Source organism: Arctopsyche grandis, chromosome 3 (genome assembly GCF_051622035.1).
Source record: "Arctopsyche grandis isolate Sample6627 chromosome 3, ASM5162203v2, whole genome shotgun sequence".
Lineage (NCBI taxonomy): Eukaryota > Metazoa > Arthropoda > Insecta > Trichoptera > Hydropsychidae > Arctopsyche > Arctopsyche grandis.
Window position 1 is genome coordinate 16,218,743 of NC_135357.1, and position 71,683 is coordinate 16,290,425.

Genomic DNA, 71,683 nt, shown 5'->3' on the forward strand with positions numbered 1-71,683 from the left:
AACAAAACAAGGATACAACAACGCCAAAGACGACTTTTCGCAATAGTGTCGAATAGCCTTGTTCCACAGTCATTTTTCTCTATTTTTGCCATCAAACTGAAGACGAAACGTCAATACAATCGACTGGAAATCGTTTCACTTGCAAATTACCCGAGGAAATTTCACTACTATTCGCGCAAATTCAATTTCCTCTCGCCTTTGCTACACAATGAAAAATTGACTGAATAAAACGAGCGCTATATGTTTAAACGAGTACGCTTATGATTAATTTTCTCCATAAAAAAAAGTCAAAGAACTTGCTTTCATCAAAATTGATAGCCCGCTCGATAGCCAATATTTATTTCAAGGAGGTTTAAAATTAAATTGAACAGCTACTTAGGTATTTATCGGATTAACTTTGTAATCTTCTTAAAAGGGTTTTCTTCAAAGTGATTCGTCACAAGGCTAATTATTTTTCATATATTTTAATATTTTACAGAAAATACATTTTCAGATCTACATATGTACATACATATGTGTACGGCTGTATTGTATATTAAGTCATATTACACATATGAATTTCAAGCGTTTCTAAATTGAGATATAGGAATCTTTTGTGCTAAATTATAAAGCAGTAAATGTTGAATAATTTTTAATGGGACGCTTTAGCGCGAGACTGGTATTAATCCCGCGCGAACAAGACGCAACATTAAACCCGCTTTTCAGACCATAAAGTCAGCCCGTAACGGCTCATTTTAAAATATCTTTTTACCAGAGTAGTCATAATTTCGAAAAATTATGACGAAATAGTATTAGGCCACTTATTTTTAACTCCGGTGACCGTCGAAAGGTCGCGTTGAAAATCTTTACGATTCACAGTCATAATTACTTACATATACTTATATTCTTATACTTATATTCCAAACAGTAAGTTTTCATTACGAAATTTAATTTATACACATATAAGCTCGCATACCGCAAGGCTTGTTATAGTGGGTTGGTTTTGCCCGTATTACTTCGAACATATGTGTCGGCCGGAGGAGGACTTAGCTCGGGGGAGGATTTAAGCCCTGGACCCGGGATCGAGTGGGAGGTCCTAACACTAGTGCAGTTCGCAAGATGTCCCCGGGACAGACATAATGACATAACGACCCCATTAACGACATGATGGCTGTGGTCATGGGTCTCTCATACTCACTCCTCAAACACATGCATACAGAAGAGCAATTTCGCCAGAGATATTATCCCTCACAATAAAGTAAATACTTTTTTCTATATCGGTACATGCGAAGCCCAGCTGTCTGTTGAAACATATGTAGATACGCCTTATCTACGTTTTATCAAACTAAAATATCACCAAACAAAGAAATGTCTGGCCCATTGGCCGCTATCACCGATGGGTTGTCTTGTAAATGCGGCCGAATCGAGGGACTCTCTGTTGCCATGTGGAAACAATATCAAAAGTGTGCACCAAACGATACTGTATAGCAGCGATTCCCAACCTTTTTTAACTCATGTACCACTTGGTAGTACATAACGCTAAATTGTACCACCATATAAAAATGATTGTATTTCATGAAATTTGTTTTTGCAAGTGTATGTAATTAATATATATATATATATATATATATATATATATATATATATATATATATATATATATATATATATATATATATATATATATATATATATATATATATATATATATATATATATATATATATATATATATATATATATATATATATATATAATATTTGCATGGTAAGGAATGTGAAGACACGCAATGTGTAGATCTGTTTTGATAAGAAATTTTGTGGAAAAAAAGTTATTTACGGAATTACAATTATAATATGCTCAAAGTTTAATATATTTATCTACTATTTTGTCATCCTTCTATTATTGATAAATGCTTTTAATAAAAAACATTTATCGCTAATAAGCCGACAGAAAGATAATATGACAGAAAGCTGTTCATATTCTTCACTAAAACTTAAGCTAAAAATTAATAACCTTATTTATTTCGAATACAGTTTTTAAATGCTATAATTTGAAAGTTCAATCAAGTTCTCCTTTTCCTTGGTAGCTTTCCGAAAATGTCCATTATCAAAGGGGTTTGGAATCCAATTTTTTGCTTCTTAAGGTTTGGGGAAGCACTGCGTAAAAGACGATTTCATCCCTATTAAATGTTCAATTATTTTTTCACGTTTATACCGAGACATACTATTCTTGTTTTCAGATAAGAAATGATGTAAAGTTTCAAATACTTCAGTTTGATCATTTTAGATACATAGATTCCAAAATCTAATCTTCTAATCATACTTTCAATTTTATCTGCAACATTAAAGATCATTATTGAGTTGTTCTCAAGTGTCAAATTCAAGTTATTTATTTATAGGAGCGCTAACGCGGTTAATTTATAAATGCACCCCAAAATCCATGCCGGATCTCAGGAAAACCTATCGATTGCCAGATTTCCGACCATCAACTATGCATATTAACGTCGACGATGACTAATTAAGATAATGTTTATTAATTATATAAAAAATATTTCTATTTTTATGATTGTCAATCATTCATTCCTGCATGTCCTGATTACTGATTTTTTTTCGCGTATCAACCGCGTACAACCAAGTAGTACGCATTCCACAGGTTGGGAGCCGCTGCTGTATAGCATACATAAAGTACAGTTATTTTAATTATTCCGATTAAAAAATGCATGTGAATATATCTACATATAATAGCATTGTATATACGTATCGTCATCGGTATAGTGGCGTGACGATTTATTGAATGCCTTTTGTTTAATAATATATAGAGATTAATTGTATCGTGTCAACAATGACTTCATTATTCTTTGAAAACAAAAAGAAAATAATATGTTTTTCAATTGATTGAATGGGAGTTCAATGCGATCCGTTGATCCGCCGCCGAATCGAGTAAGGGTTATCTTTTTTCGGGTTGATAAAACGTCTGGAATTACGCGTTTAGTTTTGTATCTGCCACTCCGACAGATTGATACGGGGAATTTTGTACGACATTATGTATAATAATCTAATTCTAAATGTATTATATATGTATATATATATATATATATATATATATATATATATATATATATATATATATATATATATATATATGTATATATAAATTTATATATATACATATATAAATATATATGTAAATATAACGGCGTGTTTATACTTTCTTCGGTTAGGTGGTTGCTGTCGCAACAGAGTAGCAACATGTCGAGATAACGAGTCGAAGCTAAAAATATATTTATCGTTCGCGTATATGTATATTGGATCGTCAAAGAAGACAACTCGTTATCTGCGACAGGGTTGTCACACGATTCACATCAATCTGATGTCAATTCTTTACAACTGACACGAAGGACATATTTCTCATATTTAGTGAAATGCACAAATCCTCGCTATTCAGTATATTTTTCATTAAATTTGTGTAGTTGTAAAATTAAATATATGTGTAGTCAGTATGTTATATCATCCGTTGCCTGCCTCGACTGTATTATTATCACCTAATTATCAAAATAATACTAAAAACTAAAGCAGCCTATGTGCGTATTTACCTTTCACCATCAATTTTATGTACATATATGTACATACATATGTTACAGTCCAAGTGTTGACTCTGGTTCGTTTATGAACATACTAGTAGAACAAACTTTTAGCTGTCAAAACGCTATGTTCTATTAATTCTATGGAAGCCGCATTGAAACGTTACGATTGTTCCCGTTTCCTCTAATTTTAAATATATTGAAACCCAGGGTACTCATACTAAAATAAATAAAATGGAGGATGGGACAGGCGATTGAAAGTACTTAAACTTATACCTAATGGTTTGTGTATGAACAAACTAGTTCATTTGTCATTTTTTTTTCTTTTGCGTTTAGCATAACATGCTAGATTGGTTAGTGTATGGACAGAAAAATATATTTATGAATGAATCAAATATACAATTGGACTGTAACATATTCATAAAAGTGATTGAAATTACTAACCACTAAAAACTGATAATTTATTTAGTACTATTTATATAATTCAGAACGGGTTGTCGCTTCATAAATGTTTGCTCGTCGGAATGTATGTATGTATGTATGTTTACATATGTATATGTAATTACAGGCAGAACTCATTTCTGTGGCGAGCAAATAAAACCTTTAATCAATTATCGAGCGACCATAAACTTGATAGTTTTGATAATACGCATGAGCAAGCAAGGCAATAGTAAAAAAAAATTTGAATAATCTTACTAATTGTGAAATTAATTACTTACATTTAATAATTTATGTTCTCTGTTTTTCTTATGTTAATTTACAAATTTTCTGTGTGACTACGAGTATGTTTACCCTTCACTTTATTTCTACCAGCGGAAACCTATAATTGGTCTTTTGAAATGTAATATATTATTTGCCTGTTTTGATTTGAGACTGTTGGTTTTCCTTTTAAAATAAAATACAATTTCGCTCATTTTCTTTATTCAATGCTATTTTATATATCGTACATCCTTTTTCAAAACTAACAAACTAAAAAACTAACAAACGCATAATCATAAAACATCTTTTTATTCGAATTTTTACTAACCTCTTTTACGTTTCATTTATGTTCAAAGATGGAGAATAAAGAAATAAACTTTTTTGCTGTAAATTATAGTATGAGGTTACATGATATTTAATTAAAAGACAACAATGCAATAATGAAATTAACATTTTCCCACACCCCACTACGATCTAAGTCCAAAAATAAATATACTACCCCACCCTGCAATGTGAGACTCCATACAACGCCAAAACTAATATTAAATTAATTATAAAAATTTGGAGTTGTTTAAAAATATGTTGATAATTAGTTGCATTGTTTTGATACAAAGATGATTATTTCACCAAATCTACAAAATTATTCATGGCAGCGATTTAAATATTAAAATAAATCAGAGGGTCTAAATATAATAATAATTAATTTTTAAACGGATATAGGTATTTCAAATTTATTTTTAATAATGCACTAAATGATGTTTTCTATAAATATAAATATTACGTAACGATAATAAAATTGAACAATTTAGCGGGGACTCAAACCAATTACCTGATTTTTTTTTCGACAAATATCTATTTTATTCAAATTATTAAAGATTCTACATATTATTAACTATTATTATTAACATTAATATAAATTTTATTCTAATAATTCACCCGATAATATTTCAATTTGTATCGAAAATGCTTTCATAACCATGTTTAATTACGCTGAGCAACAATAAAATCACGTTTTTGAGTTAGACTAACCAATCTTTACTAAATATGACCCACTGAATTCGAATATTATAATGATTTTTGTTGGTTGGTGATCGCTTACGAGATATGAGCGTTTAAAAAAATGTGCTATTTTTACAGTTTTTTTGGTCTTTAACTCAAAATCTAGTATTGCTGTGCTCAACGTGTGTATTGGAATCAATAGTCAGATGTTTTTCCTATTGTTTGTGATATTTCATTGCTTTGAATGCTATCGAATTTTGTTGTGACCTATTTATATTCCTCAAATACATAGACAAAGTCATGGGTTGGTCACATCCGAAATTTTTTTTGTAGTAACACTATATATTATGTAGAAACAAAATATGACATACGATATAAAAAAAAACAGGGAAAAAATTTTCGCCCCTAGTGGGTCTCGAACCCGTGCGCCTCATACTGATCATACTCAAACGCATTAAGAGCTCAAACGCAAACGCTTTGTCCATACAAACGTATTACACTTCTCCCTTCCTGAATTATGGCACTAGAGAACTTATTTTTTAATATGCTATGGATATCCATCATAGGCATATTTCTGTGCTTTTATTTTTTTTATTAGTTATTTTATATTATCTATAAAATCGAGTGCTTATTTAACGGTTGATTTTTAAAAAAGTACGAGTACAAAAACATAGAAAATATCTTTTTCATACCGATGATGACATTTTTTTTTAATTGGTCCAGTTTTGGAGGAGAAAACTGGAGAATACGAAACCTCGATTTTGTCGATTTAAAATAGGTATTATTTGGTCGAAGCGCAACTGTCGCATTCACTCAATATATATGTATATCGAAGAAAGGAACGGCAACAAAAATTAAGGTTTCGGGTATAAAGCCCTCTTAAGGTGCAGACTCACAGAATCATATAGCACGGCAAGCTTAGGTAGACTCCAACTAAGAATGGAAGTGTCTTATGTCATTGTTAATTCGTGCGATATTAATATTTCGGCAAATTTCTCCTACGTTTCCTCAGAAATGGGAATCACCGCTATCTATCACTGTCAAACATATGTCAATACAAGGAAAATATATCACTAAAAACACTCCAGAGGGTGAGTTTTAGCCTGGAATAGATCAAGCGTACAATCGGTTTTTTTAACACGTGCTGGTACCACTCTTGTGTGCTTGCGCCCTTATTTTTGTATCAATAATATATGTTATTTTTGTATTTTTGTATAATTATTAGCAAAAAAAAGTTTTAAGAAGTTGTACATACATAAACATTTATTTACATACATAAACATTTAATACATTTAATACATAAACATTTATTCTAATAATTCACCCGACGATATTTCATCGAGTTTATCACTAGTGTACATACATACATACATGCATGCATTATGCAATTGTGTCAACCCTAATCTCGTGTGATTAAACAATGTGTGCTCGATGGTTCGTTGCGTGTACGGCAGTAGCGTTTTGTCCAGTCCAGCGACCGCACTGGCCCAATCCAAGTGGTTTCAATACTGGATCAGGCGAATTTCGTCCGACTTCGGACAGTCCAACATTGGACAGTTCATATCCGGACACGCCAAAGGGCGACAACGACAAGCAAATGTGAGTACAAATAAAAATATTACCTTTAAAGACTACCCCTAGTAAAGTCTCTCCAAAAGAACACTGAATATATGTATGCCGTACATACTTGCATGAATACTTGTACATATATATGTCATTTTCAAAATCCGTCTCACAAATTTTGCTATAACGAAAACCGAAATAAAAAAGTTTCAAATTTTCAGTATATTGAATTTTTTAAAAGAATATATTAAACATATTATACATTAGTGCGTCCATACACTAACTTCATATTTATTAATAGGGGAAAAATTGTACTTTGGATCTATTAAGCATTGACGTTTTCAGCAGTTACATATGTACATTGAAAATTATACTCCTACTAGCACTATTTTTTTGATTTTTAAATGCTTTTTATTATTACGAAATTATATTCACAATACATCTTATATATATTTTAATAGCTACTGATCTACTGATCATTTTCTATTTTACAATTTTAACTTAATTTTGTTAGTAATCATAGTATTATATTATTCTAATGTTAATGTACAGCATAATAGGAAAAAGAGCTCTAAAACCTATTTACAATTCTTATACATACTCATAATACATAATATTAATTAAAGACTCTAAAGTCGATGACCTAAAGCAGATTGTTGTTAGGCAATTTGTGTTTATACATACCTGAAAGATATAGACATTTTGTTATAATCACCGAGACTCTTCATAAGTGTGTTAATATGGTTATTAGTGATTCTGTCATAGAATCTACTGGTTAGTTTGTTAGTAATGTCTGTAACAAACGGAATATTATTTATGGCATGCAGTTTTTTCAAGTTAGTACATATATATGGGTGTATTATAAATTATTTTAGGGATTTATTTTGTATTACTTGAAGCTTGGAAAGGTTAGTATTCGAGGCGTTATTCCATACAGGTGAAACATAGGTTAATAATGGTAATATGAGCGCGCGATAAAGACTAACACTATAAATAGTATGGACCCATATAAAAATAGCATGATTTATTATTAAAAATATGCAGTTATATATTATGTATTTGAAACTAGTTAATAATACAATACAGTACGCGTGAACAAAAATGCATTTTTCAGTATAAGCGAACAACTTCATCGGTTCGTTATAAACGATTTTATATAAATATAATAATTACAAATTTACTAAAATATTTTTAATTATAATCTCAGTCTTTTTCATCGGTTTTTAACATCAACGTTCAAAGTTAATTGTTTTGGCTATCAAACACTGTGCTTAAAAAAATGTTCCATCAAAATTTTAATTTGAACTTTCAGCCTTTAACACAAATTATATATGTACATATAAATATACGTTCAATAAATATTGCGAATTTATATAAATATATTTGACATTGTAAACCAATTTTAAATTCTATCCATAAAATGATGAATTAACTCTCAGTCGTCAATAGTAGTAATTGAGAAAAACAATGATTAACCTTTCGATAAATATTCTCTCTTGAATACACTCCTTGAGTAACGAATCAACAGTTAAAATATTATAGTTGGGACATTTCTAGAAATACAAGTTAATAGAAATATCGTTTTACAGATCAATTTATTAAATTCAAAAGGTCAAACAAAAGCTTTCTATACATAATTACTATCCCAAACTCATGTAACTGCTTTTTTTTGTTCTTCATAAAAAATACCAATATTAAAATTAAATGCGGGCATAATTTAAAAATGTAGAATTATCGGATACATCCCCTGGTTATTATGATTAAAAGTTTGATATTTATTTTAAATACCTACATATATTAGCCAGCAGTATGGCTCGGTAGTTGCGTTTATGTTTAGCACAGAGAGGTTACCGGGTTCGATCCCGTGCTAATCTTTAATGCTGTTGGTCAGACTTGGATATTTGTGACACCAAGTCGATCGTTTCCTTTCAGAGTTTGCCAATTTATCTGACTTCATTGTTAAGACGGTTCCTCCATCAAATTGGCAAAAACCATCCTACACACTATGTACAAGTCTAAATCCATAGATGTCTCTATGAATTTATTCATTAATTAATTCATTATTATTAATTTTGTGTTCTTCAGCCTCTCTAAAAACAGCCATTTATGTAATAAAATGCTACAGATGTGTGTATATATATATATATATATATATATATATATATATATATATATATATATATATATATATATATATATATATATATATATATATATATATATATATATATATCCTATTGCAGATTTCTCGATTAATTTAATGCTGGTGACTTAATATTGACTGTAAATTAAATCTTTATTTATTATAATCAATTTGCAATTTCATTAGATACTAAGCTAAATTCGAAACACTTCGAGGGCCGACAACCGAAAAAAGTATTCCAATTTGACGTTCAGACCACGTTTAAGAGATTCGTATGCGAACGCCGTCAGCTCGTCGCCGAACAATTAGGGTTGCGTCAGTTTATTGCAACACCATCAGTTCAAATCTCGTTCAGAGCGTTTCAATATCGTCAGAATAAATTCAACGATTGGAATTTGCATTCAATTAACCCAAACATCATTTAAAATTTCACTCTCATCTCATATTCAATTTTGACTGAATCTACTCTACGTACATATGTATGTATATGTGATACAGTAGATATCGTCTTGTTTGTGTCTTTCTCTATTGATCGATAACATGTATATTTTTATTTTCACACACGAGAATCATCCGAGTTCAAATGCGTACATCCATCACTAGAAACGTCGGTTATGTGAAGTTTGTCGTGTTCCGGTTATCCGGCATTATAAATGCGAGACGGTTCGCGGATAAACTACAATACATTAACCCGCTAACTTAGACCATCTATCAAAAGTTAACCGACCGTTCAGAGCGGCAGTTAACTGTTAACCTATCGCTGAAAGCTATTTTGTGCAATAAATAATACATTACATTCAATATAAAAATAAAAATAATGAAATAAAAACAACATTTTCGTTATTGTGTATTCCATTGTACGAACAATTGCTTAAATTAAAAGATTAGATTCACTTTCATTCAAAACAAAGCACTCAACGTTTAACATTATTCACCATAAGTGCATACCATTTTTTAATACTAATAACTGCGATTATAATAAGCTTTGTGACAAATTTACTTATGCGCGCGTCTAATTTATGTACTACGTCGCTTTCGAATGTCAGTCACTTAATTTGACTTCCAAATAGGTACAATGAAAATATACGAAATCAGACAGGCATAAGACATGTGCGAGATGTTGTCAACTCGATCATTTTCGGTTTAAATCATAACACTTCGAATTATAATAATTATGCAAACAAAACACTGCATATATGTATTATATAATCTTAAATATGTATGTATGTTATTATATGAAATGAAAACACGTGAGATTTTTTAAGGCTAATTCAAAAGCAAAAGAGTGAAAACTACGTTTAATTAAAAGAAATATTTCAACAATCAAAAAAATTTTTTCATACAAACGTTGTACGATTTTTAGATAATTTTGCATATACAAAAAAACGTATGTAGGACACATCTGCACCGTGGCGTCTCTTCGCAAACCTTACTCTCTGGAGTGTTTTTCGGTGAAATTTTATTATTGTATTGACAGTGATCGATAATAGTGTCTCCCATATTTGAGGAAATGTAAAGAAGGTTGTTGAAATAACAAGATCGTACGAATTAATAATGATATGAGGATACGCCTTTCACAGCTGGAGTCCATCGACGCATCCCATGCCGCACTTTTAAGTTTGTTCTTACAAAAATATTAAAAGACGTAATATTGCATATAAAATTATTTCGATCATTTGAGTTTTTGAACCGCTGCGTTATTTGTATGCATTTACTAGCGTTGTACCCGATTAAGCATCATCGCATGGGTGTTGGCATATTAAGTTATTAAATAAAATAAATTAGAAGAAATGTAACATGTGTTTCAATCCCCAAGCGGTCGACTTTTTTTTAAATACCTTTTAAATATATTTGATTTAATACTTATATTTAATTGTTTAATATGAAAAAAAGTGGTAAAAACTACCTACGTATAAACAATATAAAACACCAATAGAAAAATTAATTAACTAAACAAATTTTCATTACCTGGGTCTAAATCCTTAGAGACTTGCCTAGAAGAAACATTGGTAGCAAACAGTATATATATAGAAGTTTTTTTCTTTATTATTATATTCGTTCTATATTCTTACATTTTGTTTGCAGTGTTTTAGCTGTGACGTACATACATACATACATATGTATGTCGAAATATCGAAATGTCGATAACGAGCGTTATCGCAAATAGACACACATATACACAGACAGATATATACGATGATATATGATCATTGTATTCGATTTTTCAAGGAAATTTTTCATTCTAAGGAAAGTTTGCATTATAGTCCTCATTACGGATTTAAACAGTGATTAATTACATTCATTCACGGATGAATGGACGGATATTTAGATAGTAAAACCACACGTCTTAGTAGGTACACACAAATGTCACGGAACAACCGGTTGTTGACTCGAAGTAATGACCGATATCGGTCAAGGCGACTAAACTTACATACACTCCAATCGACACTAGCAACCGTCAGTGTAGACGAATTGCGATTAGAATGCGACTTTTTGACATGAGGCAAAGGTCACCAATAATATTCACCATCCCACGACTATTGTAAACAACTCAATAAAATATTCCCTAACTTCTATCATATTTTGCAACCTTGAGTATCGTCGAAGAGATCGAATATGGAAGGTATAATTTAATTTAATTTGTCGGCAAGGTGAAGGAATTTCACCTGTCAAAACCAGAAAAACCTGTCGTGTGCTAATGAGGCCCATGTCGACGTCTGTGGAGTTTTTCATTAGACGATCCTCTGAGGCTTTGTCGTCGTCCCTCGGGGGAACCTAGTCGAAAACCCCGCCTTTTCCGGTCTAAACTTGAAAGAGTAAAGCGCCCCTTAGTTCTATCAAACGCTGTTTGATTAAATTTTTAATTAATCCGATACGACCTTATGTGAGCTCTCAAAAGCTTTTTAGTTTCTTATGCATGCAATTTATTACACCGGTACATACATACATACATTTTTCTAATTGGTAAAAATAACTACAAATTGAGTAAAATTTTATAAATTTAAAATATTAATAGTACCGTAAGTATCCACTGAGTTACGTTATCAAAATTTGAAGCATGTTTATTTCAATCCTTATCAACAAACACACACATTCATAATATGTGTATGTACTCAATAATATTTTTAATAAATCTTCAATTAATTCTCTACTTCCAATTTCAAATTCAACGTACGTATTCATAAAATTGATCTACCTATAATTTAAATTTCCAAGTTTACGTTACAATTGTAAATATCATTAATGAATGAGAAAGATTTCGTTTTGTTTATTTTAAAATGAGAAAAAAACATTTATTCTGATAGCTCTTTGCCACGCTTTTCTTCATGAAAAATATTGTTTTGGTTCAGTTTTTTGGATGTTGTTAGTAAAAAATAAATATCAACACATTAAAATGAAACATTTCTAAATGACTCCCAACACCCACGCAAAACAGAACGAACTATATAGAAAATCCCTAGTCGGTTCAGTTCAACGTGCAATAGCCCTAATATAAATTCGTCTATTTCGAACACGTTTTAGAACAGTGGTAAAATTGCGAAACACGGAGCTGAGATTCCAGAAATCGAAGAGTTATAACAGCTATGACAACAAAAATAAAAAAAAACAATGCGTTTTTTCACAAGAGAAAAACAATGAAGAGATAAAAAAATCGTTTAGACCAGTCCTATGTTTATTCAGTGTGAATTTCAACCATTTGTATTCTCGTGCAAGGGGTGTAAATGAAAATGAAATGAGAATGCAAATATTTCACAACACCGCCATTTTTGTAACGTTTTAAAAACTTTCTCAAAAGCACTAAATTGAATTGCTTCAATATATTTTGTACCTGTGAGAAATGTAAATACACATTCCTCTTTGTTGAAAGCTCCTATCCTAAAAAAATAATGAAGTGATGAAAAACTCAATCCTAAAAAAATAATTAAATTTAACTTTATATTTTCAATGTTTTAAAAAATACGTGATTAATAACAGCATACTCAATTAGCGTTTAAAAACTCTAAACCTTTTGCAAGTTGCATTGAAATTCCCTTTTCTTCACCTCCTTTTCAATTATTTTAAATCATAGATCGAAATTGTAGGCTGTTGATGATTTCCATTTGTTGATAAAACGTTACACATTTTTTTTATATTTTTCCTATAAGGCCATTATGCACTCCCCCTGAGCGAAACCTTTGGTATTAAACTTGTACATTTATAAATTTATTGATATTATATTTATAATTTTGGTAAACTCTGATAGGAAACAATCGACTTTGAGTTACAAATATCCAAATCTGACTACAAAAATACTTCCGAATAAATTCTTTTAATCGAGGTCAACCCAGGGTTTAAAACTATGAACCATTATGCGGTTAGCATTAACACAATATAATATGTATGTATGTGATGATTGTACATATTTCGATTACCTACTTACATATCGATATGAATTTTGCACGTATTTTAATTAATCTTTCTAACAAATTCATTTTGGAAAGCTGCATAGCACATACCTAGCATACAACCACAAACAATAATTATACTTTTTATTTCAATTTTTAGTCAAGTATGAAGCCTGAAGATGCTGTCGATCGCATCGTCGTATTGGACGGTGGATTTTCATCCCAACTCAGCTGCCACCTTGGCGAAGTCGTCGATGGAGATCCACTCTGGACTGCTCGATTCCTCGCCACAAATCCAGACGATGTAATCAACACCCACCTGGACTTCTTGAGAGGTAAGCTACATCCCTGAAAACATGACAACGAAGGGGGGGGGGGTGGAACACACTGGTGATTTCAATCGCGTGGAAAAAAGCGTAAGCAACACAGAAAGCACGTGTTAGACACGTGCTATCAGACTACAACGTTTCGTATACTCTCAGGGGTATTCTCGTAAACTTGGATTCGAGCCCAACTTGCGTGGAAATATGAATTTATACCGAACGTTTGTGTAGTCGCTCTCTCAGGCGTCGCCGCCGGTTATTGTAATCATATTTGGTTTTTGATACGTCATACATATTCTATTAAACGGAAATTCTATTTCGTGGAATTGGATTATATCCCACGCACATAAAGAGTTTCCGTGAGGGGTGGTAGTTTTTTCGAAAATTTTGCGAAAAAGTCGGCACCATTTTAACATCCGCTTTTCGTATCGGTACTTTATATATCATTTTTTTGAAATTGTTTATATAGGACTATTTACAGCTTGCAGTACCTATATATTTCAAAGGATACCACGGGATGTCACCTTGACAGAAAAAGATTGGCCATAAATAATAACAAACCTTTCCGTAGGGAATAGAGCATTAGATTGCATATTAAGATAGTAAATATGTAGATATGTATTTACGAATACATACATATGTACATATGAGCCGTTACATTTGACGGTAGTGGCGGAAGTCCAATTTCCAGTTCCAAAAACACTAATTCAGTTTGACTTAATTCACAAATTGTTATCACTACTTTTAATTCGATAAGTCCAGAATATCGGAAAGGCAGAATAAACTTATTACTGGCCACCAGTATTTTTAAATATTGTAAAACGCAAAACATTATATTATATTTAATATATAAAAACGCTATTCTGTGTGTGTGTGTGTGTGTGTGTGTTTGTGTGCGTGTGTGTGTGTGTGTGTGTCCTAACGCTAGCCGAACATAATGAATCGATAAAAAGCCTAAACTTTGTATATATTAATTTTGCCGAGACGCGTGTCGAACCAACCAAACCGTAAATATCCTCTTATAGGTATGTACATATGTATATCTGAGTTCAGAGAGTTAGCCACCAAGCCAACCTCCTTTTAGCTTCACTTATTAAAACATTAATTGAAATTGTTTCCTTCCCTTCATATAAAAATACGTAATAGTAATTTTATTTAACGAGGTTTTGTTTTCATGTTTAACAATTTGAAATTTCAATGCGCATAACACTAGTATTTAATGTTTTGCAAAATGTTTTTCAAAATGAAGAAAATTGGCCAATTTCAAATATAACAGCTCATATATGTATGTATATATCTATGTATATGTAGATGCTGTTAAGTTAATGAAGAAAAATATCGTTATATAATATATATGTATGTATCGCCAGAGTATGTAGACCTTTAAATGCCTAGACAATTGACACATAAATAGATCAGGGAAGCTATGCTGTAACTTTTCCTTTATAAGGAGGTATACATGGTAGATCAGATTTATTCTGGAGTGAGCGGTGGTTCCGTTTGGACCTCTGGGATCGTTGAATAAATGCTGTAAAGCCTTTCATTTGGATCCTGAACCCAACCCTACGTAACAGAACTTATATACAAAAATCTGATCCTACTTGTCACCTTGGGGCACCCTGTCATGGCACATATTGTAGAAATATGTGTATAAAATAAAATACGGCGTTGTTATTTCTACTTTCGATCGAACTAAAAAAAATTGAAGTACACGAAAGATACGTCAATATGATAAACGATAAAACCTTTATCAAATAGGTAGTTAGCTTTTTAAACAAAAATGTATTGAAGAAAGTTTGCAGTTGAGACATCAAATCCTTACTTCAGTTTTTGAAAGAATTCCCCCCCCCCCCCCTTCTTACATTAAATACATATGTATATATATAGCATTTCGTATCCAGACTTCGGTTGTGTTTTTACTACATATGTATGTGTATGTATCACGATACATTCTGTATATACATTAGGTGTTTTGAAAGAGAAATTGCGACTTGATTAAATCTTACGCATCTCAAGTATCCACGTACGGTCGATCTGCGCGCGTTTCAGCCCATCGCACAGTGTGGCCGTTTGCAGATCTGCCTAGACACGTGCTCGGTGTGTTTTAAAAACGCTTTATCTCAAAAACTTTAGCACATAATAAGCTCAAAATTTATTTACGATGCACTAATATAAGGTTTCAGATATTGTGAGATTTTAATACAAAGCCATGAACCGGATGTGGTAGTTAACTTCCACACATGATTGAGTTATATTTAATTACCATATTCGTATTCAGTGGGAAAAAATGTAGCAGAAAAGTTATATCTCAATGATGATACAAAAAAAGTCAAAATTTGTTTATCGGTGTAGCAATTGAAAAATTAAAGATTGAAGTTTAACGTTAAAATGAGAGTGAAAATGTACCTGATATAACTGTGAATTGTGATGGTGGTAGAAACACGCGTTTGGATAGCTAGCTTTCATCGCTTCAATCTGACACAAGTTTCTGCTGTAATTTTTAATGAGCCGGTTAGTGATTAAACTCTTCTAGCTTCATGTCGGAGACATTAACTTACTTCAATGTTAGCTAGACCCCGTATGTCAGTAAGATATCAAAGCGAAATGAAGAGTGGAAGTGGTTCAAAATTAGATCATAATTTTTTGACGGGCAGGAATGTCATTGTCACAGGAGTGAAGCTAGTAAAAAGCTTGTTAAACATTGATAACGTTTGTGGAATTTTTTCGCATTTAGTTATATAGTTCTACTTTAATAATTGATTAAAATGGGGGTGAAGTTTAGTGGAAGTCTACTTTAAAAACTATGTTGAAATTTTTAATTTTTACAAAAAATATCAAACTCAGGGGTGGATATTCTAAATCAAAATTTCTACAAAAGTGATTATATTTTTGGTAAAATTAAAACTAAATTTATTAGAGCATATCTTTTTGAGTAATATTCAATCGAAAATGTATCAATAAAGCTATTGACTAGACCACGATTGACCTCCATTCTGGGCGTCACAAACGCACCCAGTACAAATCTATTTCGTTGTATGTACATACATATATCACAATTTTTATCAAGTGTGACGGACTTTTGACACGACTAAATATTTTTGTACTAACAATACATCATTATAGATTTTCAACAATATACATAAAACGATAATATTTAAATATTTTTTCGAAAAATATTAAAATCGCGAATGTTTACGCAGATCTGCAAACGGCCACACTGTGCATCGCAACGCAACGTTTTAACCCTTTAAGTGACGCCGCTCCAAAAGCCGCAACATCGTCTCGGATAATCTGCCGATGTTTTTGCTCCTCGCGGTTAGCCACGAAGGAACGGCGCGAATATGCAAATCGTCATTATCAGCGAATGGCGACGATCAAATATTTCGTGGCTGTCGCGTCGTTTGCACGCCCTCACTAACGACCCCAAACACGATTATGTATATGAGTGCGTCGTCGGGGGTGTATGGGTGCTCGAGGTAAAGTGGTCTTTTATAAACTCAATAATATGTACGTAGATACCGAGTCTAAATTAAGCTAGGGGTATTTATAGGAACATATGTTTTGAGGCGAACTATACATTTACCTAGGAACATGTGTACATACGTGTGAAAGTTCATATCAAAGTTTGTAAATATGTACATATGTATGTATATAGCCGATCCAATTTGACCCAACTCAAAAGAGTAAATATATATTTAATTTTTAAGGTATGTTAATATTTGAATTCCAGTAAAAGTTGAGAATAAAATCAGTTAGTTTTGCTCCTACTTCGCGCATAACGTAAATATAATCATTTCAATGTCAGTTAAGGTTAATTTATACTAGCAAGGTACAGGCCGGCAACTGCAAGTAAACAACAGTACGAAAAATATTCTTTAGTACATTCTACATATATGGACGCATTCATATGTTCCGTAATATGTACGTGGCGTATCCGTAGCAGCAGTAACCGACATGATATATTCATGATGCGCATACGAATCCTTTTCGGCAACGTCATATTGTCACAATATTGACTCGACGATACGACGCAAGCAATATTGCGCCGTATCATCGCGCTCTGTATGTGTGTATTTTTAAGCTTATAATGTATGTACATATACATATGTAGGGAAAGAAATTCCAGAAAATTACAAAAAATTTGAAGTTCCGTGTCCCGGGAATCCCGGGAAAAATATTTCGCTGAAAACGTTCTATAATTGATTTAATAAAGGTGAATGTATGCATGTATGTACATACATATATCCTACGATCAAACTATTATGAAGCGAGTATATCTTTCTTGTACTGGCGATTCCACAATGGAAGAAATTCTTTTAGATTATGATTAAAATGAGACAATTTTGTGTTTGAAGATGAATGAAAAATTAAATAAGGAGATATCAAAGGCAAAACTACAAAATAATGCAAATAAAAATAAGTAAAAAATAGCCTCAACTTTGAAAAATAAATGAAAATATACATGATGACGGGAAAAAACAAAATTATAAAAAATCGTCCCTTTTAGCTATACAATTAGCTTCGACCAAAATTTAAAGGGTTTTTTTCATTGCTGGAAATGTTTGTGCCAAATCTATAGGTAGATATAGGCTTTCGGATTATAATATTATTATGAAGCTATTTTAAATATGTTTTTTTTTATAATTACATGTTTTGCATTTTATAGATACGTATATTGTTTATTGTTAAATAAATAAATTTTATATTAATAAAAAAATTTATTAAATTGAAAAAAAAAATCTTTATATGTAAATATATGCATGCTTTTAAATTTTTCTTCATCATATCTCCCGGAATACCGGGAATACCGGAAACGATGCTCCGAGCTACGTCCAGGAATTGAAAAAGTGCGGGAAATCATAAACCCTAGCATGTACATACCTATATGTATGTATGTATATATATATACATTTGTAGATATTTGCAAGACAGCATTTTAGCCTTTTTTATTAATTTAAGAATATACTTCGTTGAATATTAGATCGTTTTGGATCGGTTTGGATCGGCAATCGATCAGTTAAAACGACTGAAATGGATCAAAAATATTTTCACTTAGAACAAAGTGCATCGGTGCAACAAGTCGACCCATCCAAGCGCAACAAGTCCGTCACGACCGGATGCAGTTTGAAAATAAATGGAACATTTTGTAAATCGATATTTTCCTTTTCATTTTATTTTTATTTTTTATACAAGTATATCTACAATCTACATACATATACGTACATGTACGTTCGACGATTGAGTAACGTGTACGTGACAATACTATCATGACAAATAGGTTAATCATATACAACAGCATCACTCTTTTATTTTTAAATACACGATACAAATACATTTAAATCTTCCGCTGCCGTGATTTAAACTGAATAAATTCGCATTGTATTTATTCAGCAATTTGAATTTCGGAACAAAAGTTGCGATCGAGCGTTTTCTCAACGCAACCGGTACTAACCGGATTACAAACTGTTGACTATTGCACATGTAATAACTAATTTAAGCGAAGATAATGTATTGCATCATCTTTTTTACCTATCTGAAATTTCAGTCACATGCAATTAACGTTTTCTTAATTATGTATTTTCAGCCGGAGCCGATCTCATCATTACAAATACTTATCAAGCGTCCATTGAAGGATTCGTACGATACTTACAGGTGACACCAGAGGAGGGATTAGAACTGATGTACAAAGCTGTAGACTTGGCGAAACAAGCTAGGGATATATTCATGGAGGAGTATCAAGATGCAGGTATTTTCAGAGATGCATGTACTATGTATTAATTAAATTAATTGGCATTTGATGCATTGATTTTTTCTCAGAATTTCAGCCTTTGGTCGTTGGTTCTGTGGGTCCCTACGGAGCTCATCTGCACGATGGATCAGAATATAGTGGCAGCTATGCAGATAATACTACAGTCGAGGTGAGGTGAGTCAGGATCGCCTCAGATCTATGTATGTAGATCCTTTTTCAGCCACTGTTTACGATTGCTGTAAAAAAATATGAGAATATCCGACTTTTGATAGTGTTTCAAATATTTCAATATACGATCGTTCAGATTGAAATTTGTTTTTATTTAGATGAATCTGATTACAGATGATGAGGGATTGGCATAGACCTCGCATTGCAGCACTTGTGAATGCTGGGGTGGACCTGCTTGCTCTGGAGACAATACCGTGTCAAGAGGAGGCCGAAATGCTTGTTGAACTAATCAAAGAGTATCCGAATATCAAAGCTTGGCTCGCCTTCAGTTGTAAAGTAAGATTTAACTATGTACAATATCAATATGTATATACATATGTGGTTCAGAAATTAGATAGGTATCGTTATAAGGGAACGTGACTCGTTTGACAGACGCTCGAGGGACTATTTAGTCTGTTATTAAATTCGGTATGGATACTAATTAAACCCGAATCAAACCGTTGCCAGATGCGATGGTAATATTCATTTGACGTGTATTACTGAACTGCTTAGTTCACTCGGTTCAATATTATAACGAGCTGAAATAATTGCTATTAACCTAATTCCAATGAGTGAGTCTTGCTCCCAGATAGGAGGCAAATCAACTTATTAGTGTTATATGTATAGACAGATCAAATGCAACGATTCCCGAGCTTTGTTCTTCTAAACATGCATCTGACATCCATTCTTCATTTTTTTTAACATTTGAGTGGTCAGTATTTGGTAGTACCCGAGCATAATCAATCGGTTGAAGGAAACTACTGGCCTTTCTGTTGAATGTGCGAAAGCACATTGAAAGAGGTGATTTATTTTTCAAATCTCATTATCACTGCCTTCAATCATAAAAAAACTACCATTAAAATATATAAATCTTAATGCAATGCTTGATTGATGCATTCAAATGGTAGACTCAAATTTAAATTTCTAGATTCAAATTTTAAATTAAAGTATTTTTAAAGTATACATTGAAGACATTTTTTGTACATTTCTTAGACATTTTTATAATTATACATTGGAGACATCTTTTGATGTAATAATGTAATAATGACAGTTGTGTTAAGAAAATTTGCGCTGGGGGCAAAGGCGTCGGGGGGTCGGCGATGCACAAAACGTAATTCGTAATTCGTAATCACTTCGTAATTTGTCATTCGTGCATCAATTTCTTTCCGAAACCAGTCGATTCAATATCTTTAACTTTATTTTTATTCGAGTTTCAATTCCTTTTCGAAATCAACGGGTCCAACACTAGTGTATAATAATAATAACAAATAACAACAATTCTCGTCGTAATCGTAATCGGAACCAAATTCATCATCGGAATCGGAATCAATATAATAACGGATTGATCATTTTTAAATTCGTTTTTTAAAATGTCCATACTTGTCGATGCACTCACCACATAAACACATAGAAACTTCCCTTCCATTTTTATAGAACTAGTGGTTTTACCCGGCTTCGCTCGGTATTTGTAATATAAATCGCTTAAACATGGCTAATCTAATATTAAACATTTTATTAAATTTATTTGAATAGTTTTATTATATTTAAATTTATTTGAATATTCATTTGTTTTTTTATTAAATTTAACGTCACGGATTCTATCACCCAAACCTTACATACATAGAAAGTCTCTTTCGAAATTATATATTAGATATATTAGACTACAATTACAGCTTATTTTTAGACGGTCATATTGTTTTAGTTTGTGCAATATGTATGTGTTATGGTGCGTACGGACCAAACCAACGACGGCTTCTGGGCGAACTTTTTAAACCAGTAGGATACAAAACATCGATATAAAAATTAAATTAAAAAATTGAAATTAAAATATCAAAATTAAGCTAAAGAGTGAGATTGAGCTAAAATTAGATCATCGTTGATGTTTTGAATTACAACAATGTTTTGAATTACGACGAAACGCATTTACAACCAGAGAGATATTATAATTTCTCTGCTTACGAGCGAAAAATAATCTTGTTATTATTTCTTAAAAGTCATGCTATGTATTCTTCCGTCGATGATTAAAATCAATGCGACAAAAAAACCGACGTCGGTGATTTGTCAAAGGGTTTTTTATTTCTTTCGTCGAAATAAAATTAATAATCACACATTATCCGATAAATTTTACCTCTGGGCTGATTTATTTGTTTGATTTATTTCGACGAGAGAAACAATTGAAGAATAAAAAAATCCGTTTGATGTACCGACAACACACCGGGTTAGCGACGATCGTTGGATCACCCATACTAATACATGATATATTCTCAGTAACTGTGCTTTACGGGGAAGTAAAAATAATAATTCTTTGATTTTTTTTCGATCTTAGTGCGTATCTTCGTAAGTCAAAACATCTTAGGTCGAGGATTACCTGTATGTGATTGTTGATGATCTAATTTTAGGTCAATCTCGAAAATTTATTTAAATTGTGCATGTTCTGTTTTAACTTTCAATATTTTATTTTAATTTTAATATAATGATTTTTTTTTTTTTTTGATATTTGAATTTAATTTTAATATAATAATAATAGTTTTAATTTTGATATTTAATTTCAATTTTTAAATTTAATTTTTATTTCGATATTTTGTACGCTACTGGTTTAAAAAGTTGGCCCAGAGGCCGTTCGTTGGTTTGGTTCGTACGCACCATTAGGATATGAATGTATGTACATAAAAACATAAAATATTCTGAAATAACCAAAAAAAGGTCTACTAGTAAAATAAATATACATACATATATCCAATGATATTTTTATTAAATATAATAAACGTAAATGAAACTTCGTATACACAAAATAACGTTTACTTTGTGTTTTATTTTAAGGACGACCAGAGCATAGCGCACGGAGAAAGCTTTCAGAAAGTGGCCACTAAATGTTGGGACATTAATCCTGAACAACTGGTAGCCGTCGGCGTCAACTGCCTCAGTCCCAGCAACGTCAAAAACCTCATTACTGGGATCAATAGGGGTCGGGAAAACAATAAAATACCGCTCATAGTTTACCCGAACAGCGGCGAAAAGTACAATCCTAAATTGGGGTGGGTCTTTCATCTCCCTTTTGACGTATTGGTAAATTGCACGCATGTAAAAATTGACTCGACAGTTTAACAGCTATTTTTTGTGTGAATGTACATACATACATTGTTCATAAATTGAAGTCCATGAGGTTATTGACACTGGCGATAGTAATGTACAGTGTATATATGTATACGTATTGCAGTATATGTGCTGTTGATAAGACATATTATATTAACAAATTTCACTCGATAATGTGGCCCTTCCAAAACAACACATATGTACATTATTATCAAATGTATTAATAATATAATATCATATGTATATATTGAGTTCCAAAGTAAAGTTTTGTACACACAAAGGTAACATTATCAATGATACTATGTTCCAAGTTATTAAAACTTAATTGCGGGAGCTTAAAAATGAAACACTTGTTACCTCTGTATATAAAAGTTTGTGAAACTGTCAGCTCCGATTCAAATGCTTGTTGTGTTTGTTTCTACTGCATGTTTTCTGGATTGTTTTATATTCGTTTCTATTTTCAGATGGATTGATCGCGACAAGTGTGAATCAGTGGAAGAGTTTATAGGCGAATGGTTGGATCTCGGAGTAAAATACGTCGGTGGATGCTGTAGGACGTATGCAGCAGATGTGTCTCGCATAAGACATCAGGTTTTAAAATGGATGTCGAAAAATCAAGGCAATCCGACGAGCGACTGAATGACGATCTCAAAATAATCTTATGTTTTAACGCAGGGTAATCAAAGGTGCAGAGGGACGATTAGTTTTTGTTGAATTTGAATTTGTCTTAATTGCATCATTATCATCATTGACACCATTTTCTCTAGACACAAATCGTTCAATTTATAATGTTCATAAAAATGAATGCCATTTTAATATCTAGTCATAAAAAAATCATAATATTTTAATCTTCCTTGGACAGTGGTGACGTCAAAGTTTACAACGCCTAAGAATGAATGTAATACAACTCTAATTATTGTAATATGAATATTTTATTATATGGATTTATAATACAATAGATTTGTTTCCAAAAATCATTTTTAAAATATGTATTTTTTTATATTTGTATATAACCAATTTAAATAAATTTTTATACATATACCTCATATTTGTATGCATGTTAAAAATGCATTTTATTTTCTATTCTTAATACTAAGTAGTATAATATTCCTTTTACATATTCCGAAAGTTTTTAATATGCTGATAATATAATAAAGCCAGCTAAGCATAACAAACAAAACCTAGAAGACAAAAATGTTCTTATGAAATTTCAATCAATCCCATGATTGATTCAATCCCTTACTGTTTTTATCCAAAGTTAACTGAATGTTTAGTTTGACCATTAAATAATATACACATTTTTAATATAGATACACATGTTTGTAATTATTAAAAACTAACAGTAATAAAAATGACCACTGACACGAAAGCCATGTGAAACGTAAAGGAGGTATGTAAAAAATAACGTGATAACACTTCACATAATAAAAATTGACGAACCAAATTTTCTATATGGTATGGGGACACAGATCCCGGTCTCCGTGACGAGCTGGAATGTGAAATTACCGAAAACTCAAATATCGGAATGCAAAGATCGAAAATCGAAAGATCTTAAGTCGAAAGATCAAAAAAAGAGTGCATGGTAAACGGTACATGCTCACTTAATTTGCGAGAGCAGGATTCAACAGGAACAAGAGGAACAGGCTTTTCCTCCCGTATTAATGTGCGCGCGCAGAATACGGGAGGAAAAGCCTGTTCCTGTTGCATCCTGCTCGCGCAAATTAACTGAGTATGTACGTGAGTATGTACCGCTTACCATGCACCCTTTTTTTTTGATATTTCGACTTAAGATCTTTCGATTTTCAATCTTTGCCTTCCGATATTTGCGTTTTCGGTAATTTCACATTCCGGCCCGTGAGGTAGACCCCACAGATCCTTCGGTCAAGTGCGGTCTACGGTGACTGGCCCCAAATAATAAGATAAAAGGTAATACAAACAATGAAGATAAATATAAAATATATATGAATCCGAAGCTTCTTTAACTTTAATGGACTATTTAAATAAATAAAATTAATTCCTAAAAGCATGGTGGATTATAGTAGTTTTATGACTCCTACACGTCAAAATAATTTACATATAGGAAATAACCTCAAATAGCTACCAGGAGCTGTCATTCTTTTATGAGAAAAAATTGCTTATGAATATTATATTAGCTAAAAAATTACTTTCTGAAATAAAAATACATATATTGTAAGTATAGTATTAAAATACAACATAATTTTTTTTTCAATTTTTCAAATTTTTTTGTATGGTAAAAAGATTTTTCCACCCAAATATCTTAAAGAATAAATGTAATACAAAAAAATAACACAAAGTTTGATGTATCATTACTCCATAATTTTATATATTTCTAGTGTTATCAACAGTTGATTAACCCTGAACTCTATGTCCAATACCATAGATAACAATACTATTCAGAGTACATATATAATTTAATATTCTAATTACATATTGTCGGCCTATAAAAATACGCACTCGCGTATATTTTGGTCGTCATTCAACAAACCTTCCACGCTTAAGTCAGAGTTTAACTCTTATCGGAGTAAGGGTTAATGATGGCATGGGACATTAAAGTTTTGGACGGAGGATTTTCGACGCAATTATTTAGATACGTCGGAATAGTGGATGGTGATCCTTTATGGACATCTAGGTTTGTTTCCACACGGCCTAATGATGTCGTCAAAGCTCATGTAGACTTCTTACGAGGTATTTGGTATCATATTTTAATACATGGAAATCTATGGACATTTGTTTTGATCGTTGTTTTTTTTAGCTGGGGCAGATATAATCGAAACTTGTACATATCAATCATCAGTTGAAGGTTACATGCAGCACTTGAATTGTAGTCGTGAATTCGCCCTTGGACTAATCAGAAAAGCAGGGCAATTGGCATTGAAAGCAAAAGATATTTACATAAAAGAAAATCCAAGTTGGTGCTGATGTTCTCTGAGAACAATGCATTGTTTCAGATGGAATTATCATTTGTTTCTAATTTAAGGTGTCGATCCACAAGTCGTAGGATCTATTGGCCCGTACGGTGCTTTCCTTCATGATGGTTCAGAATATTCCGGGGATTACATCAACCGGGTAACTCCGGAGGTAACTTATTTGCAATTTTCTCTAATTTGATAATACATTTTTAAGGCCTGTATTTAATTGGTCAGATACTAATTCGCCTTTCTGGTCAGTAAATTTAATAAGTTGTCAGTTAGTATTATAAATGGTCGGTATCCATTAATCAGTATGTTAGTTTTATATAAATCATTCATTTATAGTATTTCAAGGTCAAGTATTTCAATTAAATAGTCAGTGATTCAAAATAAATACTCTCACATGAACAGCTCAATAATGTGTCTTTAATATAATCGAAAAAAATTGAAAACAGAAATCAAATCACTGAACAATTTACACATTCCTATAAAAAATGTATGAAATATGTTAGAAAAGAGTTTCAAGGTAAAAAATAATATGCAAATATCTAACTAGTTGACAGTATATGTATGTATTAAAAAAAACATGTATGGAAATATCAAAATTAGTCTTGGTCAAGTAGAAGTCATTTTTGAACCATCTCGATATATCAGAATCAGAGAATTCAATATGAATCACATATGTATATGGTGTCTTACAAAGTAAAATATTGTATTTTACTAAAAATGTATTGCTTTTTACTGACCTTTAATATTTACTGACCGTTTTTGTATTTAGTAACTGATCGAAAAATTTGCTACCAATTTTTAATACATATAAAAAATAATAAATGATTGTGCACAGATGATCAAAGAAAAGCATAGGGATCGTATAAATGAGTTGATGAAAGACGGTATAAATACATTCGCCTTCGAGACTATTCCGTCTAGAAAAGAAGCACTGATAGTTATAGAACTTTTGAAAGAGTATCCGGACATAAAATGCTGGATATCATTCTCGTGTTCTGTAAGTTAAATGTGTGGTAAAATGATTTGAAATTGACTTTGGTTAATAAGTGATATTTTAGGATGTCGCTCACATTGCCAGTGGAGATGATTTCAAGTCAACAGCTATAGAGTGCTACAAATTGAATCCCAAACAAATAGTTGCTGTGGGTGTAAATTGTGTGAATCCAACATATGTTAGTGAATTATTTAAAGACATTAACAAAGGACGAGAAGAAAATGATAAGATACCATTGGTAGTGTATCCGAACAGTGGTGAAAAATATGTCATCGAACTCGGGTATGTGTATAGTTTTTATTCAAAATGTTCTTAAAAATAATGAACTGAATTATGGTTTTTTTTGTAATTTTAACAGTTGGACCGATCCTCCAGGTTTTATTGAACCGTTACATAGATATGTCGATGAATGGGTTTCATTGGGTGCTCGATATATTGGAGGTTGTTGTCGAACACATCCCGATGATATAGCTTTCATCAAGCAAGAAGTAGCCAAATGGAGAGGTTTTACATAGATTTAATTGTTATATTTTCATGTTAATTATATGAAAAGAACGAAGATGTTTTTATTATCTATTATATTGGTTTTAATTCGAATATTTTTCTACAATATACATACATACATACATGTATTATAAAATTAAATTGTTAAAATAAAAAAAAAAACAATAAGTCATTCTTTGGATAGATTCCCATGATGTTTAATTTTATATAGACACTATTCAAAATTTTAAAACATTTATATACACTTTGAACGTATTGATACATAATTGAATTCTGGTCTAATCTATTGATATTTCAAAAATGAGTACCATATGGATAAAATGACACCTGTTCATACATATGTATGTACATACTAACCATAACAATTAATATAAGCGATTTCACTGAAATTAAAAATATATCTACAGCTAATACTATGTACATATACATATGGATCAATCCATTCTGAGCTCTGGTCGAGTTAGCGTCTGCTTTCTCATCTGATGTAAGACTCAAACCTGAGATAAACAGATACCGAAGCCATTTAAATAAAGGTTAGTTAATCATACAACGAAAGAGTTATATTTCTACATTATCATTTTTTTAGAAAAAATTTACGTTTATTCATTTTTTTAGAAAAAATTTAAATTTACATTTTTATTATACGCATAAACGTATAATAAAAATGTAGCAATACAAAATTCTTTTATCGTTAAATTGTCGTTTTATACATTTCTAATGATATCAATCGTTTGATAAGAGCCTCAAGTCATTTATAGAAAGAATTATTTTACTTAACATTACCAATATACAACAAATAGAAAAGCAGGAAATTCTAAATATTCATTTTAATTCTAGCCTACTATACTACATATATATGTAGATAACAACTAGTATTTTACTCATTCATTTTTCAATGGGTGGACTATAAAGAATATGCATGCTCAATTTTTGGCGCCTTTTCTAAATAAAAATTGTTTTTAACAAAAAATGATAATAATTAAAGAAGAAGAATTTGGAATGAGTTCTTCTAAGTTTTTGTTATATATCCACTTCAAAACCAACTGTGGTGTACCAATCTTCTTCAATTTTTCGAGACAACAATTGCAACCTCTTCTGCTTCTATTTCCTTCGTTAAAAATTCTCTGAGCATTTAGCAAATTTTTTGAGCTGGAGCCAAGCTCCGCTTACACAGGCCACGTACCTGATGCACTAGTGTTGTGCCCGATGAAATATCATCGCATGGGTTATAGCATATCAAGTTATTAAATAAAAGAAATGTGTCGGTACTGTGTTCGATCCGCACCAGAGAAATGTTATATGAATAGAAGTGGCTTTAGGCGTCATATTGTTGTCAATTGACGATTGTCCACAGACAATCCTAAATATTTTTAGCATCAGTCGTATTTGGTGCTTGGTGCTTGACGTATGTCCGATAAAAACTTCTCTGTTTGTTTATATTGATGGGCAAGCATCGGTAAAAATTGTACAATGCATTCAAAAACACACAATATACAACATGGGATACATTTTTATAAGTAAATTGATCCGATTGTATTCCGTGCGTTGTACCGTATTTATAGAGACGTGCCGCGTAATATTGATAAGAATTATTTATTCGTAAGGGCCATAGAAGTAGAATACATAGATTGTTCATTGTTAACAAAAGTATCGTCTAAAAGCGAGCCATCGAAGAGAGAGACGGAAAGTCAGAAGAGAGAAACGAAGTTTAGCAGACAATGAACAAACTCTGCCGCGCAGAGTTTTTGTAGCAACATTCTTGGAAGCTGAGAGCGATTCTATGCATTCTACTTCTATGGTAAGGGCCCTTCTATTATTATTACATTTCTCTGATCCGCACGCAGTCGTATTTTTTTCAAATACCTTTTAAATATTATGGAGGATGAACGAATGAGACGACTGGCATGTTAATGCACGTGTTTATTATATGACAGCTGAAGACAGAGTGAGTAGCGGCTCTCCGAACCCAGCCGGGTTGGTCCCCACTCGCAGGAAGGCAACCAAACTCGACCATGTCGTATAAGCGAGCCGCCACATCACTCCCCCCCCAGCATCAGCGATACCAAAATTACAAAGAAACAAATTTTACAAAAGAAAAAAATTATTGTTACACAAAGAGAAAAAATTATTACGTGGGGAGAAAAAAAATTGTTGACGTGGGTCATCCGCTGTGTACATAGGTGTACCGCCCTGAATGGTCGGTAGATTCGAGGGCGGTGACGTCGCGAGCAGGACGGTGGGTGGTCCGATGGTCGCGCCGATGCGATGCGATGCTGCGGCGGCGCCGCTCTTCCGAGGCTGATGTCGGTTGGTGGGGCGGCGGGGGCGGCAGGGGCATCGATGTGGTTGATGATACTCCGAGCTGGACTGTGAGTCGTTGTGGCTCGTGGAGGTGTTGTAGCGCTACCGCCCGTCTCGGCGTGACGACGCTCGTGGGGACGGACGGGGCCTTGATGATGGTGCTGAGGTGGTGTATGTCTTGTGGTGCTGGATGACCGTTCTATGTGTAGTGGATCGCGCATGACTCCACATCCAGCTGTCAAGATCGTCGTCTCATTCGCTCCCCCATTTTTTTAAGCACCTGTCATCGACGTTGTGGCTGGACGTCGGTAGGTAGGTAGGTAGGTAGATAGCCGTGTCTGCTCGTTTATTGTCACCCGCGGGCCGCGGCGTGCTGTGTTGATGGCGATGGGGGCGCGGCGAGGCAGGGATGAGCGGCATGTTGAAATTGATCGAGGCTGCGTGGCTCGATGTCGGGGGTCACCAGTATGGAGGATGAACGAATGAGACGACTGGCATGTTAATGCACGTGTTTATTATATGACAGCTGAAGACAGAGTGAGTAGCGGCTCCCCGAACCCAGCCGGGTTGGTCCCCACTCGCAGGAAGGCAACCAAACTCGACCATGTCGTATAAGCGAGCCGCCACAATATATTTAATTAGATATTTATATTTAACTAGTGTTGTGTGATTTCAACGGGTGGTTTCGAAAAGGAATTGAAACACGACTAAAAATAAAGTTATGTGTAGTATAATGTATAATGTAAGGTTATTTATAGGCGCACGCCCACTTAATATTAATCGTAATAAAAGTGGCACATTTTAAATTTATTTTTTCTTATTTTTAAAAGTGGCACATTTTTAACTTAGCAATCCAACCCGTTTGAAATGAATGAATGTGTATGTGTGTGTGTGCCCTAGCCGCTGGAAGACCGAGACGAGGACTTCTGATCAGGAACTTCACGACAAATACACGACATCACAGGTCAGTCAATCTGTTCCCTTTGACCCCCACCACGGAACGAACACACCTGGAAGAACGAGAAACGTATCCCTGTACGTCAGTAACTCTCCCAGCGAGAGAGTTGTATTCCCGCGTAAATACGTCTGTCACAAAACTTAATTCAAACTACAACCGTATTTCAACAATTAAACACAGACGAACCTGTCTATAAACACATGGTGACTAGGTGTGAAGAATACTTTCACGGCTAAACCAGTCCCCATAAAACAAACGGGTCTACCTTACGGAACCGAAAGTGAAACGCCCGAAAACGCAAAGATCGAAAATCGAAAGATCTTAAGTCGAGAGATAAAAAAGGGTCTATCCACCCCGTCGTACATACTCACTTAATTAGCGCGAGCAGGATACAACAGGAACAAGAGGAACAGGCTTTTCCTTCCGTATTCTGCGCGCGCACATTAAACAAGGCTGTATGACAAAAAAAGAGAGATAATTTCACCGCATACCACTCATATATATGTTTATTATCGGTCTCCGTCACGAGCCCGAATGTGAAACGCCCGAAAACGCAAATATCGGAAAGCAAAGATCGAAAATCGAAAGATCTTAAGTCGAAAGATAAAAAAAAGGGTGAATGGTAAACGGTACATACTCACTTAATTTGTGCGAGCAGGATACAACAGGAACAAGAGGAACAGGCTTTTCCTCCCGTATTAATGTGCGCGCGCAGAATCATCCTAAAAATTCTATTTATTTATTTATTTATTATCAAAGCCCAATTTAAATTATTTTACTAATATATTTAACTGAATAGTTCCCATATTGCAACCACAGGTTGCAATATGGGAACTGGATATGGAAAAATTCCTAAATATCGGGTGTAGATATCGGTAGTGTAAACGGTAAACGGACTACTAGTCCATTTATGTAAGTTTTAACCAGTTTTAGGGTGTGACCAGTTTTAATATGACGGGTGATCACGTGTGACCGATCTAGAGCGACCGGTTGTCCTGTGACCGGTTCACATTTGACTAGTAATCACCGAACCGTGTAAACGTAGACATTCGATGACCAATGTTCATTATTTTCACTTTTTTGTTGTCATTGTCTCCGGGTGAATAATATTGAAAGGTTGACAGCACTGCTACTACGTTGACAGTAGTCGACAGTAGCAAAACCGATAACGAATTCCAGTGAAATTGTATTTTCTTCTTTAATATAAGGTGACCATTCTTACTGGTCTTACCAGTATAATACTAGTTTATTAAGTATCTGCCTTGATACTGCCTTGATAGATAAAACTAGCACACTTATTTATATCTAATAGATGGATTGAAATATTCAAAGCTTTCAGCAAAAATTATGTCTCCCACAAAAATACTGCCAAATGAGTCGAGTATTGTCTGTGTTTACCAGAAAAAAATACACCTGCCGAACCATTTTTTACTTTTTTTTTGTGATGAACAATGTGTGGTCTAGTGATAAAACGCAATTGAATGTTAAAACTTTAAAATGTTTGCTTATCACTAAGTATGATTTTAATGAGTCTTTTATAGCATTTTATAAAAACGTTCAAGAAACTAGATTTATTATTTTTACTAATGAAGTGCATACATAAAAAATAGTTTTTGGAAAAAATGTCTTGGTTCTGTATTTGAAAAAATTGGTCACCTTACTATATAATTATATATCTACAAGTAAAATTCTATTCCAATATAAACTCACTGAAACGATAGTGAAAATATTTTTTCGCTAATAATACATATATGTACCTATATTCAGTCATCATTTCATAAACTTCCAATTTTTAAATCAAAATTTACTTCTACAGTTCAAAAATGCCCATGGATATTAAAGTGTTGGATGGAGGAATGTCGAGGCAACTATCAAAATACGTCGGAGAAGTGGATGGTGATCCATTATGGACATCTAGATTTGTTTGCACAAAGCCCGATGATGTTGTCAAAGCACATATAGACTTCTTTCGCGGTATTTCGTATTGTATTTTAACGCATAAAAATACGTAGATGGACATATTATTTATTGATTTTTTTAGCTGGAGCAGATGTAGTCGAAACATGTACATATCAAGCATCAGTTGAGGGGTATAGCAAGTACTTTAAATGTGATGATATACGTGCAGCTGAATTGATCAGAAAAGCAGGGCAATTAGCATTGCTTGCAAGAGATACTTACAAGCAAGAAAATCCAAGTTTGTGTGAATGTTCAGTAAGATTGGTGTATTTTTTTCCTGTTACTTTATTGTGTGTTTTTAAAAGCTTTTATTTATTCATATAAGAGGCAAATCCGGAAGTTATAGGATCTATCGGGCCATACGGTGCTTTTCTTCTCGATGGTTCAGAATATTCCGGCAATTATACAGACAGGTTGACTCCAGAGGTAATTCCTTTGCAATTTTCTTCCATTTTACACTATATTTATATATAAACCAAAAATAAATGATTATGCACAGATGATCAAAGAGAAGCATAAACCTCGTATAAATGAGTTGATGAAAGACGGTATAAAAACATTCGCCTTTGAGACAATACCGTCTAGAAAAGAAGCACTGATAGTTGTCGAACTGTTGAAAGAGTATCCGGACATAAAATGCTGGATATCATTCTCGTGTTCTGTGAGTTAAATGTGTTGGTAAAATAATTTAAATTGGGCTTTGATTAATAAATTGAATTTTTAGGATGATACTCACATTGCCAGCGGAGATGATTTCAAGTCTACAGCTATAGAATGTTACGAATTGAATCCTGAACAAATCCTTGCTGTGGGCGTTAACTGTGTGAATCCAACGTATGTTAGCAAATTGTGCAAAGGCATTAACGAAGGACGAAACGAGAAGAATCTGATCCCATTGGTTGTGTATCCAAACAGTGGTGAAAAATATGTCACAGAACTTGGGCAAGTATATAATATTTATGCAAAATATAATGAAAAATACCTTGTAAAAATTAACCACGCTATTGTTTTCTCATTTTATTCAACAGTTGGACCGATTCTCCGGATATTCTTAAGCCCCTGCATGCATATGTTGACGAATGGGTGGCATTGGGTGCTCGTTATATTGGAGGTTGTTGTCGAACACAACCTGAGGATATCATTTCTATCAAGCGAGAAGTAACCAAATGGAGAGAGTCTACATAGATGTGATTGTTATATTTTTATGCTAATTAATTATATGAAAAGCAAAAAATATGTTTTTATTATATATTATAATGGTTTTAATTGGAATATTTTTCTATAATACAATGTACAAGTGTACATACATACATACATATATTATTATATAAATTTTCTAAAATTATAAAATAAAAATAATAAGTCAATCTTTGAATGGATTCCTGCGATGTTTAATTTTAAATACATTCACACTATTCCAAAATTTAAAAACAAATATTTATATACATTTTTAATGTATAAATATACAATTGAATCCTGGTTGCTTCTCCGTTTAAAAATAATTACAAATACATATGTATATGCAGGGCTTTCTTGTCATGTAAGACGGTAAAATGGCATTCTGGCACCTTTTTTCACGGTATTTTTAATGTTTCTAAGGCAATTAGACGAAAAAATGTTCCCATGTACAAAATTTGGCATATACAAAACTGCTATAATTTTTATTTAAATAAAAAATTTGCTTTAGTAAAAAGTTTGATAAGAAGTGAGTTCCGGCACCTTTTTTTTAAAAAAAAAAAAGCCCTGTGTATATGTATAAATTTGAACAATGGCCCGCACATCCCAAGCCGGGCCCCTGGGCTAGCATGCTTGAGCCCCCCCCCCCAAAGTTTCAAAATTGAAATTAAAAATCATTTCATCATTATTTTTCACAAAACACATTAAGGAGTCAACACATTAGTGGACTCAATGGGCAGTTTGAATCATCTCCAAAATATGTACCTATACAAAGCCACATACATACTAACAAAGACACATTGTTTCTAAAGTGATCAGTGATTCAAGTTATTACGTTGTTATGAACTTCATACAAATTATTTAATTCTCACAGTAATATGACACTTGTATAAATGTAATTGGACAGACGTTATCTTTATTTAATTTCATACGACTTAAACGAATGTAAAACGAGACCTGAGACGTTCTAAATGGGGCATCGACAATCTATGACCGCGGGTCACCAAGTAATCTATGCATGTACATATGTATATGTCACAGTGAAATTATATTTCAAGTGAAAATATATTTTCACCGACGTTTCAGTGAAATCATAACCAGTTTTATTCATTTAAGATTAGATTGTTAGGGTTGGTACTATTTAAGGGTTAGGATAGGTTAGGTTAAATGAGGGTTGGCCCTATTCATTTAACCCGTTGGGTGCTAACGACTAGAGTTCGGAATCTGAAGGGGCCGGAAACGTGCCGCCTATTGTTCCATTGTTGTAAATCCTTTGTAAAAAAGGTTCGGCAAACCTTTAACAATGCATTTACAATCTTTGAACAATAAACAGCCCCTTCAGATTCCGGTCTCTACTAACGACACGCCTGTTGTGTCGTGTTCACAAAATTTTCGTAGCCACGCGCGACTCACCGAGCGCGCTTTGTCCCTTTCCAACAGAAAGGTTCAAAAAAAAAAAATACGCACTTGCTGTAGTAACGCGAGAAGCATTCAATTTTTTCGCCTAAAGGTCTCTATACACTCTCTATTTTAAATTTTATATAATTTTATTTACTGTTTATTTTTTAACTTATTCAAAAAATATAGACGTTTTGGTGATTATATTTTTATACAAAAAGCTTAGTAAATATTACTCTTAGTAAATGTAAGTGAATATACTAAAATGTCTAATTGGTGATCCAAATATGATGCTATCACTTTATATGTAAAAATGCCAATCTTTTTCGATTTACCTGCTTACACGATAATGGTGAGTCGATTCCTGGAAAACATCATGTAATACCTTTTAGCAATTGTGGACTTTTACGCTATCTTTTAAGGGAACTAAATAAGGGAAAAACCACAAGCTCCTTTTTTACGGGATATCATATGAAAAGTACATTCAGTCTTAGCTCAACTGTCGTTTGAGACTTCACGACTTGACTTACGTATCTACTTGATGTATTACGTATCTACTTGACATACATACATATACATATACAGCTATGCAGCGTCAGGAGATTCCTTTTACGGGGAGGCCAGGGATTAAATTGCTATTCAGGGAAACGAACCCATAGATTTTTTAAATTTATTATTAGATCAGTAATTTTATAATCTCGTGATTGAACAAAGCAATTTATATGCAGTAGAAATATTAACTAGATCGAATTGTGAGCATAGCCGTATAGCACGCTGGAAAGATATAACAGTCGACGAATTTAAAATTTGGCTAGGACTTTTGCTGCACATGGGGATCATACGATTGAATCGTCAAAGTGATTATTGGAAAAAACATTATTTATTCAATCTCACCACATTCTCCCAATTTATGTCTCGTGATAGATTTTTTTTGATTCAGATGGCTTTGCATTTTAATAATAATGAAGAAGATGATACTAGCGAAAATAATGAATAAATATAGGTACTGTATAGCGTGCTTTATGCAAGATTCAGGTAGACGCGCCTTCCAAGAAATGTCTAGACCTCCACACTGTCAAAACATTTGTGAGAAAGAGCTATTTTATAAAATACTAGCTGTATTACCCGGCTTCGCTCAGTATTTATAATATAAACCGCTTAAACATGACTAAGCTAATAGTAAACATTTAATTAAAAAAAAAAAAATTTAAAAATTTGAAAAAAAAATAATAAAATAAAAAAAATAAAAAAACAAAAAAAAAATCAAAAAAAAAATCAAAAAAAAAAATCAAAAAAATAAATAAAAAAAAATTCCAAATTTTTTTTTACCTTCTAGGGCTTCGCCCTCGGCGCCCCCCTGAGCCTTTGCCTTCTAGGGCTTCGCCCCTCCACGCCCCCATGATTAATTGCCGTCTAGGGCTTTGCCTCCCTTAGTTAATGCCTTTTAGGGCTTCGCCCATCCGCGCCCCCATGATTTAATGCCGTCTAAGGCTTCACCCCCCTTAGTTAATGCCTTTTAGGGCTTCGCCCCTCCGCGCCTCATGATTAAATGCCGTCTAAGGCTTCGCTCCCATGATCAGTTGCCTATTAGGGCTTCGCCCCTCCGCGCCCCCATGATTGAATGCCGTCTAGGGCTTCGCCCCCCTTAGTTTATGCCTTTTAGGGCTTCGCCCCTCCGCGCCCCCATGATTTAATGCCGTCTAGGGATTCGCCCCCATGATCAGTTGCCTTCTAGGGCTTCGCCCCCCTTAGCTGATGCCTTTTAGGGCTTCGCCCCTCCGCGCCCCCATGATTAAATGCCGTCTAGGGCTTCGCCCCACCGCGCCCCCAAGATTAATTGCCGTTTAGGGCTTCGCCCCCCTTAGTTAATGCCTTTTAGGGCTTCGCCCCTCCGCGCCCCATGATTAAATGCCGTCTAGGGCTTCGCCCCCATGATCAGTTGCCTTTTAGGGCTTCGCCCCTCCGCGTCCCCATGATAAATTGCCGTCTAGGGCTTCGCCCCCCTTAGATAATGCCTTTTAGGGCTTCGCCCCTCCGCGCTCCCATGATTAAATGCCATTTAGGGCTTCGCCCCCATGATCAGTTGCCGTTTAGGGCTTCGCCTCATAAGGCTGCGCCCCATGGGGCTTCGCCCCATGAGGCTGCGCCCCCCTGCGCCCCCTTCGGGGCCCCATGTGTCTGAGCTCCATAAGGCGGCGCCCCATAAGGTTGCGCCCATAAGACAGCGCCCCATAAGACAGCGCCCCATAAGACAGCGCCCCATAAGACAGCGCCCCATAAGGCCGCGCCCCATAAGACTGCGCCCCATAAGGCTGCGCCCGATAAGGCTGCGCCCCATAAAGCTGCGCCCCCTTTGGGGCCCCATGGGGCTGCGCCCCATAAGGCTGCGCCCCATAAGGCTGCGCTCGATAAGGCTGCGCCCCATAAAGCTGCGCCCCCTTCGGGGCCCCATAAGGTTCTTAATATTGGTTCATTTTGACCCGCAGCCAAAAAAGGTTCGCGATACCTAGTCCAAATTAAAATAATATGAGACTTGTACTAATGCAATAAACCAGAATGCCAAACATTGACATCATCGACGAATCCCACGCCACCTATTTGTTTCCAGACAGTATTTAATCGGTAATTGGACTATTGGTAACATTGGGGTGGTCACAAAGACAATTTTTGCCATGAAAATCGCGAATACACAATATTTGGCACTCAAGTTCTCGTTACTATGATAGTTCTCGTTACTATGATAGTTATCGTTAGTATGATGGACTTTTCGGCTGCCAGATGTTCCGCTATAGAGATTTTAGTGACTTTGTGACGAGTAATTTGTGACCAGTAATCACCGAACCATTTAATCTGCCTACTACGCGCGATATTGTCTCCAGTTCACCATTTCTAAGTTCTAACTAAGTAATTGCTAAAAAGTATTTTCTTGAAACTTATTCTTGAAAGTATTTTAGGCAGGGAGTGTGTTTGGAAGAAGTTTCTGTGTTTGTGTTTGGAAGAAGTTTCTTTATTATTCAGTATACAATATATTATTATATGTACGGCTATAGTTGCTCGACTTCGAAAGAGTGGGTTTGCTGAACTCCGGAGTCTCATTGGCGTCTGGGACTGGTGCGATAGTTTATACATATATTGGTTGAGTGATGTAACATACTTTCGGGAGTTCCTACGGGCTCGATGGTTATTCTTTGTGTAGTTGTGTCTCAAGGTTGCTTGGTGCGTAGCTGTACAATGAGATCCTGCTCACGGGGGTTCCTACATACACGAGGTCGTTTATCTGCAGCCAGTTGAATAATGTATTTACCTTAATGTGAATGGAAATATATCGGGCAAGGTTTAGCTCTGCATGCTCGTTCAGGAACGCGATGGTACAATCGTGCGACATATGTGCTATGGAGAAATACCACGGTCGATGAGATCATCATCCTCGATGCATTTGGGAAAATTGGCACATCTATACATTCGTACAAATTGTGCTATACTTTTAAAGTATAATCTAAAGATAAATTTTGCTATACTCTTAAAGTATAATCTAAAGATAAATTGTGCTATACTCTTGTAGGAATACAATACAGCTTGTACGAGCATTCAGCAAAGCTAAAGCAATCATCTATTCGCTCCAGATAAACAAACCCTGAGTTCAAGGGAACAACCGAAATAGCATAAATCCTATTACCCCATAAAACACAAGGCACGCGACCACACAAACGATACCCTTAAGCCTGGAAGAATCTTAGAGAACGAGATGACATCATCTCACCCATATCCAGACCACCGATAAAGGCGATTCGACTCGCTCCATATAAACAATCATCAATCAACCTTGTGGCACACCCACACAAAGGAAACCCTTGAACCCGGAGGAATCCCCGAGAACAAGATGACATCACCGTGCCCATATATAAACCAGTACAGCAGCCACAGATGGCAGTTCAGTCAGGCTTTCCCCTGAAGCAGGCAACTAGCCCACTTCCCCGTGAATTTTCTGTACTGACAATAAACTTGTATACTGAAGAAAATAAATTTCCTCTGTTATCTACAACGAATTTCCATAGGCCGGGTTACGGTCACAACATACCCTCCTGTCCTATACTCTTAAAGTATAATTTCTCTGAACTTGTGCGAAAACAAAGTAGAAATTAATACCAAAAATACACACAACCTCTGACATGCCATTAACATGGTTCGGTGATTATTGGTCACAAAGCGCTCGCCCAAAAGTCACTAAAATCTCTATAACGGAACATCTGGCAATCGAAAAGTCCATCATACTAACGAGAGCTCGAGTACCAAATATTCCGTATTCGTGATTCTCATGGCAAAAATTGTCTTTTGGGTGATCGCAATGTGACTAATAATCCAATTACCCATTAACATAATATTGGTGGTAGAACGCTGGACCATTAACATATAAAATATTTGATAACAGCGGTGGAACGTAACAATAGTATTCGGATAACGAGTAGTTAAAAATTGGACGAATAATTCGATAAATTTGAATATTCAAATAGGAGTCCTATATACACACAACCCAGTAATAAATGCATTTTCTTCTTAAAATTTTGCCAACCTGTAATCTACTATTTCATGTTTTTCTTATTTTTTTTCATATCTATGTCTACAAATGTACAAAAAACTGTTCAAAGATGATCAATGTTCATCATTTACATTTCAAGGACGTTATTTGGAGGGGTTCAAAGGGGGCATTTGCCCCCCCCCCCCCTAAGCTTAAATTTGCCAGGTCAGGAAAGTGCATGTCATTTGAAATACTATGAATCTTAATCAAATCTATTATTAAACATGTCGATCAAAAGCTTCTTCCAAAAAGTAAATTTTTCCCTCTCCCTGAAAAAGGTTGAAGTGACGTCGCAGTGACGTTTCTTCGTTGGAAAGGTGTTAGAACTGCCACCACTCAACTGTGCAGTAATAAAATCAATAATGTACGTTGGTGAATTTGCATTTTCGTCTATACACTAAGGTGACCATTCGTATTGATTTTACCGGCACATACAGTACTTCTTTTTTGGGTATCTACCCTGGTACGTCGTGAGATAAAACCATTACACTTATTTATATCTAATAGGTGGATTCAAATATTCAAACCTTCAGCGCAAATTATGTCTCCTATAAAAATACTGCCGAATTAGTCTAGAATTGTGTTTGTTTAACAGAAACAAATGCACCTGCCAAACCATTTTTTGTTCCGATGAACAATATGTGGTCTAGTGATAAACCGCAATTGAATGTTTGCCAATCACTAAGTATCATTTTAACGAGTCTTCTGTAGAGTTTTACAAGAGCATACATGAGAGTAGATTCATTTTTTCATAAATGTGCATCCATGATTCTTGTTTTGTAAATAAAGATGTCCTGGTTTTGTATTTGAAAAATACTAGTCACCTTACAATAGAATTATATATCCTCAAGTGAAATCGTATTTATTTTCACTATATATTCACAATATAATATAATATATATATATATATATATATATATATATATATATATATATATATATATATATATATATATATATTTATTTAATGCAAATATTATTTTTCAATGCACACATTCTTTATGTCCATGTGAAATCGTACCTAATATATCATACTTGTTCAATTTTATTCGCATATTAAAAATATGTCTATAAGATCTTTTCTTTGGGTAGGTCAAAGGGTCCGGAATTATTTTTCCCAGGGCCCAAGATCCTCTCGGCGGCCTTATATATTTTATATTCAGTCATCATTTAACAAACTTCCAATTTAGTTTTACAGTTTAAAAATGAGTCTGGATATTAAGCTTATGAATGGAGAAATGGGTAGGCAACTGGCAAGATATGTTGGAAAATTGGATATTGATCCAACATGGACATGTATATTTGTCCTCAAAAGACCCGAAGACGTCATCAGTGCATATGCTGATTTCTTTCGGGGTATTTAATATTCTATTTGAATATACAGAAACACGTATATGAGCATATTATTCATTGATTTTTTTTTTTTTAGCTGGAGCAAAAATAATCAGAACGTGTACATATCGAGCATCAATTGAAGGATATTGTAAGTTTTTTAAATGTGATGAAGAATATGCAAAGAAATTGATCAGAAAAGCAGGAAAATTAGCATTGATGGCGAAAGAAAATTACGAGCAAGAATATTCAAGTCTGTATGAATGTTCAGTGAGATCGATCTATTTTTTTTTTCAGGTTAAATAATTGTTGTTTTTTTTATAGTCTTGGGGGCTAATCTGGCAGTCGTAGGTTCTATCGGCCCATACGGTGATTTCGTTGGTTTTGAACATATCCCATTCAGTTCAAACCATGCGACTGCAGAAGTAATTTTCTTTAATTCGACAATAAATTTTAATATATACCCTGTAATTTTTTTTATTGAGCATATTTTTATTTAGTTTCTGACCGTTTTTGTATTTGGTAACTGACCAAAAATATTGTTATCAATTTTTAATATATATTTATACAATAATAAATGATTGTGCACAGATGATCAAAGAAAAGCACAGGGATCGCATAAATGAGTTGATGAAAGATGGCATAACAAAATTCGCCTTTGAGACTATACCATCTAGAAGGGAAGCACTGATAGTTGTAGATCTTTTGAGAGAGTATCCAGACATAACATGCTGGCTATCATTCGTGTGCTCTGTAAGTTAAATGTGTTAGTAAAACGATATACAATGGACTTTGATTAATAAGTTGTATTATTAGGATGAGACTCACCTTGTCAGCGGAGAAAACTTTGAGCAAACAGCTATAGAGTGCTATATAATGAATCCTGAGCAAATATTCGCCCTGGGCGTTGACTGTGTGAATCCAACATTTGTCAGCAATTTAATCAGAGGTATTAACCAAGGACGAACTGAGAACGATATGATCCCATTGGTCGTGTGTCCAAACAGTGGTGTAAGATATATCGCAGAACTTGGGCAAGTATATATTTATTCAAAATATGTATAGTGAAAAAATGAAGCACACTATTGTTTTCTCATATTATTTAACAGGGCTGACTATCCGAATCTTCTTAAGCCCCTGCATGAATATGTTGACGAATGGGTGACATTGGGTGCCCGTTATATTGGAGGTTGTTGTCAAACAGATATTGAGGACATGGCTCTAATCAGAAAACAACTGGAGGACTGCAGAGATCCTTAAATGTTTCCATTTAATCAATTTTATTAAAAGAAAAAAAATATGTGTAATAGTTTTAATCCAAATATTATTCTACGAATACATATATATATGTATGTACTCCTATATATAAACCTAAATTTATACCGATACACGTGTATGTGTAATTATACAATAAAAAAAAAAAAAATAATAAAGCAATCTTTGGAGTGATTCATGTTATGTTTAATTTTATGTAAACACTGTCCCAAAACTTTACAACAAATATTTATATATTCTATAGAAGTATACATACAACTGAATCAAAATTGTTTTACAATTTTCCAACAACAAAAAAAGACACGTCTATGAACATTGGTGTTGAATATTATTACAATAGTAAAATGACAATCAAATACTATTCTCTACAATATAAACGATAATACTATCAAATTTTATTGTTACATACATATTTACAGTTTAAACTTAACAATAAAGCAACTTCATTGAAAACACTGAACAAATTTCCACCTACTTAAGTTCATGAAGATCTTTATAAAAGCGAAACCCATGAACAGTGCAAATATATAATGAAATTTACAAACAAAAATACTCCACTGCGGAAACAATAAATGTGAACGCAGATACAAATAATTACTCAAACAAATAACAAACCTGAAATAAAAACAAAGACATACATAACATATACTGCTGATCTGAACTTAATGATTAATCTTTAAAAATGGGTAATGATTGGTTGAACTTTAATTTTGGTCATATTCACTTTCATAAAAATAATGTACACTCAAAATAAATATGTATGTATGTATATCGCACGAAAAACAAATTATTCAACTTGAGGTAAATGTATTCAACATTCCACAAATATATTGCACACGATAAAAAATTACTGGGGTGGAGACTAACCAATAGAAAAAACACCTGAATATTGATTCTAATACTTCCTTTGGCACAACAATACTAGATTTTGAGTTAAAGACTGCAAATGCCAAAAATCTCATTTTTTTAAACGCTCATATCTTACTAACACGAAGAAATCAACAAAAATCATTGTCATATTCGAATTTGGTGAGTCAAACTGAGTAAAGATTGTTTAGTCTCCGCTCCGGTAAGTAAAAAATGTGATTTTTTTGTTGTTCAGTGTTAATATCACTGGAATTTATTTATTTACGCTTTAAAATCACTAAATCACACAATGTTACCAGTAGTTTTTATACCATATTTGTATTTTATCTACTAAAATTCTTTTTCTGTGATATCTATGATACTTATATGTGCTTGTTTTTTTTTAATTGGCTATATTTTTTAATCTTTGTATTTAAATAAAATTAGTTTTTATAAGTTAAGGTTTACCAAGTGAATAGTATGTAATTTTAAGTGTAAAGTAGGCGAATTAAAGTTCAGTGTACTTATTACTATGTATCTAAAATAAAAATTATTTTTTCCCATTTAAAAATTATAATATTCAACAATTTAAAATATATAAAAACAGCCGACTATAAATTTTAATACTATGGGCTTAATACATGATGAAATTTTGAAGAGTACAAAAGACTACAAATTTAAATACACCAAAATTGACAACACAATTACATGACAAAATTTAATATATTACTTTTTAGTGGACATAAATTATTAGCAATTTATGGGGGAATTGTAATTTTTTTTTATTATTGTTTTCAAAAAACATTAATTTCACTCATTTATATACATAATTACTTTTGATAGATTACAGCTAGAGTATATGATATATAATAAATTTAATTCAATTCCAATCATATTTCATAAAATTTTTGTTCTGAACACTTCATAAATATATACAAAAATTAGTATGTACTGACAAATCTCAACACACACACATCACATACTGACCTAATATTATATAAACGGAATACTGGCAATACTCAAAAACAAAAATTTATTATAAAATTCCATCACAAAAAAATTATAAAATATTATCTCTTTCTTTATGGCAAGTGACAAAACGAATAAAAATAATTACATAATAAATCATAAGAATATATATTTACATATAATTCAGTCTTAATTGGATTTGTTCTAAAGTAAATTAATACATTAATAACGCTAGCAATTACTTTCTTTGGCATCACGTAAAATTGCACTATTTGGCTGCAGGGCTGGTATAGACAGCAACCTCTCCTGCCTTTCCTCATCAAATTCCAATCTCATTTGCTTTATTTCATTCTTCAAATGCTTGACTTCGGCCTGTAGATGAACCACCGACGCCCACAAACTCGAAGGACCTCTTGCTGCATTGTGAAGGGGCAACGAAGGCGACCGCACCAAAATATCACTTCCGCCGCTCAAAATGACATCATCTTCCCAGTCTAGCTCATATTAGTTCAACGGTTATTATAGAATTCATAAATACTACAGATATTTATAATAATAATAGAAGAGAGATAGTCGGAAGGAAAAATAATCAATACAGATCCATTTTCGAATGATTCGTTTGAGATATTTCATCATATTAGATCTTTAAAATGTGTAAAGATAAAATTTTTGAGTCTTTATGATGCACTGTTGGCTAATAGAATATATTGTGTAACTATGCAAAATAATTGTCATGTTATAACCTAAAGCTTTATCTCAACATTGATGCAATGAACTTTGGCTTTGATAGCCTTAAGTCGGTTACTATAAATAAAGAGAAAATACTTTTATTGTGTTTAAACATAACCATTACAAGGAAATTGAGGTCACAAACTATTCAATGAACCAATATTGACACGGCATACGAATCCCAAAAGCAGGACGGGAACACAACATGCATAAAAATGTAAAGACGACACATAGTGATAATAATACTTTATTTAATAATAATCAAATTTGCAAAAATGAATAACTATGAACTTGTAAAAATTAATAATCTGAAAATAAATCCAATATCAATGTAAAACTGTAACAATTTTTATATATGTATGTAAGTATGTATAAGAGTGATTACAAATACACAACATATGTATAAGAGAAACGAATTATATCATGACTACATATATAAACTGCTGAAGTTAGATTTGTGAGCAGATATTAATATATTTATATTTGAAGTAGCATATGGATAAATAATACGAAAGTAATACTTTAACTGTTAAATACTTTGAATACAATACTGTTACATATTTACTTCTTAAAAGCACATATATTTTAACAAACAAATTTATTATTTTATTATGAATAATAAATAACATTCAATAAAATGCTTATGCGAGCAATATATAACATTGAGATTACGATTAATACGAAATATACATATGTATATATATATCATGAGTGTATGACATGACGGTTACGAGCTCAGCCGCGTATTAAAAACTTCAACCAAACTGGTAAAGAACCATTTTGATAAACGTTGATAACATGCATGGCCGGCTCCTATTAATGGATAGTATATGTAGTTTAATAGAGCTGTAGGCTCACCAAAAAATGTGTATTTTAATCAAATATAGCAATCTACTACCAACATCATAAAGAATATATATATATATATATATATATAGATATATAAATATGTATAATCAATCACAGAAACATCATCTACCTCATCGAATAAGGCTTATTTTTGGCACTTTTTTTCACTAAGTCTTTACTTATCATTAGTACAATTTGGTTTTAGTAAAATCATTCGAAAAACAATTCTACTGCGGGTAAAAATTTCAACTCGACACAAAACACTATCGATTAGAGTAGGTTAGTGATAATAAATAGTATAGTATAAAACTTAAAGTATGAATTTTAACTATCAACTAAATAAGATCTGTCTGTTAGAGTATGTACATATAATCAGTCAAGAGTTTGTTGAAAGTAATAGAAATTAAAAAAAGTAGTACAGTTAACCACATGCGCCTCTTTTTTTTATATATGCATATAAAAAGAAAAATAGTTAGTATTTATCAAAAGCGAAAAAGTGTATATAGAAATACATACAATAACTACTATCAATAATACTGTCAGCATATATGTATTATATAAAATTTCAAAGGCAACACCACAGTTGAAAACATAAAAAGCAGTCGAAAACCAGCAACAAACACACACACACACACAAACATCAGTTAAAGTGACAATATTATCGAGTATAAACCATCCACCCTTAGTGCATTAATCAAAATGATGGGTCTTTCTCAATTGTTTGACGAAAGAGCCGCAGCACCAGGCGGATGCGAGCGGCAGAGACGGCGCACGGGCCGGGAGCAGGACAGCTCCTCGACCCACTCGTGGTCCACCCCCGCCCAGCAGAGGGCTGGAGGCGCATCTCGAGGGGTTTATGTCCAGGAGGGGCGCGGAACGCCTCATCGGACTGTTACTGTCGCAGCGGCCCAACTCTGCTATAGACGGGTTAGAACGGTTCAGTTTCAATTTACGTTCGGTTAATAGCTTTTTAGTCTCAGGCACTTTGCGCACACTCGCGTTGTTATAGTCGACAGGCATTACGGTGTTATTACGTTTGACCTTGTTGTTCTTTACGTTTAATGGTTTTAAATTGTAGCACACGTCGAACTCGGACATGTTACAGTTCGGGTGAGATTTATTAGTTATGTGTGCGTGTGTTTGTACGTTACCGCACGACAAACGGCCCAGGTCTACTGCAGAGGACATCGTATACGGCCGCATGGAACAAAACAACCTCAATTGAGAACACTTCACCTTAAACAATAGGCTGTACAACTCGAAAGGAAACATAGTTAAATCCAACCACAGCAGATTAATCAATTTTAACCGAGTAAAACCTCTTTCGATCCGGTCGGGATTGGGATATACATACGGTGTGACATGTTAGAGTGAAAAGGAAAAAGTCTACGGTTGAATGAGGTTTTACTGCATTACGCTAACTGTTTCTAGTTAAATATTTCATATTTTAAACTCATATATAGTATGTATGTATAATTAAGTAACAAACGCCAAAAAGGCAAAGCTATGGCACTAGCATCGGAGGCAACATGAACTTTTTTCATTATAAATATCTATATTTTATTGCTTCACAAATTCTGATGTTATGAATTTTGTACTTCTTTTATCAAATATATCACAGCTATAAACATATTTTGTGCAGAAATTCAAAACAAATCCATCATTCGCTGTGTATGTATATATGTATACGCATAATCCAATAAAGCATAACGTTACAATTACTCGTCTTAAAGCAAACATGATTTTTTTAAATATATATATATATCATTTATTAATGAATTAAAATTTGGTTTTTACTGAGATTATGCATACAACATATATACAATTTGTCTCCTAATTGACTAGTATGCTGTCAAATATCTTGTGAGTTGACTATTCGAGAAACCAACTAAAAATTCTGTGTCTTGATTTACTCTGGCGCCTTCTCGCTGACTCCATTATCTCCAGTGGTATATTTGGAACTAAGCCACGCAAGAAAATTTGGTTAGTATTCAATTCACTATTTCAACTATACAGGAATATTACAATTTAAATATAATTTTTTGCAACTTGTGAAATTAGTTCAAGCAATGTCTATCAAAACATGCAAAGTGGTTTTAAAATTATACTAAATATATATGTATGTATTAATATATGTTACAGTCAAAGCGTATTATTACCAGTTGTGATATATTTCGACTAGTTAAATTATGTTTCATCTATCCCACATACATATTTCTTATGACACAATTGATTTACAATAATAATGGTCAATATGTATTCAGTTCTTTGTTGTATTATGTTTCTTTCATCCACTATTTGAATACGATTCACAGAACATAGGCTTTCAATGCGACCTGATTTTGAAGTATTTTATTCACAGTACTATATTCATGATAACATCACTTGACTAGTAATTTGAATCGAAAAGTCATATTTTTGTTTTGAATACATTCTTGAGGTTATCGTAATATGAAACTCTTTTTCATAATTCATAATTGTAAGTAATATTTGACGCATTGTTGAAGCCTTATGTAAAAAAAAAAACTAAATGGTAATATATACAATATATAATATAATTACGTTGAACTGTATTTCTGCCTGAAGAAACATAAATATTTGTTAATTTGCATTCGAATATGAATTATCTAAGCTACTAGATAAAATAACTATATATAACACAACTGGTAATAATACACTTTGACAGGAACATGTATGACATTCAACCCTTCGCCAGCAAAGATTCATTTTATACAGAATAAACATATACATATAACATATTTAGACTTACTAGTATGATGGTAAAAAAAGTTAAACTGCTAGTTTATCTTTTAGATTAAAATTTTAATAAACATTTAAGTACATTGTTAAAAAAATCTTATATTGCTTCACTTTTATACAAAGAATAACCTTCACCACCACAAATCAAACAAGCAACGACCCAAGCCCCACATCGTACATCACCAATTATGCAATGAATATAAGAGTGAACCTTAATTTACTTGTTTTGTAAATGACTCATGCACATCAATCAAGTTACCCTCTAAAACATTAAACTATTCAAGTCAGTATATATTTTATTCATTTGTTAAATATATAAGAAATTATTGAAATGATTTTTTTGTATTATTGATAAATTTAGAATTAGTCATTCGCATGATTCATAAGATTCGATTTAAGTTTTCACTCACCAGAGTTAACGGTTTTTCGAGACCTGGCCGAAGTGCAGTACGCTTCTATCACACGTAAAATTAAGGCATCCTCTTCAAAGGTGTTCACTTTCCTTTGCACTGGAGCATATGGATGGACATTTCCACCGCTCTCTTCTCCAGAGTTGTTTGTGGCTAGAGGACGTAAAGGTGGTGCCGGACGTAAATTTCTTATACTCCACCCTGTTGAAATGGTGTTTTTTTTTTTAAATTGTTGAATTGAAACACAGAATCGAAGCTAAGACAGTATACCTTCAAAAGAATTGTTCGGTGCAAATTTTTGAGAAAAATCTGACATTTTTGGAGAAAAAGAAGACGCTGTCGTTCTCGACGAGTTAATCGGCGAACTGTTTTGAGCTAATAAAGTGTCGCAAGACGACTGGATCCAATTGTTTTTATCGCTTTGAAAACTCTTTTGCTTTTGTTGTTGATAAAGATACTGTGTATAACTGTGGTGATTGTTGAAAGAATGCGAACGCTTATGGTTAGTTCCTTGGTTTGTGGTCACGTTGTTTGTGGAGTTGTTCGTCGGGGACATCTGAAATTGAGCAAAATAAATATTTATAAATCAAATTAAATTCATTCAATGAAAAATTCAACAGTAACAGTATGTAAAAATACAAAAAAAAAATCTAATGACGACAACTTTTATTATAAGAAATACTTTTTTAATAAACAAATTTATCAACAGAAAGCCATTGCTCACCATCTGTCTCAATAATGTACATATAAAATAATGTAATACACAGTTTTTCATTTTTATTATTAAAAAAATATTAGTTATTATATATAAAAATCAACACTCTGTTAACATATTATGTATGTACAAATTTAGAATGATCCTGAAATTGAAAAGTAACTTACATACATACATACATGCATAAATGCATCAATAATGTATACTTATCGATTTTGTCAATATAATGAACGCTATATTTAATTAAAAAGTGACATGTTAATTCCTAAAAATAAACAATAAGAGAATGTTAAAATGGAGTGTCGCAGTTAAAGTCAGTTAGCGTGAGTAAAAATATCACAGGCAAGGATCAAACACTCAAAAGCACTGAGATGATGATTGAACTCTTGTCGTATTGCAAAAACATATACAAAAAGAAAGAAAAAACAAAAAAAAAAAGAAAACAATGGTACGTTTATATATATATATATATATATATATATATATATATTGTGCGTTCAAAATATTAAAAATATATATATATGTATTATGTATGAAAAAACAGTGCTCGTGCAGTTATCCTTGCCTGAGGTGATGACGGTGATGGGCAACTTGGCTTTCATCCACCAGTGCGCGTACAGGTCTGAACGGTACAGCACCCTTTCCGTCTGCGCGTTCACGACCGTCGTATACTTCTTCGCAAGATCTTCGCTTTTCGATCGAGTTCGGCGATCGTTAGTCGCTTCAGAATTATCCCTCGAAGTTGAAGCTTTGCCGCTCCTAGACTCGGTGCTCATTTTCCTGCTCGGCCTAACAGCCACCGTTTCAACTTGCTGAGGCGGCTCATCATCTCTTATCAACCGCAAATGAAAATGTTTGCTTTCTTGAATGCTTATATTCGGATTGCTCCATCCGTGATTCAATCCGACTTGTCGTACGTTTTTCGGAGCCAGACTTTGTCGACTTGGTTTCCTATACAGTTTCGGCTTCATCGGTGAACGGTGAGCGTTTTTATCGAGGTCTACGGCAGCCGTAGCCGACGATGACGGAATACTTTTTATGAAGGTGGTAGTCACCGACGTGTGCGCCGAATCTAAATTTCCCACCATCATATTTTCTGAAGTGATGCTCGGTTGACAAGACGTTCTCGGTGTGGAAAACGGCGAAGTACACGGGCATTGCTCTTCGAATTTAGCTGCCTCTAAATCCAACATTAACCTATTCTTCATGTAGTTTATTTTACTTATCTCACCTGTGGACATGCTATAGTCGTTGTATAAAATTTTGGTGGGACACGAAGTTTCATTCAGTGATCTTGTTTCACATCGAGAATACAAGGAGTCTCTACGGTGAAGGATTTCAGGTGAAGCTAAATTACAACTGCCAGCTACGCCAGAGTCGGAAGAGCGAGGACTATGACATTGTAATCTCTCACAGTAAGAACAATTTTTGTTGCCATATTCGTTAGACGAAACGTTGGTAAAATTACAGCTTACACATTTTCTAGAATCACTATCGGCATTTCTACTGCGTGAAACGTTCGGAGAATCTCCTTTGTGTAAAGTTTCTTTAGTAACGGATCTTCTTAGTTTCTTATCGGAATTTAACGAGTGCCTTTCAAAGTTCGACGTAGGACCTGGATCAATCAATTCATCATCGTTTCGGAACATTGGAGGGGGATCTAAAATCATTCTTATAACAGTATCTTGACTCATATCGCTCGAAGTCGATTCAGATGTAGACAAACAAGGCGGTTTGAGATTGAGAACAACTTCTGAAGAAATTGAATTTGCAATTGGTATATTTTGAATGCCATCATCCGTTGAATAGTTCGATGCAGCTCTAGACTGATCGTCAACTTGAGCAATATCCGAAATGGATGTTGTAACATCAGTTTTAACAATGTCTATGTTTGATGCTGGATTAGAATTCGCAAGTGTTGATTTATCATAAGGATACCAGCCGGGTGTACACACCGATGTCAAAGATGAGTCATTAAATTTGTTCGCTACGAATTTAGTAGGACAGCTGTGTCTCATTAAATTCATTCGACTAAATTTTTCATAACCCATAGTTTCGATAGCCAAATTCTGATCCATATTGACTAAATCTTCACAGGCCATATACGGCTTTGAATTTCGACAATCAAAGCTGGAATTATCAGAGCTTTCGGAATACTGATTTATAAAACATAATGGGGTCCTAGTAGGAGTTTCTTCATTACTATCTAAAGATAAATTGGGCATGATTCTTATTACAGGCGGCTCTTCACACTGGTGGTCGAATTGATTTTTAATTTCATCAATTCCTTCGAATATTTCATGAGTACAATCGACCACGTTAGCATCTACATTATTACTATTTTCATCTGTTTTACTTGTGTTATTGAAATATCTTATGTAGCCAAATGGATTGCTCGAAACATAACTACCTGCAGACGAAGCGCTTCCATGACTTCTTAAATCTAAAGCATCCTGTCTAGATATTTTACCATTAGCTACATCATATTCCGCTGACTGTTCGGGGCTACCAGACGAATCATCGGTTTCAGTTTCAGTATCGCTCTCTGACTCACTATCAACTAGCCCCTTATTATTTAAACGCAACGTCACTTGATTAGTATGACGACGTCTAAATTTCACTAAAGAGAAATTCTGAGGAGTTCTCGGCTCAATGTACAATAGTTGCTTTAATATATTTCGAGTGATTACTCTCAATCTAACTAATTTGGCGAAATATTTCGAAAGCGCAGCATACGGAGCAGCTGATGGATAAGTCGATGGCGGCAAAGTCACGTGATATAAGCTGTCACGAGGATTCCTCGGTTTATGAGTAGAATCTCTCGATGAAACACTTTGCTGTTCATAGAACCACAAGAACACATTGAATATTCATGACGTGTAAAATCATTCATGGCATATTCAATTAACATACAATTAAAATGGTATGAATACGAGTAATAACAATACCTGTGATAAAGAATGCGGCAAACTTCCTCCAATTAGTGTATTACGAACGCCAGAATTTGAATGTTGCGCTAGTAAACTGACCCATTTCTCAGCATCAGCATTACTCTGACAGACGGCTACAATACTATCAATTAAAGCACCCCTTATCTCGAAGGCATTTTTTCGTTTTTCAGTATCTTCTAATTTTGATACTGTAATACCAGTCAAAGGCAAACATCCCTGCAAAAAGAAACTATCATGTCCTTTTGTTTTTTCGAAATAATTTTTCTATCAAGTAAACAAAAGACAAATATAATATTACCTCGTATACAAACGCACTAACTCTCCGACTAACGGATAAGATCAGCAACGTAGATGGAAACAAGACAAAATATCTATCAGCATGAGTGTCTCCAAGTGCAACACCTCCCATATGTAATACTTCTCCTAGTGAAGCGAGATCTTTTGCTCCACCGACACCCTGCCACCCTCGCACTGCTCCAGTAACTACTTGCAGCTCCAACTCTTTCTGACTTCGAGTAGCCGCACACGTAGACTAAAAGAATGCCACAAATTAAAACAAATCTATTGGGCTGATTAAAATTTGAAACAAATGTCTCGCATGCTTACTGCGATTTCTTGATACACAGCGACAGCACGGTGTGTATCACCTCGATCGGGATGAGACTCCAACACATGTCGACCCAACTCCTGGAGCATGGCAGCGTATTTATGTAATCGACGGAAAGGTTTGCTTAAACCAGTAGTGAGAACAAGAATACCAGGACATACTGCTCCGCATCTTTCCATAAATGAATCCAACTCATCCCTTAAAAAATCACAAACTAAATACCGCATGCTATAAAATGATATACAGTTGTTTTAATTTGAGCTTACTTGTACTTGTCTAATATACAGACAGCACGAGGATGTGATGCACAATATATCTGATGGACGGACTTAATCTTGGGTGCCCATTGCAAAAACAAACCGCCAACTCTTTGATCTGTACCAGTTTTAGCACCGCATTCTTCGACTAAGGCGAGTAGTTCTTCATGTGTTTTCAAAACCTCTAATATATTGCCGGTTAGTTGTTTGTATTCGTCTTTAGTTAAGCTGGGAAATAAGATGGATTTCAATTAAATTACGACAGCAAATTGAAGATCAGATGCGTTAGATTGAAACTCACATATCACTTTTTTCTAATGGTTGCAAAAAATTAGCGATAAGACCCTGCAATTCGGCAACGTGTGCCTTTTCTGAATCTATTATATCCTTTAGCACTACATTTCTAAAAGCTTGTACTTCGGCTGGAGCTCGTACTGGCGATGTTGTTAATGAGCCGCCGGCGTCTGAAAACAGCTTAGTTAAATATCTGAATAATTGCTAAATCAAAAGCATATAATATGAAAAAATACCTTTATGCTCTTTGACATAATTACTAGGAAACCATCCCGTCGTTTCGCCCAAAGTTCCTTCCCACCAGCCACCCTCTTCCCGTTGCGTTACTGTGATAATATCACCCTTTTTAAAACAGAGCTCATCATTGTTCTTTCCTTTGAATGTGTAAATAGCTTGCACCAAATTGGCATCGGTCGACATTTTAGCATTTAAACGTAATAGTTATTTCATGTAGTTCATTGATCTGTAACAGCGCAAAAGGAGAGTTAATTGATAAGAGTGTAATGAATAAAATAATCACAGTGGAACATTTCGGATGAAATTATTAAAAATACCGAAATAATTATAAAATTGTCGGATTCAATTTTTGTGGAAATTGAGGTTGGATTGTCACCGATATGACTGAATGAATAGTACCGAAGTTGAGAACATTCTTGGCAAAGTGTGATCTACAATAATTGGCCTGTTGCCAGCGTGTCGCAGAAAAAGAATGTATGACCACATGTTCAAATGAGCAATAAAGAATTTAGCATTTTTTGCAGCTTTTATAACCCAAATTAAAAATGTATTTTTATTTGGATTTTTCACAAGGGATCACATAAAAAACATCCTATGAGTAAGATAGATAACAATTGTACTTGTATACACTTAAATAATTTAACTTTTTTTAAATAGTCAAACAAAATTAGTTTTATTTTTTCATTAAAATGAAGATTGTTGTGTACAACTATATAAAAATTTATCATAATGCAATAAAAAAAGCATTCATAAATTGAAAGCAGTTGGTGATAATGAAATCTACAATGACTATAATCAAAATAATTAAAATTTTTTTGACATATCAATAAAAAAACTGTCCATTTATAATAAATCATCAACATATGTATGTATATATTAAAAATAAGATTTATTTATTTTAATTCGTACATAGACATGGTCAATATTGATAAAATTTATGACTTATTGAGCTGTCATTATATCTGTCAATCTTAAACAAATGAACAAATTAATAATAAAAAAAAACAACTGAAAAATAAGACGAAATCTATTAATATTTGTTAAGCACACAGTACGCTTCCCATATAAGACATGACAATGAAATAGTAGAGAATATTCAATAGAAAAATTCAATTGACATATAGGCATTGTTATGGTCAGTGAATGATTTATTCAAGGCTTTTCGTATACAAATAACGAAAATAACCATTTTTGGACAGCTGAGGATAAACATTGTCACGTGCAAACGATGAATGTCGGTGAGAGGGGGCGTGGGGGGGACGGGGGGGCGAAGACTCACTTACGGGGTTGTGAGGAAGCGGGGGGCGGGGAGCGAGGGGAGGAGCGGCTAGAATGCAAATGTATGCGCCGCACCTCATCAGTTCGCCACTCGACACTCGCCAAACGCACGGCTGACAACTACTTTAAACTAACGACGGCGCCACCGCATAGCAACTCGTCCTTTTAATTCGAAATATTATTTCGTAGCTCTCTGCTCTACCTACCAATTGTGATACCTTGATCAGTGGCGTATTCTTCTTGGTGTGCAAGGTGGAGCGATCTCACCGGGGCCCAAAGCTTTAGGAGAATTTATAATTAATTTATTTTTTATATGGTTGTAATGGGTTCGGTGATTATTGCTCACAAAGCGCTCGCCCAAAAGTCACTAAAATCTCTATAACGGAACATCTGGCAGCCGAAAAGTCTATCATACTAATGAGAACTCGAATGCCAAAATATTTCGTATTTGTGATTTTCATGGCAAAAGTTTTCTTTTGGGCGATTGCAATGTGCGTAATAATCCAATTACCGGTTGTAATGAGTCGAAATGTTTTTTTATGATCAAATAGCGCAATTATGTATATATCCACAACATTTCATTGTTTCTCAATAGATAAAATTGTCTTTATGAAGTGAAAATGAATGCGCCAGCAAATAAGCGATGAAAATTTTAATGAATTAATGAGAATAATTCTCTAAACCATAAATTTTACTAATTAGAGTTTTTATTGAATTTAATTGGTACTTATTTTAAAACAATAATTTTCTTATTTTTTTTTAAATATTTTAAATTATTCAAAAATTGCAGCACCCCCACGATTTTATGTCACGAGCCGCTAATGATTTTTAAACAAATATAAATAATTCATAAAAACTACATTCAAAAGTTTTTACATTTGCTAAATTTATAAAAATAAATTAAGAGGGGCCCAATTATCAAGCTTTGTACCAGATCCAAAGCTGTTTGAAGACACGCCATTGACTTTGACTGATTCGTATAGCTGTATTCCTTACAAATATCTGTTATATTAAGACTTTATTTTTCTAATTGACAATTAAAGATTAAAACACTCGCGGTTGACAACCAGTTGATATGCTTAACTGATATTCTTTATTTACGCTATGATTTGATGTATAAGGGTTATTCCAATCGATGGACTATCAAAATATCGAATAGGTTTCTTATTGAATAGACTCTATTCAATTAGTAACCTTTATTTTTCGGGACCGTGGAAAATTTCTGACAAAATTTTTACTATGAAATTATTCCAGATTACTTTTGTTTTACCTACCTTACTTATAAATTTAATATGCTAAAAACGAATCTGGCCATTTGAAAAACTGATATTTGAGAGATTAAAATTAAAATAAATTTCTATCGTTTATGTAAGCATGAAATTTTTTTTTAGGACGCCACTGGCCACATGTATTCCATTAGAATTATTGAAAAAATAAAATAGTTTGTCATGATTATGTATTATATTTTATTAATCCAGTTTATACATTTTAACACATCTTATTGAATTCACACACAAGTGGAAAAAAGAGCACGCTAATTGTTCTGGTAAAATTATAATTAAAAAATTAGCCTGGCTAATAATTGACCACTCGGATCTTAAAATTAAAAGTAGTTATATTTATGTATATTTATTATTAGCAGTGAACAACTTACATTACACTGAAAAGCAAATCAATTACTTTGACCTCCCTTACATATATTAGGTAAAATATGTATGAACATATGTACATATATTAGGTAAAAATAATAAAAATTCAACATTTCATATTCATGATTAATTATTTTAAAAAATCAGATTGATTTACATCTCAATTTTTCTGATAACCCACTGAAAAAATCCCAGAATGGAAAACGACATTGTGAGTGGGACTGCTGATGCCCGCAACCAGGCCCAAATGCTGTAAATTTAAACAGATTTATTAATAATCAATAATTTTGGAATCGATAATTTAGAATTATTTAAGTGTTCCGTGTTTACTCGTATGGTTGATCTGAAACGAAAAATGGTTTAGGAGTATCGATTTCACCGCATGCATCAATAATTACTTCGTATGTAGGTCGGTCATCCACATCAGTGGAAATATGTTCTATGATATGAACAATATTTTGACCTTCCACTACCTAAAATTAGTGAAATAAAAATTGTATATACATTTGTAGTCATTTGGCTTTAAGTTGTATTATATTTCCATACCTTTCCAAATATTGTGTGTTGACCATTCAGCCAAGGTGTTGGTATAGTATTAATAAAAAATTGACATCCGTTTGAGTCTTTACCTAAATCAATATCGTCATATTTAGTAATTAGCTAAAAAATATGGTTCGGTGATTATTCCACACGACACTAAAATTTCGATCACGGAACATTTGGCATCCGAAAATGTCATCCGTTGAGAGTTCAATTTCATCCAACTATCATACTAATGAGTATGATATTCGAGTGTCAAATATTCGTTATTCGCGATTTTCGTGGCAACGATTGTCGTGTGCGCGATGTGCGAAATAGTCCGTTTACCATAAAATATATTGAAATATGAAATAAACTTACCTCGATTTGCCATCGAAATTAATCCTGATATTTCGTAAGTCATTTCAAGATTTTCGTCTTCAAATTCGGGACCGAAAATACTTATGGAACCTGATCCATTGTTATGTACAATGTCGCCACCTAAAATATATAGATTCATATTTATTTTTGGTCTGGATGTTATAATATATGTATGGTGTGTATGTACATATTATTGTAATATTTCCGCATGTAAAACAAACATACCCTGTATCATGAATCTTTTTATAATTCGATGTATTTTGGTTCCAGCGTAAGTTTTTCCATTGATTCCAATTGTGGCTATTTCCTTAAAATTTTCCACAGTTTTCGGAGCAACTTCTCCAAAAAGACCAATCACAACTCTCCCTAGTGGTTCACCTTCTTTCGATATATCGAAATACACTTGCTCTGTTACTTTGAAATGTGCAGCCTAATGGATATTAATATTAAAGTAAGTATATTTTAAAGAAAATCGATTACGTATTTTCATAAACTCACTCGACTATACTGAATTAAAAATAATAATAAAAATATTGTCAGTTTCGCCATCATTTTGCGTGATGTTTAATGCAATAAAACACAATACAGACTAATTGTAGAAACGTACGAAATGTCTATCGATTGCTGAAACCTTAGAATTCTCGGATTACAAAGTATTAGTGATTAGGTACCCACGGAAGGAATTCATACCATAAATATTGAAAAATTATTATATTTAGTGTGTAGGTACGTAGGTACCAAATATGTAGATGTGTTAAATGGGTATATTAAATTATCTGATTGAATTTAAATTACACTGGGCAACAAAAAATCATGTTTTTTACTTACCGGAGCGGAGACTAATCAATTGTACAATATGCACATATGTATGTATATACATACATACATACTTTGAAATTTCCAAAAAAAAATGGATTTCCTTTTCTACCAATTAAAATTTAGAATTGTAATATTTTTCTATATTTTAATTGAATAGCATAGATAAACAAAAGCTATATTTTTAATTTAAAATAAATTTATCAAAAACTTCATAATCGGGTATGAATTACACTGAATAAAAAAAAAAATTCGGAGCAGACACTAATCAATTTTTACGAAATTTGTCTCACTGAATTTCAATATGACAATATTTTTTGTTGGCTTATTCTCGTTTAAGGGATATGAGTGTTTAAAAATATGTGCAATTTTTACAGATTTTTGACTTTTGCCGTCTTTAATTTAAAATATAGTATTGCTGTGTCGAAAGAAATATTAGATTTTTCTATTGATTGTAATTATTTCTTTAAATATGTGTAATTAATTATCTAGTGAATTTTAAAAGTCAAAAATATTTTTTTCCGCAAGTTTGCTAATTTTGGACTTTACCGCGTTTATATAAGGGTTGGTTATCAATCCTTATATTTTTATTTTACCTGAACGTACTAATTCGAGTGGTAAATGATTTTGAATTACATACAATATGAAATGTTTTAGGCTCATCGCTCATCCTTCGTAAGTGAGATTGAGCGAGTGAAATGGAGTGATGCGCTCTCCATTCTTCATCTCGCTTCTGCATCATCCATTTGTGTACATTTTTAATCCCAATTGAAAATCATTTACCACTCGAATTAGTAAGTTTCGATAAAACAAAATAAATATATGGACATAAAAAACCAATCATTATAAACATGATAAAGTGAAAAATTTGTGGAATTAGCTCACAATATTACCGAAAAAAGCATATTTTTGAATTTTAGAATTCGCTAGATAATTAATTATAAGTATTTCAAAGCAATAAAAATCACAATCAATAGAATAAATATCTGACCATTGTTTCTATTACTCATTTTTGGCACAGCAATACTAAATTTTGAATTAAAGACTGCAAAAGCCTAAAATCTTTAAAAATTGCTCATTTCTTTAAACACTCATATCTCTTAAACGAGAGATAGCCAACAAAAATTATTGCCATATTCGAATTTAGTGCATCAAACTTAGTAAAGATTGATGTTTCCGCTTCGGTCATTTTTTTGTTGTTGCTCAGTGTTATCAATGTAAAAATGGAGAAATTTTTATTCGTGTACTTATTTGATCATAAATAAACAATGTGTAAATTACCTATTCTTATCCATCATAAGCAATTTATAATATACTAATATACTATTTTCATAATGAATCCTTTGAACGGTTTTTTGAATAGAATAGAATTTGAATAGAATTTCATGAATAAAATTTGTCATCCATTAGTGTATGCGATTTAAATATATTTTGTTCCGTTATATAACGTTACAATGTTTTAATTAATTGAAAAGTAGTGTGTAAATTATGGGGTAATTGGACTATTCTTCACATTGGGGTGGTCACAAAGACAATTTTTGCCATGAAAATCGCGAATACACAATATTTGGCACTCAAGTTCTCGTTACTATGATAGTTATCGTTAGTATGATGGACTTTTCGGCTGCCAGATGTTCCGTTATAGAGATTTTAGTGACTTTGTGACGAGTAATTTGTGACCAGTAATCACCGAACCAAATTATGGTGACATATGGTATCTCTAATCTATAAGTTTTTTTACTGTGGCAGCACCGCTTCTAACTGTCAGATTGGCGTGGCCTCTGCATCATCATGAACAATTCTGCTGCTAAGGTTACTTCCAAGGCTTATGCTATTATCGTTTTGATTACTTTTTTTATACATCTTTGACATTATCAGTAATTTTCCATCATTAGATTTGACATTTGACAAATAAAACGCCCAGAAACTTTCTTACGCATTTACGTTCGTTTGTACGCATAAAAATACCGCGAAAACTGGCGTTACTTTTTTAGGTTATGGATAAAACTGTCAAAGTGCCGGTAAACTTCATTGTTATTCTCTTTTGAATATTTACTTGAAATATTTTAAAGATAAGCTTTATTCATTCGTCAAAATATTGCATGAAATTATGCATTTTCAGGTTGGCGAAATATTCACAGAGGCAGGTGCAGCCTTTAACAGATTGGCTGAGATGACAATGCAATTACATCCGATGGTTGATTCACCCACTGGGTATGTTTATTATTATATAAATAAAAGAAAAACACTTCGAACAATGTAGTTCAATATAAATAATAACGCCAGCTTCTTACATTAAATTGTACGTATGTATGTTCATATCGTTGATTAAATAATTATTTGGAACTTCGATTTATAGGAGTAAATGGACGGATGAAGAAATTGAGATGCTACGTAACTGCGTTCATCAATTCGCCAGCGATTTGAATAAATTAAGTCAACATATCAAAAATAGAACGGTGTAAGTGAAAACGGTTATATCTAATCTCAATTTCTTCATTGTCATTTTTGTACCTTGTACCTTGGTGTAATTGTTTGAATGTATTACCCACAGATCTCAGATCAGAGCGACGTTAAAGAAGAAAGCTTTTGAAGACGCCGGCATCCCGGTGAGACAGATCTCGTCGAGTGGTCAATCTCAGGGTGCTCAGCAACAGTCGGTTTCGCAGAATCAACAACAATCCCTTATGGGAAAAAGTGCTGAGGTATACATGAGGTAGATAGTAATCAGATGCCACGAGACGTCAATTATATGGACTGTTCATTAAATTAGCTGAAGGTTTGGACACTAGACCATCGTTTTGCTGCATTGTCCATACATGTCAACTAATATGATCTAATTTAAACTAACATCAGGCTATATCTCGCTTTGACAAGCTTTTCTTATTTTAATGGAATGTTTGATTTGCTATGTGTAGATTAATTTTTTTTAATATTCGGTGGCTAGTTTTATTGCATGATTGTCGAAATAACCAGTTGTATTGATTGTAATGTTCCATTCTATCACGCTTTTTTGGTGTCCAACATTTCTAACTTATTTTGAATATCCAGTCTGACAATCAGGGAAACTATAATAGATGTTTAATGTTATAGTCTCTTCACTGTAGGGATATGTATAGTAAAAAGGACATGCTGTCCCTTTTGTGTAATGTGATATACCATTGTAAGAACGTAAAACAGTTTGTTTTTATTTATTTATTTCTTACTAATTATACAATTAAGTTTTAAAAAATATCACCAAGTTTTGCTGTCCATAATATGACGTTGACAATAATTTCTCGTTTGAAAATATAAGATTCCATTATCAATAAAACTTGGGTATTTTTTCTTTTAAAATTTTGTATGAGAATAGTCTGGTAATAAATGGATACCCAAATCTACATTATTGTTGTCACAATATTTATCTGAGATTTCATCGGCTGAGTTGTCATCTTGCAAATTTTTAATTAGTGGCTCAGTGGTGATTTAAATGTACCCATCTGTGTTCCGATGATCCAGTTTGATTGTTTTTCGTGTAATCTATTAATGCCTTCCACTTGTCCTCAGTCGAATACATAATTAACACTGCTCTCTAATAATTTGAGCATTTTATTTCCACTAAACGGTGGTTCTGTGTTATTACTTATTACCTTTCATCTGTGCCTTTATAATTTCAATGAGATTATATTGGCAATGATAAGGTGGCAATCTGATCTCCTCGTGGCCAGTGATTTGCACCACCTTTTATGTTTGTTTATCAAACTAAATAATTCGTTTTTTCTTAATGATTTGTCAACGTTTTCTTCATGTTCATTAAGCCATATAACCATGTCATATTTTTTCGTTTGTATAGTTGGGGGTTTATCAATCTTCACTGAATAATGTGAGGCATTGTCCATTATTATTGTGCTCTCTAGTTTAGCTCTCTCATTTTTGAAATATTTACGCATTTTAATTATAAAATCATGGCAGTGCTCATAAATAACTTTTTTTAATTAAGACATTAGGAAATATGCAAGTATTTATATTAAACACCAGTAACTAATAAAATAGTATATAGGATAATATAATAGCGGTATAGCTCGGTGGTTGCGCTAATGCTAACCACTGAAAGGTTCCCAGGTTGACTTCGATTGAAGAGAATTTATTCAGAATATTTCTGCAGTGCTGCTGGTCAGACTTGGATATTTGTGACTTCTAGTCGATTGTTTCCTACCAGAGTTTGCCAATTTATCTGATTTCATTGTTGAAAAGGTTTCTTATATATATATATATATATATATATATATATATATATATATATATATATATATATATATATATATATATATATATATATATATATATATATATATATATATATATATATATATATATATATATATATATATATATATATATATATATATATATATATATATATATATATATATATATATATATATATATATATATATATATATATATATATATATATATATATATATATATATATATATATATATATATATATATATATATATATATATATATATATATATATATATATATATATATATATATATATATATATATATATATATATATATATATATATATATATATATATATATATATATATATATATATATATATATATATATATATATATATATATATATATATATATATATATATATATATATATATATATATATATATATATATATATATATATATATATATATATATATATATATATATATATATATATATATATATATATATATATATATATATATATATATATATATATATATATATATATATATATATATATATATATATATATATATATATATATATATATATATATATATATATATATATATATATATATATATATATATATATATATATATATATATATATATATATATATATATATATATATATATATATATATATATATATATATATATATATATATATATATATATATATATATATATATATATATATATATATATATATATATATATATATATATATATATATATATATATATATATATATATATATATATATATATATATATATATATATATATATATATATATATATATATATATATATATATATATATATATATATATATATATATATATATATATATATATATATATATATATATATATATATATATATATATATATATATATATATATATATATATATATATATATATATATATATATATATATATATATATATATATATATATATATATATATATATATATATATGTATATATATGTATATATATGTATATATATGTATATATATGTATATATATGTATATATATGTATATATATGTATATATATGTATATATATGTATATATATGTATATATATGTATATATATGTATATATATGTATATATATGTATATATATGTATATATATGTATATATATGTATATATATGTATATATATGTATTTATATGTATATATATGTATATATATGTATATATATGTATATATATGTATATATATGTATATATATGTATATATATGTATATATATGTATATATATGTATATATATATATATATATATATGATGATGATGATTTTAAATTTATATATGCTCGGGGGTAAAAATAGGTTATTAATTAAGTAAATTTGTCTTTGATTGCAGGTAACTCTTAATATGTTAAACGCACATGACCCCGAAGTAGACGTGGAAGGCCTTTCTGGCGACGTTAAATTGGAATTTGAAACCAGTCCTGATGGTAAATTGGAATTCGAAACTGGAACTGAAGAAGTGACCGGCTGACATTACGAAATGATTTAAATTTATTTTTACCCACCACATCCGAGTTCTATTAAAGTAAAGATTCTCAATGTACATATAAATAATTTATTGTTGTAAGTAAATATATTGTAAATTAAAATATTAAAAGCTGTTTTATTTTTCATTAGCGGTTGGTTAGGTTTTAACCGTATAAATACATATCGCATTTTGGCATGTAAAATAATTTATCTCAATCTTTATTTATTTCAAGTTTGGACCATTGTGGCATTACAGAAATTCTTAATACACCACAATGGTCGAAAATATAACAAAGAAGAAACAAAAAACACATTAATTATGCAGAAATAAAATACATATTTATACATACAATCATCCTCGTCCACCCCCAGAAAAACTACGAAAAGATTGTATTTGACATACTAATTAATAATGAGTATGTTAAATATCTAATAATTTTTATCTTAATTATATTCACAAGTTGTAAATGTATACAAATGCGATTTTTTCGTAATTTTTCTGAAGGTGCTGCAGAGTCGTTACTGTATACAAAACATAATAAAAAAATAGCAGCAAAAGTTCAAATAATAATAGTAGTCACAAAATACGTATATAATAATAGTTAAATACAAGGAGAAAAATTGGGAATGTCTTGGATCAAAAGTCAGCACCAATATAATAAGTACACGTGTACAAGAACCATCCGTGAATAAAAAACATACCCGTTAGGCCCAAATAAAAGAGAGATCTTTCGACTTAAGATCTTTCGATTTTCGATCTTTGCCTTCCGATATTTGTGGATACAACAGGAACAAGAGGAACAGGCTATTCTGCGCGCGCACATTAATACGGGAGGAAAAGCCTGTTCCTCTTGTTCCTGTTGTATCCTGCTCGCGCAAATTAAGTGAGTATGTACCGTTTACCATGCACCATTTTTTTTTTGATTTTTCGACTTAGGATCTTTCGATTTTCGATCTTTGCCTTCCGATATTTGCGTTTTCTGTCATTTAACATTCTGTCTCGTCACGGAGACCGGGGTAAAACCCATACTCTGCTATACAGAAAAATAAAAAAAATGCTTTTTGAACTTTTTCAATCAGAGAGTAATTTGCTTCATGCGGATTCTATACAATTAGCATTATACTCTAGCCAATAAAGGGTTGGAGAATAACCTCGCATATCTCAAGACAAATCCAAGTCGACGAAAGGAAACGTCACCAACTATCTGGATGTGGTTGTGAAAGGAGGATCAAGTGATACCCAAATCGACCATAGATTCCACACGCTTCAATAAGATGGGTCTAAAGGCATATCGATGATAATGGAGCGAATGTGCACGACCATAACTCATAATTGCACATTTATTAATATTAAGTTCAAGACCTAAAATAGAACTGAAATCGGAGGACAGCGTCAGTATCTTAAAGAAGAGTGGCTTGCTTTTCATCCTTGACCAAAAATAATAGATAGGCTTCTGGGGAGGATATTTATCAGAATGGTAAATGGTAAGGGGTCTATAGTGGATTCCTGAGTTGCACCCGATCTTGTAAAATATGGAGGAGATTCAAAATGTCCATATCTAACAAACTGCTTCCTATAATTAAGATAAGAAGCAGAGTTTAAGAAGACGTGGAGAAAATTTCACTTTGGCTAACCTGATCAGAAGAGCGTCTCACCGACAGAATCAAAGGTATTTATTTTTATTTCATTTTTAAAAAAAAATTTGCCAGTGTCTCTACAGTTGCCCAAAACAACATTGTGGCCAAACATTTAAATAGCAAAAAAATTACACAAATAAGAAAAAAAACATGACAAAAAAAGAATGAACATGATAAATATTTTGAAATTGTAACGTAAAAACAAATAAACAAATTAAAAAAATAAAATAAAATTGTAAATGATTCGGAATTTACAACCCAAATGAAAAATTGGAAACGAATTGGGATTCATAACCCACAGCTCCCTGAACAAATGCACTTGGGAATATTAAGGGATGGTAGCCAAATTCTCATGTACAGATAACGAAGAAACTTTCTTTGTATCCGTTCGATCTGTACAGAGTATGTTACCTCCCTAGGATTTCAAATTAAGGATCCAGACTCTAATATACTGCTAACTAACGCGTTACTATTAACACGAACTATTCTCATATTGTTAAAATTGTGAGCGTTACGGACAACCAATCCCAACATCTTTGAGGCCTTATTGCAAACATTAGAAATATGAATGTATGTATGTATGTATATCCTCCTTTAGTCATCCACCATTAAGGTAATCAAATTTAAATGCAGTTGAACTTGTTGAATGCAAACATGGTTGTAGCAAGATTTTGGGCGTTATAAAGAAATAGCCACAGTCAACTTAGTTACCTGATTGTACAAGGAATTCTAATTCCAATGTCCAATTTAGAAATAATAGAAATATTGTGGCATTGGTAAGAGTTTATGAATGGTATTTCAGACATATTGAGTCATGAAAGGAAATTTTGATTCCCCGATCTTGAAATAACTAGAGGTAGGATAGCCAGGGGGCCGCTCATTGTTCCATTGTTGTAAATCCTTTGTAAAAAAGGTTCGGCAAACATTTAACAATGCATTTACAACATTTGAACAATACGCGGCACGCTCTGGGTCCGGGCTTTGGTAATAACCAAGTTCAACTCTCCTTATCTGATGGTATATGTTGATTACCGATTCTTGGTGTGTAAATATTTGAAGAAGTTTCCCCATATAAGACGGCTGGGGGTGTTTTTCACAGGGGTGTGCTCATGTATAATGCCCTCCCTGAGTGCGTCAGGTCTGCTAAAAACATGGATGCATTCCTGCGAGGTGCGAAGAGACACCTCTGTGAGGGACAGTACATATAAGTTAATTATAAATTTTAGAGTTAAGTATAATAATTAAGATGTATTTTTAAATTAGCTTGATAGCTAAAATATATATAAATAAATAAAAATAAATAAATATAATATTAAATTCATTTCATTTGTTGTCATCCTTTTTCATATTCTGGAAAAATAAAATTTTTCTATCCCAGTTTGCAGATACACTTTCAAACAATTTTTGAAATCGTCCATCTTCTATAATAATATTCTCTATGTCTGTTTCAACATTACTTCTAATTTTTAATAAAGAATACAGCGGAAAAGATTCGGACGATTTTTTCATTCTTCTTACAGCAGTTCGGTAGCATTTCCAGGGTTGAGGTTCAATGACAATCATTTCGCAAATATCACAAAGCGATTTTAGGAATCGTTTAAGACCATCATCACCGTGGTTTAGATGAATCCACATTGTGATCGAAAAACAAAAAACAATATCAAATCTTTTCTTCCCAATCCCATCGAGGTGCATTAGGATTTTTTCATACGCACTATTTGACATAATATCTATGCATTGAAACGATATACTTTCATTTGAGAGTTCCTTGGCACGGGTGATCAGAAGGTCATCGATGTCGATACCTAACGTAGAGACTTGTTTCCATTGTGATTTTTTCTGTAGAAAATTGTGAAGTTCTATGGTAAGATCACCACTATTGCATCCAATGTCTAAAACGGCACAGTGTTCACCAGATTGAGTCCACAGATGATCCGGTAAATTGTCGATCCTTGTCGCCGGTGGATGAAATTGATAGTAATTTATAAAGTTTCCGTATCGCACTGCTCCGGGATCATTACCTTTAAAAGAGAGGTTATCTTCGTTCATGTTGCTTTTATACTCTGCAAATTGAATAGGGGATCTTATTGAATGATTTCAATTATAAATAAAAAAAATAATAGATTCGGGATTATATGAGTTATAAATAATTAAGAATGTAAATCACTTTACGTATCAGTACAGCATTGACGCAAACTGTCAAACGCGTCGGTAAGTGAGGTATCCGCTTTACCGACCAGATACTGTTATTACCGCGAATATATTAAATTTCAAACATTTTAATAATCTTTTTCATAGTAAAAAATGCATATTAAAAAATTCATAGTAAAAAATCCATATTTTATAGATATAACTAGCTGGATTACCCGGCTTCGCTCAGTGTTTATAATATAAACCGCTTAAACATGACTAAGCTAATTTAATTAAAAAAAAAAAAAATTAAAAAAAAATTTAAAAATTAAAAAAAAAAATAAAAAAAAAATAAAAAAAAAATCAAAAAAAAAATTAAAAAATATATAAAAAAAAAATAAAAAAAAAAATAAAAAAAATTTTTTTAAAAAATCAAAAAAAAAAATCAAAATTTTTTTTTGCCTTCTAGGGCTTCGCCCTCGGCGCCCCCCTGAGCCTTTGCCTTCTAGGGCTTCGCCCCTCCACGCCCCATGAGCAATTGCCGTTTAGGGCTTCGCCCCCCTTAGTTAATGCCTTTTAGGGCTTCGCCCCTCCGCACCCCCATGATTAAATGCCGTCTAGGGCTTCGCCCCCCTTAGTTAATGCCTTTTAGGGCTTCGCCCCCCGCGCCCCCAAGATTAATTGCCGTTTAGGGCTTCGCCCCCCTTAGTTAATGCCTTTTAGGGCTTCGCCCCTCCGCGCCCCCATGATTAAATGCCGTCTAAGGCTTCGCTCCCATGATCAGTTGCCTTTTAGGGCTTCGCCCCCCACGCCCCCAAGATTAATTGCCGTTTAGGGCTTCGCCCCCCTTAGTTAATGCCTTTTAGGGCTTCGCCCCTCCGCGCCCCCATGATTAAATGCCGTCTAAGGCTTCGCCCCCATGATCAGTTGCCTTTTAGGGCTTCGCCCCCCGCGCCCCCAAGATTAATTGCCGTTTAGGGCTTCGCCCCCCTTAGTTAATGCCTTTTAGGGCTTCGCCCCTCCGCGCCCCCATGATTAAATGCCGTCTAAGGCTTCGCCCCCATGATCAGTTGCCTTTTAGGGCTTCGCCCCCCGCGCCCCCAAGATTAATTGCCGTTTAGGGCTTCGCCCCCCTTAGTTAATGCCTTTTAGGGCTTCGCCCCTCCGCGCCCCCATGATTAAATGCCGTCTAAGGCTTCGCCCCCATGATCAGTTGCCTTTTAGGGCTTCGCCCCCCGCGCCCCCAAGATTAATTGCCGTTTAGGGCTTCGCCCCCCTTAGTTAATGCCTTTTAGGGCTTCGCCCCTCCGCGCCCCCATGATTAAATGCCGTCTAAGGCTTCGCTCCCATGATCAGTTGCCTTTTAGGGCTTCGCCCCCCGCGCCCCCAAGATTAATTGCCGTTTAGGGCTTCGCCCCCCTCAGTTAATGCCTTTTAGGGCTTCGCCCCTCCGCGCCCCCATGATTAAATGCCGTCTAAGGCTTCGCCCCCATGATCAGTTGCCTTTTAGGGCTTCGCCCCCCGCGCCCCCAAGATTAATTGCCGTTTAGGGCTTCGCCCCCCTTAGTTAATGCCTTTTAGGGCTTCGCCCCTCCGCGCCCCCATGATTAAATGCCGTCTAAGGCTTCGCCCCCATGATCAGTTGCCTTTTAGGGCTTCGCCCCTCCGCGCCCCCATGATTAATTGCCGTCTAGGGCTTCGCCCCCCTTAGTTAATGCCTATTAGGGCTTGCGCCCCATGAGGCTGGGCCCCCCGGGCCCCCTTCGGGGCCCCACGGGGCTGCGCCCCTTGTGGCGCCCCCTTTTGAGCCCCATGGGGCTGCGCCCCATGAGGCTGGGCCCCACGGGGCTGCGCCCCTTGTGGCGCCCCCTTTTGAGCCCCATGGGGCTGCGCCCCATGAGGCTGGGCCCCCCGGGCCCCCTTCGGGGCCCCACGGGGCTGCGCCCCTTGTGGCGCCCCCTTTTGAGCCCCATGGGGCTGCGCCCCATGAGGCTGGGCCCCCCGGGCCCCCTTCGGGGCCCCACGGGGCTGCGCCCCTTGTGGCGCCCCCTTTTGAGCCTCATGGGGCTGCGCCCCATGAGGCTGGGCCCCCCGGGCCCCCTTCGGGGCCCCACGGGGCTGCGCCCCTTGTGGCGCCCTCTTTTGAGCCCCATGGGGCTGCGCCCCATGAGGCTGGGCCCCCCGCGCCCCCTTCGGGGCTTCACGGGGCTGCGCCCCTTGTGGCACCCCCTTTTGAGCCCCATGGGGCTGCGCCCCATGAGGCTGGGCCCCCCGGGCCCCCTTCGGGGCCCCACGGGGCTGCGCCCCTTGTGGCGCCCCCTTTTGAGCCCCATGGGGCTGCGCCCCATGAGGCTGGGCCCCCCGGGCCCCCTTCGGGGCCCCACGGGGCTGCGCCCCTTGTGGCGCCCCCTTTTGAGCCTCATGGGGCTGCGCCCCATGAGGCTGGGCCCCACGGGGCTGCGCCCCTTGTGGCGCCCCCTTTTGAGCCCCATGGGGCTGCGCCCCATGAGGCTGGGCCCCCCGCGCCCCCTTCGGGGCTTCACGGGGCTGCGCCCCTTGTGGCACCCCCTTTTGAGCCCCATGGGGCTGCGCCCCATGAGGCTGGGCCCCCCGGGCCCCCTTCGGGGCCCCACGGGGCTGCGCCCCTTGTGGCGCCCCCTTTTGAGCCCCACGGGGCTGCGCCCCTTGTGGCGCCCCTGGCGGGGCCCCATGAAGCTACTCGCCTTGCGCCCCCGCGGGGGTGAATCCATTGAAACGAAAAAAAAAATCGGCGCCCATGGATCGAAAAAAAAAAAAAATCGAATCACGTGTTCGATGACGTCACCGATCTACGGACGAAGACGACGAAGACGACGAAGACGACGACGACGACGACCAAGGATATTTACATACAAAGTCTCTTTCCAAATTATAGATTAGACTAGCTGTATTACCCGGCTTCGCTCAGTGTTTATAATATAAACCGCTTAAACATGACTAAGCTAATTTAATTAAAAAAAAAAAAAAATTAAAAAAAAATTTAAAAATTAAAAAAAAAAAATAAAAAAAAAAAATAAAAAAAAAATAAAAAAAAAAAATTAAAAAAAAAATAAAAAAAAAATAAAAAAAAAATTTTTTAAAAAATCAAAAAAAAAAATCAAAATTTTTTTTTGCCTTCTAGGGCTTCGCCCTCGGCGCCCCCCTGAGCCTTTGCCTTCTAGGGCTTCGCCCCTCCACGCCCCATGAGCAATTGCCGTTTAGGGCTTCGCCCCCCTTAGTTAATGCCTTTTAGGGCTTCGCCCCTCCGCACCCCCATGATTAAATGCCGTCTAGGGCTTCGCCCCCCTTAGTTAATGCCTTTTAGGGCTTCGCCCCCCGCGCCCCCAAGATTAATTGCCGTTTAGGGCTTCGCCCCCCTTAGTTAATGCCTTTTAGGGCTTCGCCCCTCCGCGCCCCCATGATTAAATGCCGTCTAAGGCTTCGCCCCCATGATCAGTTGCCTTTTAGGGCTTCGCCCCCCGCGCCCCCAAGATTAATTGCCGTTTAGGGCTTCGCCCCCCTTAGTTAATGCCTTTTAGGGCTTCGCCCCTCCGCGCCCCCATGATTAAATGCCGTCTAAGGCTTCGCCCCCATGATCAGTTGCCTTTTAGGGCTTCGCCCCCCGCGCCCCCAAGATTAATTGCCGTTTAGGGCTTCGCCCCCCTTAGTTAATGCCTTTTAGGGCTTCGCCCCTCCGCGCCCCC

The 71,683-nt window shown here is 33.8% G+C and overlaps 8 protein-coding genes across 16 annotated transcripts; 5 read left to right on the plus strand and 3 right to left on the minus strand.

Moving 5' to 3' along the window:
* The first annotated feature begins 6,677 nt into the window (after window positions 1-6,677).
* Window positions 6,678-23,785, plus strand: LOC143909847 (betaine-homocysteine S-methyltransferase-like). Its single transcript, XM_077428077.1, has 7 exons — window positions 6,678-6,859; window positions 13,512-13,686; window positions 19,259-19,420; window positions 19,492-19,592; window positions 19,766-19,927; window positions 22,451-22,665; window positions 23,188-23,785. The coding sequence occupies exons 1-7, from the start codon at window positions 6,692-6,694 to the stop codon at window positions 23,360-23,362; spliced, it is 1,158 nt and encodes a 385-aa protein (XP_077284203.1). The 5' UTR covers window positions 6,678-6,691; the 3' UTR covers window positions 23,363-23,785.
* Window positions 23,786-24,597: 812 nt separating this feature from the next.
* Window positions 24,598-27,349, plus strand: LOC143909848 (betaine-homocysteine S-methyltransferase-like). The gene is made up of 7 exons (XM_077428078.1): window positions 24,598-24,913; window positions 25,078-25,429; window positions 25,497-25,652; window positions 25,722-25,822; window positions 26,498-26,659; window positions 26,721-26,938; window positions 27,015-27,349. The coding sequence occupies exons 2-7, from the start codon at window positions 25,276-25,278 to the stop codon at window positions 27,169-27,171; spliced, it is 948 nt and encodes a 315-aa protein (XP_077284204.1). The 5' UTR covers window positions 24,598-24,913; window positions 25,078-25,275; the 3' UTR covers window positions 27,172-27,349.
* A 178-nt stretch (window positions 27,350-27,527) lies between these two features.
* LOC143909849 (betaine-homocysteine S-methyltransferase-like) lies at window positions 27,528-33,759 on the plus strand. Of its 3 annotated transcripts, XM_077428079.1 has the most exons (8): window positions 27,528-27,693; window positions 30,311-30,425; window positions 32,236-32,393; window positions 32,461-32,616; window positions 32,704-32,804; window positions 32,878-33,039; window positions 33,103-33,320; window positions 33,407-33,751. In XM_077428079.1, exons 2-8 carry the CDS (start codon window positions 30,337-30,339, stop codon window positions 33,561-33,563), a joined length of 1,041 nt encoding a protein of 346 aa, XP_077284205.1. In that variant the 5' UTR covers window positions 27,528-27,693; window positions 30,311-30,336; the 3' UTR covers window positions 33,564-33,751. The 3 variants fall into 3 exon arrangements, with proteins under 3 accessions (XP_077284205.1, XP_077284207.1, XP_077284206.1); XM_077428081.1 differs by lacking the exon at window positions 30,311-30,425 and having other exon boundaries at window positions 27,543-27,693; window positions 33,407-33,756; XM_077428080.1 differs by lacking the exons at window positions 27,528-27,693; window positions 30,311-30,425 and adding an exon at window positions 31,508-31,627 and having other exon boundaries at window positions 33,407-33,759.
* Window positions 33,760-39,676: 5,917 nt separating this feature from the next.
* On the plus strand, window positions 39,677-43,311 carry LOC143909850 (betaine-homocysteine S-methyltransferase-like). Of its 4 annotated transcripts, none has more exons than XM_077428083.1 (7): window positions 39,677-39,991; window positions 40,719-40,884; window positions 40,958-41,113; window positions 41,185-41,285; window positions 41,452-41,613; window positions 41,677-41,894; window positions 41,970-43,311. In XM_077428083.1, the coding sequence occupies exons 2-7, from the start codon at window positions 40,734-40,736 to the stop codon at window positions 42,118-42,120; spliced, it is 939 nt and encodes a 312-aa protein (XP_077284209.1). In that variant the 5' UTR covers window positions 39,677-39,991; window positions 40,719-40,733; the 3' UTR covers window positions 42,121-43,311. The 4 variants fall into 4 exon arrangements, with proteins under 4 accessions (XP_077284209.1, XP_077284211.1, XP_077284210.1 ...); XM_077428085.1 differs by having other exon boundaries at window positions 39,677-39,892; XM_077428084.1 differs by having other exon boundaries at window positions 39,794-39,930.
* Window positions 43,312-46,218: 2,907 nt separating this feature from the next.
* Window positions 46,219-55,159, minus strand: RtGEF (Rho-type guanine nucleotide exchange factor). Its single transcript, XM_077427034.1, has 12 exons — window positions 55,043-55,159; window positions 53,759-53,985; window positions 53,530-53,692; window positions 53,238-53,456; window positions 52,971-53,169; window positions 52,663-52,896; window positions 52,362-52,580; window positions 49,956-52,250; window positions 48,969-49,254; window positions 48,699-48,899; window positions 46,419-46,847; window positions 46,219-46,322 (listed from the first exon to the last, which is right to left on the minus strand). The coding sequence occupies exons 2-12, from the start codon at window positions 53,940-53,942 to the stop codon at window positions 46,219-46,221; spliced, it is 4,533 nt and encodes a 1,510-aa protein (XP_077283160.1). The 5' UTR covers window positions 53,943-53,985; window positions 55,043-55,159.
* A 1,651-nt stretch (window positions 55,160-56,810) lies between these two features.
* On the minus strand, window positions 56,811-58,165 carry LOC143909588 (peptidyl-prolyl cis-trans isomerase, rhodopsin-specific isozyme-like). The gene is made up of 6 exons (XM_077427642.1): window positions 58,085-58,165; window positions 57,812-58,016; window positions 57,587-57,706; window positions 57,233-57,315; window positions 57,017-57,159; window positions 56,811-56,936 (listed from the first exon to the last, which is right to left on the minus strand). Exons 1-6 carry the CDS (start codon window positions 58,136-58,138, stop codon window positions 56,840-56,842), a joined length of 702 nt encoding a protein of 233 aa, XP_077283768.1. The 5' UTR covers window positions 58,139-58,165; the 3' UTR covers window positions 56,811-56,839.
* Window positions 58,166-60,106: 1,941 nt separating this feature from the next.
* On the plus strand, window positions 60,107-64,318 carry LOC143923301 (BPTF-associated chromatin complex component 1). Of its 4 annotated transcripts, none has more exons than XM_077446913.1 (5): window positions 60,107-60,214; window positions 60,525-60,616; window positions 60,762-60,863; window positions 60,957-61,107; window positions 64,060-64,318. In XM_077446913.1, the coding sequence occupies exons 1-5, from the start codon at window positions 60,194-60,196 to the stop codon at window positions 64,195-64,197; spliced, it is 504 nt and encodes a 167-aa protein (XP_077303039.1). In that variant the 5' UTR covers window positions 60,107-60,193; the 3' UTR covers window positions 64,198-64,318. The 4 variants fall into 4 exon arrangements, with proteins under 4 accessions (XP_077303039.1, XP_077303041.1, XP_077303038.1 ...); XM_077446912.1 differs by having other exon boundaries at window positions 60,162-60,423; XM_077446915.1 differs by lacking the exon at window positions 60,762-60,863 and having other exon boundaries at window positions 64,060-64,311.
* A 2,836-nt stretch (window positions 64,319-67,154) lies between these two features.
* LOC143909134 (putative RNA methyltransferase CG11342) lies at window positions 67,155-68,048 on the minus strand. The gene is made up of 2 exons (XM_077427035.1): window positions 67,999-68,048; window positions 67,155-67,894 (listed from the first exon to the last, which is right to left on the minus strand). The coding sequence occupies exon 2, from the start codon at window positions 67,878-67,880 to the stop codon at window positions 67,155-67,157; it is 726 nt and encodes a 241-aa protein (XP_077283161.1). The 5' UTR covers window positions 67,881-67,894; window positions 67,999-68,048.
* Between the last annotated feature and the right edge of the window lie 3,635 nt (window positions 68,049-71,683).

Bases quoted from the DNA above. Each gene is read 5' to 3' on its own strand.
- LOC143909848 (XM_077428078.1), top strand. From the start codon at position 25,276: ATGATGGCATGGGACATTAAAGTTTTGGACGGAGGATTTTCGACGCAA. The intron at 25,430-25,496 runs GTATTTGGTATC...TGTTTTTTTTAG, and splicing joins TCATGTAGACTTCTTACGAG to CTGGGGCAGATATAATCGAA. The intron at 26,660-26,720 runs GTAAGTTAAATG...GTGATATTTTAG, and splicing joins GGATATCATTCTCGTGTTCT to GATGTCGCTCACATTGCCAG.
- LOC143923301 (XM_077446912.1), top strand. From the start codon at position 60,400: ATGGATAAAACTGTCAAAGTGCCG. The intron at 60,617-60,761 runs GTATGTTTATTA...TTCGATTTATAG, and splicing joins ATGGTTGATTCACCCACTGG to GAGTAAATGGACGGATGAAG. The intron at 60,864-60,956 runs GTAAGTGAAAAC...TATTACCCACAG, and splicing joins CATATCAAAAATAGAACGGT to ATCTCAGATCAGAGCGACGT.
- LOC143909850 (XM_077428083.1), top strand. From the start codon at position 40,734: ATGAGTCTGGATATTAAGCTTATGAATGGAGAAATGGGTAGGCAACTG. The intron at 41,286-41,451 runs GTAATTTTCTTT...GATTGTGCACAG, and splicing joins CAAACCATGCGACTGCAGAA to ATGATCAAAGAAAAGCACAG. The intron at 41,614-41,676 runs GTAAGTTAAATG...TTGTATTATTAG, and splicing joins GGCTATCATTCGTGTGCTCT to GATGAGACTCACCTTGTCAG.
- LOC143909849 (XM_077428079.1), top strand. From the start codon at position 30,337: ATGTGTATGTGTGTGTGTGCCCTAGCCGCTGGAAGACCGAGACGAGGA. The intron at 32,394-32,460 runs GTATTTCGTATT...TGATTTTTTTAG, and splicing joins ACATATAGACTTCTTTCGCG to CTGGAGCAGATGTAGTCGAA. The intron at 33,321-33,406 runs GCAAGTATATAA...TTTATTCAACAG, and splicing joins AAATATGTCACAGAACTTGG to TTGGACCGATTCTCCGGATA.
- LOC143909588 (XM_077427642.1), bottom strand. From the start codon at position 58,138: ATGATGGCGAAACTGACAATATTTTTATTATTATTTTTAATTCAGTAT. The intron at 58,017-58,084 runs GTGAGTTTATGA...AATATCCATTAG, and splicing joins TTTTAATTCAGTATAGTCGA to GCTGCACATTTCAAAGTAAC. The intron at 57,707-57,811 runs GTATGTTTGTTT...TATATATTTTAG, and splicing joins AAAAAGATTCATGATACAGG to GTGGCGACATTGTACATAAC.
- RtGEF (XM_077427034.1), bottom strand. From the start codon at position 53,942: ATGTCGACCGATGCCAATTTGGTGCAAGCTATTTACACATTCAAAGGA. The intron at 52,897-52,970 runs GTAAGCATGCGA...GCATTCTTTTAG, and splicing joins CTGTGTATCAAGAAATCGCA to TCTACGTGTGCGGCTACTCG. The intron at 52,251-52,361 runs GTATTGTTATTA...TTCTATGAACAG, and splicing joins TGCCGCATTCTTTATCACAG to CAAAGTGTTTCATCGAGAGA.
- LOC143909134 (XM_077427035.1), bottom strand. From the start codon at position 67,880: ATGAACGAAGATAACCTCTCTTTTAAAGGTAATGATCCCGGAGCAGTG.
- LOC143909847 (XM_077428077.1), top strand. From the start codon at position 6,692: ATGGTTCGTTGCGTGTACGGCAGTAGCGTTTTGTCCAGTCCAGCGACC. The intron at 19,421-19,491 runs GTATTTTCAGAG...ATTTTTTCTCAG, and splicing joins GGAGGAGTATCAAGATGCAG to AATTTCAGCCTTTGGTCGTT. The intron at 22,666-23,187 runs GTGGGTCTTTCA...TTCTATTTTCAG, and splicing joins AAGTACAATCCTAAATTGGG to ATGGATTGATCGCGACAAGT.